The sequence below is a fragment of the Mytilus trossulus genome, chromosome 7, assembly GCF_036588685.1.
Source record: "Mytilus trossulus isolate FHL-02 chromosome 7, PNRI_Mtr1.1.1.hap1, whole genome shotgun sequence".
Taxonomy (NCBI): domain Eukaryota; kingdom Metazoa; phylum Mollusca; class Bivalvia; order Mytilida; family Mytilidae; genus Mytilus; species Mytilus trossulus.
Window position 1 is genome coordinate 49,097,777 of NC_086379.1, and position 72,089 is coordinate 49,169,865.

The window sequence follows — 72,089 nt, forward strand, 5'->3', positions numbered from 1 at the left end:
CCTTCTTTCTTATGTTGTACCGGGTTACACCAATGTCTTAGATTAGGGGCGGCTAGGGATTCAGTTAAAATATTTAAACCCGCCACAATCTGTATTTGTGTACTTGTCCCCAGTCTAAAGTTTCAGTGGTTGTCGTTTGTTGCTGGTTGGTGTGTGACGTGGTTCCCGTTCATTTTGTATGCCTTATTTAAGAGCAATATGTATTTCGGTCTCTGTGTTCGTTCCTTTGACCGTCTGTTCCGCTTCAGGTTAAATATTGCTGTTAAATTGTTCTGTCTAGGTAGTTTTAATTAAGTTAACGTGCAATCCACTTGAACATGTTGAAAGTTAGAACTCATGTTCCTTGTGATATGATTTGTCTAATTTTAATCCCGAGTTATAGTTCAGAGTGCAAAATGACGGTCCAACAAACATAGAAAATGATAGTACGTGAGGGGCATCGTGTATTATGTACACATTTTTTGTACATTAATTCTGGTGCAAGTTTTTTCGTTTGAATTGTTTTACTGTTATCAATTCGGTGCATTTTACAGCTTACTAATGCTCACTGTAGAAGGCTGTCCGGTGACATAATTTGTTAAAATTCTGTGTCATTTGGCCTCATGTGAAGAGTAATCTCGTTGACAATCATATCACATCTTCTTTCTATAGAATTACTGTACAGCATGGATTTTTCCATTGTTAAAGTTTGTACGCCCAGGTGGACTTGTATCTTTTTTCCACTTCATTTGAGTACTAATGGATAGTGGTCTCGTTGGTAACTGTACTACCACATCTGTTTACTTGTATTAACAGAGACATGATACACACATATATATGTCTCTGGTATTTACATATAAATCTAGCAGAAAGGTCGATGGAAACAAGGTTTTAATATTTGATACAAAATACTGTATAATTCAACATGAAGACATAAACACTTTACTGACAAAGTAAATTTATAATGTAAGACAAGTATGCATACAAGATTACTCATACAAATTGAAAACACAACTATAAAAATCATGAAAACACCAATATCAGGAATGTCGAATATTAACAGATGTCCACAGTGCACCTTACCACCGGTACCTTAACAAATTGAAATAGCTGCTGCAATCTTTTCTGAATGTTGTATGAATTGATAAATGTGTACTCAATATTTCTCCAACTTTAGCCATGTTTGGAGTACACATTTATCAATTCATAAAACTTTCAAAGAGATTGCAGCAGCTATTCCAGTTTGTTAAGGTCACCGGTATCTGTGAATATTTTGATAACCTTGATATATATGAACATTGTACCACCTTGGTATTTTTGAACATTAATGAATCCTTACCCTGGTCAAAGTAGGGGAAATCTAAAAATTGAATTGACACAATTAAATACATAGCCAATATTATATACATAGCCAATATTAACAGGAATAACTGATGTGCTAGATTCATATATTTCAATGTTACACCATAATTCTACATCACTGAAATTTACGTACAAAGTTATTGCCTTTTTCATTTCAAAAGATTGATTTTCCATTTTATTGACTGTCAAATGGCAAAACAAAACATACTTGTGACCAGGGACATACATTATATGTCTTTGTTGTGACATTCCAAATGTGTATGTCATGTAAAACATTTCTTTTAAAATTATAATTTCAATAAACACTTCATCCTCACATTCAATTTTTATTCAAAATGATTAACATAATGCGTGTTTGCTAACAAATATGCTCAAAATTGATGTGAAGCTATTACATTTTAAAAATGTTGTAAGTTTCAGTGCATATCCGATTTATTGTTGTCAACGTTCTTTCACAAATATTCCATCCATACTAACTTGACTAAGGAAGATTCTTTACTTTTTTAGTTAAAATTTGATTTCTAAAACAAATAGATACAAAAAAGATATGAACTTAATGTCTGATTACCAGTTCCATGACTGTAAACATATCTGTAATCAAACGTACAGCGAATCTTGTCATTTTACATTTATATTTTACCTGTAGAATATTAAACTATGTACATGTATTTACAAAACTTTAGATGTAATGTCCGGCTTACTTGCACCATTCAGCTTATGGAAGAAGCATATGTATTAAAATATGTTCTCTCTGCACAAACACTCAACTGCGTACAACTGGGACTGTTATAGGTATATAGGAATATTTGTTTTGAGACAAGTGCCTGTGATTATAGTCCCCGATTATAAGCAAATACATAATAATAGAAACTTTTTGGATGTTAATCAATGCAAGAACTGTCTCCAGTTATATCAATAATATTTTGATTATAATGATAATCTTTTTTATTCACAATCAAAATATTTATCTTTTTACAAGGAATTGTATATTTAAATATACAATTCCTTTTCATTTTAGAAAAGTAAAAAAATCTGGGGATCTTTTTATGAAAAGAACCCACACCAGTCGAAAGATTTATTATTTGTATGATCGTTATCCCGCAATTACTAACCATTGCGTATGAACAAGTCTATCAATGAAAAAATAGCATACACAAACGGTTAGATAAATGGAAACATAATAGTTCTACAGAAATATCTTATTTTGCCTGTTTTAACTAAAATATGGTGGCAAAAAATCTATACTGCCTTAAGGTATAAAACCACTAATTCATAGCCCCATTGCTTTCTATGTTAAATTCTTCAATTTCAAGCATTAATGGCTTCTTTGTCTTAAATTCAAATAAAGTGGCAGTTATTTCATGTCAAAACTGTACCTTATCCTGCAAAAATCAAAATACCTTTAATTGCATATTAGAGTGTACTGCTTCCCTGAAGTTTGATAGTACAAAAACAGGAACTTCTGATTTGAACAACAGGTCAAATGTGCTCTTCTATCAAAATAACATATACTTCTTTATAATTTAAATAAATCTTTCAACAAGGGTTCTACAGTGATCCCAAAGCTTTCTTTAAAGTTTTGAAACCACAAATACAAATATACCCTCCTTTCCGACCGGGCCTGAATTAGTGGTTTTATACCTTTAATAATTCACTATTGAAAATCTAATTCTTAGAAAATACAAGTACAGGAAACTGACCACCATTCACAGTTGTGTTACCACTAACAGGTTCCTTGAATGTAATTATATTCTGATCCCCATCTACATTGCTGCATTGTCTAATTGCTGCTCCTACACTACCTTGTACGCATTCTTTCCCTTCCATAAAAAGTTGCAATGTATAGCATGTTCCGGCTAACAACAATAGAGGAGCTTTAAACATAAGAAATACGACATTGCTCTGGCATACAATACGGCGATCAATTTTTCCAATTATCTCATTTGAAGTGGTTTTATAGACCTTAAGTCTTGCAAGGAATGACATATTTGCTTTACCATATACACCTACAGAGCGCAAATTACATGTGTTGTCTATTGTAAAAGATAGACGTTCTCCATCAATATTATTGCACAGCAATAGTGAATTGTTATTGCTTACCATAAATCTATTAACCACAATATCATTGTTGGTTTTGAATAACCTAGGTACACATATCTTTTTGTATCTGTTATCTTCAGTGAACGAAATGTCCTCAGTACTACTGATGTACTGAAATATCTTATTACAAAGTAATGTCGGAAGGATGTGATCAAACACACATCTACTTGCAAAAAAAGAAATGCTCATGAAGCCGAATCTGATGTGGGGTGTAAATGAGTCCCAAATATCACGTACCTCATTATTACTGCAAAAAACAGAAATAATATCAAACAGAAATTCCTCACTAACAACCAACGAATCTCTGCTTACAATCTGTACCATTAGTTCTAGAGGTAGAGCATAAAAGTCCTCAACAAAGTTGGCACCAAGGTATACAAATTTAGAATCTATGTAGTGAAAACATTTTTCCTTCACACTATTCAAATGAAATTGATCTGAAATTGTCAGAATATTGAAGACATTGGCATCACAGACTGCCTTTTCTAAAAATAACTGGCAAGCTGCTAGTAGGTCATCAATCAAAAAATATGTACATGCATGTAGCAGATCAGCAACATTGGTATAAGTAATATCAATATGGAAGTCATATATAAAATCAATGACCATTTGCATGGTATCTATATGAAAATTGTTACAGTTGACTGTTGACTGATTATCCGCATCACTCCATTTATCTGATAATTTTTCCTCAAAAAAACTACTTGAGGTCTGCAAAATTACAGAATGGCAATTTATAACCTTATCATCCTCACAAACCAGTTGCACATTGCAAAACCTTCCTGCACGGTATGCCTCTTGCAGTCTTTTTGTAATAGTCATGGTATAACTGTAAAAGAATGTAATCATAAACTTGTAATGATTTAAAGCTGCTCATTGCAAAATAATTAACCATATTTCAGATACTTATAGAAATAAACTTTAATAAAGGTAATATAAGCATTCCTGTTGAAGGTAAAGTTAATAAAGATCCATGGAGACACAAAATTTTACAAATTTGTCAGTGTTACTCACAACCCAGTGTCTCGCCTACTTTTGCTGTTAATCGCAGGTTCAACAAAAATCAGAAAAAAATAACAAAAATATTCCTGTCAATATCATCTTTTGTTTGTTAGAAGCTACTTTTAAAGTTTGAAAAAAATCAAGGATAGTTTTTTAATCTATTGAATGCTTTAAAACCTTTGTTAACTGCAAACTGTATATTACATTAACTTGAAAAAAAGTCCATTAACAAGTAAAATATGGAAAAAATGGTTCAAAACTTTATCAAGTTTTCTTCCAGATACTGCCTTTTGATCATAAACAAGGTTCTGTCCAAATTTATTACTAATGCAGGACAGTTGAAGAAATTATCATTTTTTTAAAAACTTTAGCCACAGAGGGAATGTAATGTTTCCTGGCAAAAATTAGGTCAATTTTTAAATAAATACCTGAAAAAAAATGCATATTTAAAAAAAAAATATAACTTCTTGATACAATTTTATAATTATAAATAAGCTTCTGTCCAAGATTGGTACAAATCCAGGATATTATCAGAAAGTTAATAAAATTTTAAAATCTCTAACAAGAGTGAATACAATATTTCCTGGCAAAGAAAAAGTCCATTTATCAGTAAAATGTGATATAACAGGATTTAAAAAAAAAAATTAACCTCTATATATACTATCTTAGGATCATACACATGCTTCTTCCCAAGGATGGTACAAATCCAGACTAGTTTAAGAAAGTTATTAAAATTTAAAGTTTAACTACAGAATGAATATTTTAAGACACCAGTGAATGTAATGTTTCGTGGAAGAAAAAGTTAATTTATAAGTAGAATACAGAGAAACAGGAATTCTATTTTTACAAAATTTACTTCTCAAAAATATCTTGTGATTACAAACAATTTCTGTCAAATCTTGTTACAAATCCAGGCTAGTTTAAGACAGTTATAAAAATTTAGAAAAAAAAATCCACAGAGTGAATATTTATGGATCACAATAGAAGGTAGTATCGCTATGCCTTGATTTTTCCACGAAAGTCAAAGACTCAACAAAAATCTATTTCTAAAATGTCTTTATTATTATTACATCAACATCAATTCCTTTACATACATATATAATGATACATATATAATGATACATAAATCTGACTACAATGTTTTTTATAGTAGGTATACTTCCTTATTTATCAGTACACCAATGTATGTACAATGTTATTTTCATTTACCGGTATATACTGTTAATTCAGAAATTAATGCTTGCATTTCTGATTGATTATGATTTTTGCATTTTTAAAGTGTGATTTTAATTTTTGAAATATTGACAAAAATCCTGTGTAATTCGTATTAAATATTTGAAAATGCCAGTTTAAATACATGAAATTGCGATTCTAACTCTATCGCATTTTTGCCATAAAAAAACATCACAATAATTTCTGAATTTACATAACATTTTCTATATATTTATAAAGTAACATAAATACAAAAAAATGTACTCCTCTTACATAAGCCTATGCCAAAGGATAAAAAAACATTATGAAACAGAAACAAAAATGTCGAAAGATCAAGTTTTTTTACCATTAGATCAAAGGTCAAGTACAAATGAAGGTCATGCTGATATGAGACACATATGTCAGTTCATTTTTAACATCACTGACATTAATGTTGACAAACGAAAAAAACAGGCCTAAAAGCAACTATAGAGGCTCTTGAGAGCCTGTGTCGCTCATCTGATTTTACTGTTGCTTTAAAATCATGTAAAATAAGTTTAAAATCATAATTAACAGTAGATATTATAATGATATCAAAGATTATAAAAAAAAAACTGCAAAATTTCTTTAAAATACTAACTCGGGGGCAGCATCCAAACAACAGGTTTGTTAGATTTGTTTAAAAATTTCAGGGTGGATAATCTATATCTAATGGACCGTTTTACCACTGTCAGATTTGCTTTAAGTGCATTAGTTTCCGAGATATAAACAGAAAACTGCATTTAACTCCTATTTTCTGTTTATAAGAAAAGCTTGCTTGCCTTCTTTTGGTCCAGATGAGCTAATAAATCTGACAAAACAATCATATTTAGCATATAAAAGGAACCACAACAGTTCATTTATTGTTGATATTAAAAAGTTTGATTTCTGTCCCTTTAAACATAAAATCGAGACTACATGATGACAAGTCAAGAAAACAAATATGGAAGGTGTTCATAGGGACACGAAAGACAACCCAGCTAGCATATGATGTTATGAAGGGACATAACTCAAGAACTGTAAAATTTATACTGCAAAATTTTTAACTTAAACTGAGTTCAGTGGAAAAAAGCATTATTTATACATTCCATTAAAGGAGTAGTCAAGTAAGGACCGATTTTTACCTCAAATTTCAGGTTCATCTGACGAAAGCTTTTGACCACTTTTTAAACACTTAAGTGTCTATTTCATTTGAATCAATCAGTTTTTGTAAATAATTAAACTGATTTAGTCATTAAAAACGATCAGATTCAATCTGAAATATGAAAAATCTATCAAATATGCCTAAAAATGTCACTTTTTAGTTGGTTTTTGTCAAAAATGAACGTGGCCGCATTCAAGTTCATCCTCAACCTTTATATATGATATGTATTATAATAAAATACAACTTACATTTCAATATTAAGGATGAGCACAAATGTGCCCACTTTCGTTTTACACGAAAACCATCTAAAATTTAACTTAAATGCTACAATTGTGAAGATTTCAGTAATTTACCATGACTTAAAGATGCTAGTACCCGATATGTGCATTGTACTGTCAAAAACAGCCTGTATTGATGAAGTAGAAGCATTCTACTGTCAAATAAATAACTAAAAGTTTACATTTTAACAATTTTGTAATACTGCTATATTTTGAGGCCAAAAACGGGTCTTATTGAACATACTCCTTTGTTCAAGTTAAAACAAAAATTACTTGATTGATATTTTTGAAATTTTTCAGCAATATTTCCATTTGAAAAAGGAATAACTCTGCCACCAAAATTCAAAAATCCACATATACAAATTTTGAGCAAATATTTATGATTTAAACCTAGTTGTACTCAAAGAGTTGCACATGCAGGTATATTTTGTATAAAATATTTGATTTTATCAGGCCAAAAATATCTTACATGCAAATGCAAATTTTCAATATAGAATAAAAATTGTATCGTATGCCCTTAAGATAGCTTTAAAAAACATACATTTTCTGAGTTACCTCCCCTTCACATGCAAAGTTATAGTAATTTGAAATCAAGCAAAAATGTCCAACATTAGAATTTAAGGAGAAATAAATGAATACAATTGTTTCTTAGTAGCATTTAACATAAACATTTGCTGACCTAATAAAATCTAGACACACATATCACCTTAAATGCAGTTCAACTATTTGCATTTATGAGCCATATAATATATTTATAACGGAATTTAATTTGATTTCAAGTTGCCCAGTTTACACAGAATAGTCTGAATAGAAATTTTTGCTAAAATTGAAGGCATTTTAATTTTGTTCTTTAAGGAAGTCCGCTGCTCAGTTTCAAAATAAATAACTTTTTATAAAACTAGTATATATTGAATGGGGGTTAATTGAGGAATCAAAAAAGTAAAAAAAAAATTAGGGGTCAATAGGCTTGTTTTACAGATATTATAGCCATTGAAATTTTGGCAGGAAAATGTTCTCCCTTGATTTTTCATAGCTTTGTCATTCACCAGTGAAGGTTCTCAAATACTATTAAAAAATAAATAAGATTTTATAAGACTTTTACAAATAAATTATAATTATACATGTAAAAGATTTATAAAAAGAAAAATGGGGGTCCATGGGCAACATTTTTAAAGCATTTCAATGGATAAACCCAGAGGATTCTGAAAATCTGACAAAAATTCCAAAACATGACACGCAAATATCCTTAATTTTGATCCTGTCAGATGAGACAGTTGTCTGCTGGTTGATCAACCTAGTCGGGTAGTCATATGTACATCGTTTATATAAAGAACATGATAATATAATTTCATATTATAAGCAGCTATGTTTGACATTGTCAAACAATTTATCATTTATAATTGTAATTTACTTGATACTTTTACATGTACAGGTACATTCATAGCATATGAACATCAAAATGCAGACTCATTGGCCAAAATAGTATCACTTTTAGTTTTGGACAATTAATTGTACATTTTTGTATATGCAATAATTAACAATTTTTCATATAAGTTTATGTTGATTCAGATAAGTTTAGTCTTCAAAGATTTTGACAGAGGACTCATCATTCAGATACCAGTAACAAGTATTGTCTCTTCTCGTGGATGGATAAGGATGAATTCCAGACTTGACTCTCACAAATGAGCTTTTAAAATCTGAAGAAGAAAAAATAGATATTGAATTATATGTAACACATTAATATTATGTAACTAAATTAATTCCTTTTCATTATTATTAATTTCCATGGATTGATAGAAAATAAAGGAATAAATCATGGGGGCTGGAATATATCGTGATTTTACCATGGGTTTGCCCTTTATGACAAATATCGGCATAAATTGACAACCCGTTGTAAAATCATGACATAATCCAGCCCCCATGAATTATTTCTTTTCTAATAGGTCAAATACGGCAATTGTTTTGGATCAAAACGATCTAGGTGAAGGCATTATTTGCCGTTCTCATAGATGAACGCACTATCAAATTGATGTAAAACAACACAGCAAACTGAATAAGTGAGATGCTTAAACTGTACAACATTGAGATAAGTTGTGATGAATCTAAAGGACAATGGTACTTACATGTCGTATTAGTATACAAAAAATGGCTTATATAACACATTTTAGCATCGTTAGTTTACGTTTCCTTGTTTGTAATGATTTTAGTCTCACAAGTGTGTATTTTCCCGTAAAATGCTTGTAACCTGATGTTACAGTTCTATGAAATCATGAAGCTTATTCATAACTGTGTCGCTATCCTTGGTGTGAGTGCATATTTATGTTTTGGTGATGGTGATGTGTTTGAAGATCTTACTTTACTGAACATTCTTGCTACGTACCATTTTCTTTATCTATAATAAACATGGCTCTTAGGTGACAGAGGAAAAAAAATTACAAAAGTTTACCAAATTAATGAAAATTGTTAAAAATTGACCATAAAGGGCAATAACTCCTTAAGTGGTCACTTGACCATTTTGGTCGAGTTGTCTTATTTGTAGATCTGACTTTGCTGAACCTCATTGCTGTGTACAGTTTATCTCTATCTATAATAATATTCAAGATAATAACCCAATACGGCAAAATTTCCTTAAAGTTACCAATTCAGTGGCAGCAATCCAACAATTACCCCTGAATTGGTAATTTTAAGTAAATTATAAAGTTTTTTTCGATATTATCATGAATATTATTATAGATAGAGATAAACTGTAAACAGCAATAATGTTCAGCAAATTAAGATCTACAAATAAGATTCAATGACTAAAATGGTCATTTGACCCCTTAAGGAGTTATTGCCCTGTATAGTAATTTTTTATCAATTTTTGGTTATTTTTTGTACTCTTCAAAATCTAAAACTACTGATTCAAATTTAACCATACTTGGTCATAATCATCATTGAGGTAGCTAGTTTAGAAATTGAGTGCGGTGACCCTGCCAACTAACCGAAATGGCTGCCATGGCTAAAAATAGAACATAGGGGTAAAATGTAGATTTTGGTGTATAGAGCAAATCATACACAGGGGTTAATTTGTTTCGCAAGTCAAGATTTATCTGCCCTGAAATTTTCAGAAGAATCAGACAACTGGTTCTTGGGTTGCTGCCCCTGAATAAGTAATTTTCAGGAAATTTTCCTGTTTTTGGTTCTTATCTTGAATATAATAATAAATAGAGAAAAAACAGGGAACAGCAATAATGTTCAGCAAAGTAAGATCCACAAATAAGTCAACAAGACCAAAAAGGTCACTTGACCCCTTAAGGAGTTATTGGCCTTTATAGTCCATTTTTATTTATTTTGTAAATTTTTGTAAATTTTAACAAAATAGTTTCCTTTGTAATGGGTCAAGTTCATTATAAATTTTTATAATTGTAAGAAGCAAGAATGTTAAATAAAGTAAGATCTACAAACACATCACCATCACCAAAAGACTATGTCATGAATCCATCTGTGTCCTTTGTTTAATATGCACATAGACCAAGAAGAGCGACACAGGCTCTTAGGAGGCTCTAGTTTATTTTATATTTGATGGTTTGAAAAAGTCTGCATACCTGCCATTAACAGAAAGTTGTACTTAGTGAACATTTAGTTTTGTGATGAACCTATATTAACCATGAAATCACGGAAAATTGGTATCTATTAGATAATAATAAATCCATAGTAACTTTCAACCTTCATTGCAGTGATTGAAAATATCACCATTTCCATTCTTTCATACATATGAAACCTATCAGTTTGTTGTTGTAATTATGATTTTTCATCATAGTTCAAACAATTTGATAATGAGTAGTAAATACTCTTATTTTAGTGGAAATCTGCTAATTGCAACTTGTATACCAAATCAATTTTAGTGTAATAAATTAATGTGGATGACTTTTACTATAATAGTAATGACTTTCAATTCATACCTCTATGATAGCAAGTTCTCCATTCTTTCCTTCAGATATATAAATAAATACCGCGCATTCTGTACAGAATCAATTACAGGGGGGATGTTAAGATTATCCCTTAGTTCAGTCAAAACTGCCTCAAAGTCTTCATCTATTTTTTTAAATAGATTTGCTTCATGGGTACACTGATCCTTGAAGAAGTTTAATGTTATATCATCTGCAGGAATACAGAAATCTGAAGTACCTAAAACAGATTTTAAACTGGTATAAATATTGCAGACAAAGAATACAGAAAAGAAGTTCATATCCTATAAGTACATTTCATCAAATTATCATTTAGGTAATGTTATTTCAAACAGTGTTTTGAAATATTCCAAGTGTTTTGATTTTTTGGTTTCACGTAACCAATCAGTACTCAATTTGAGATTACAAATTCATAAATTTCAAAACAAAAATTCATGAACCATAGCTTGATACTAGTGTCAAACACTGTTTCTTTTGGTGCAGGAAAGTAACGAAATAATAGCTGTGGAAAGCAACTTTGTTTAGGGAAAATTAATGCAATGAATTAACATAATGTCTTTCACTTGATATTTGCCATATATTAATCATTCTAATAATCAAGTAAATAAAGTAAATCATTATCTTCTGAAAATCATACTTGACCTTCATTAAGTCACAAAAAAATATCTTATTAATGTTGTCAAGTTATTGTACAGACAATGTTCAGCATCTGACCACCAAATATATAAGCAATATTTTCCTTTTTTAAATTCTGTTAATTTCAAAAGTAGGTTCAAAGTCTGAGTTTGGAAATGATCATGTAACAAAAAAGTTACATTTAATTGTAATTTCTGTGAAAGAAAGACAGCAAGTACTGTAACAATAGTTTTTTCAACAATATGCAAATCATTCTTACCATACACTTCAGGATAGTGATAGAGAACATCAGGTATGCCTGACAATATATCTCCCTGATTTTGTTTTCTAATGTTATGACTGTTCCAAAGAACTGTTAACTCTGCTAAATCTTGCTGTATTATCGGCAAGTATACAAACTGCAAGCATAGTCTGAAATGTTAATGGAGTTAATATTTATTTAAGAACCTCATATGGTCCCTATTTGAAGCTTAAAATTTTAAATAGGATTTATTGTCTAATATAGCAATGAATAATAGGTACAATTAGAACTTGATGCTTAGTATTTTTTTTTTTTCATTGGATGAATGGGTGTGGAATTTTCACACTGTATTGAAGACATATTGGTGGCATTCAGCTGTTTTCTGCTCTTTGGTCAGCTAATTTTTTTGGTAAAAAGATGTATGTCTTTTTAAAGAAAACTTTTGTATCATCGTTCTTTTCATGACATGAAGAAACTTACATACGTTGACTTTAGTTTAAACAATTTCAACAGCTTTATGTTAATAGACACAACTTTTGTTCAAATCCAGATCATCTTTTCCACATTCAACCGAAAAAACTGTGGACATGTGTTAAACCTAATGCCCTCACCGCTACAGCAAAGAAAAGAAAAAATTGGTTAAGAAAGAGAAAAGAGTATCTTTGTGGTGTATAATATATGTATTGAGGATCTAGTTTACTAGAAAGAAATTGATATCAAGATTAAAGGTCAAAATTCTAAATGTGGAACTTTTTTTGTTTTATAATATTTATGTAAGAACTAGTGCAAAATGTTAGCCTCCTTTTGATACAGATATGATACATCTTATCTGGACAATCTAATGACATCTTTCATTGTTATGATCCCTGAATGATTTAATCTAATATAGATATCTATCATGGTTTTCATAAGAATGTTACCCTATGTTCTAGTTATATTGGCAATCTTATTTGGCAAGCCTTATCATTGGACACATTATTTAATCTAGATACCATAATGATGGTTGTGGCGAAGTTTGATTAGATTTGGCACAATAGTTTTAGATGAAAAGGTTTCTGTAAAAGTTAACGACTTGATGAGAAAAGCTTGGGCCAGGTCAGCATAAAATGTGGGTTTATTTCATAGATATTGAAGTTTATTGCTTTTCCAAAGCAAACAGATAATTTGCACTTCAGAGAACATTGACATGATTGACATTTGTGGTTAACCTATACCACAAAAGTCAGCTGAAATTGTTATCCCACGAATCAAGATATATATTTCACCACTGTAACAAATGTCTTACGATATTTCTCTATTTCAGACAGTTTAATTTTAATTTGTAAACGGCAAGGAGCGCAGAGCTTTTTAAATAATTCAAATTTAACTGTTGAGGATGAACAAATAAGGCAATACATGAGTTAAAGTGGTGGAATGTGTTTCTCTAATGATGTTTTTTATTCCTTTTCAAATATTTGCAGAAAGTGGTGTTCTTTATATGTGTGACATCATGCATAGACCCTTTTTTTTCCCCATGAAGACACAATAGGAATGTTCAGAAGAAACCTAGAAAAATGACATCATAATTTAAATTTTGACCAATACTTAGTTGGAAACAACAGATATATCAACATGATCAATAGTGAGGAGAAATATTCTTCTCACAGACCAAGAAATTTGAAAATGGCACAAAATTTATAGAATAATGAATCCACAGTACATTGGAATACTGAATGATTTGTCCCTTTGTTGTAACAAAATTGCAACATTTTTTACACTAGTTAGTTTCATTTACGATGCAACTCACTTGTGGATTTGACTGCTTACATTCAATATTCCATCTGCTTCAAGGCACTGTAAAAATAGAAATATTACGTAAGTCTCAGTCAAGTCACCCTTATATATTTGATTACAGTATTGTCCTACCCCTCTATGACTGTTTTTGGAGGACTTAAAATCATACATCCTTTTATCTAATTTCTTTTCTTATAAAGTCTGGACATGGAAGATCTCTACCTTTGTAAAGTTCATTCAGAAGTACCACTTGAATAGGTCCTTTTTTGAAACGTCAAAGACTTCATGGGCTTCAATTTCAACGAAGTCAAATCAGACAATTTTAATAAAAGATATTCTTTAAGGGGCACCACAGACCAGATGTATAAAGAAATCTAATATATAATTTTTAAGCGTCAATCATTAATGAAAAGCAAAAAAACAAAATAATGATTCATTTTAGAAGCCAGTATAGTTCAATTTTGTCAAAATAAGCTAATAAACATTGATTATGAAGTAATCACTTGCAAGTGATTAATTCAACCTCATTGAAATTTCAATTTAAACCATTAACTTCAGATTAATAACACGTGAATTGTATGTGTGAAGTTATTTAAAGGAAAAGAATGTCAACATTTAAAGTGAAACAAACATAAATCTTTTGATTGACTGATTCAATCCCCCCAAAAAAACATTCTTATACTGGTTTTAACGATAATTACAATTCATATTTCATTTTGATTTGATATGAAATTGAATAGATCTACAATAATTACAGCACAAGTTTGCTAAATCTATCTACCAGTATTTCTATATCGCATATTTGGTAATCAGATGACTTTTTAGAGATAATTAATTAGACTATAATACATAGGAAGCTATGTGCCCTGTTAATTGTTTATTTTAGACAAATGTCTTACATTGTTATAATTCAAATATGAGAATTTAATTAAAATCAGTGAACCTGAATTTGACAACTGGCTTTAATACAATGTCTTTCAGACTTTTTTTTATTGTAAACATTTTGTCTTCATAGGTTTTTATCAGTTGTATTTCCCCTGTGAAATAATAAATTTTATTTAATTAGGAAATGAAGGTATTTTATAGTATTTCATTGCAACCATAGTTTCACTATTAATAGCATAATTAAATAAAAACTCAACTTTCTCTCGCATTTTTAGATAGAGCTCACAATTTTTTTTGAGTTGTTTTTTTACTGTGTTTCATGATCAAACAATTATAAAGTTGGTTTCTATGAAAAGTTTTTTTTTTTCTAATGTCTAAAAAAGTTTCATCATAACATACATGCAGCACTTAGGATCTAGGAGTAAATTGTAAATGATGTTTCAAGAATTTTATATCATAGAAACGAATGTTGATGTGCAGCATGATGCACTTCTGTTTTAATCAATAATAAAAAATATTTGAAACACAGTATTAATTTTCTCTTCAACCAGAGGAAGGTAAGAAACTCTGGAAACCAGGATTATAGTACTCCCTTTTGGAGGCACACATAAATGAATCTGACAGATGTCAGGAGAATAAGGATAAAAGCATAATGTAGAAACTGCAGTCTTGTGTGTGCATTGATTTTACCTTCCGTGTAGCACAGATCTGTGTAGTAGTGTTTGTGAATATTTTGTTTGTGAAGTTGAATTATTGATGAACATTTGTAACAGTTTAATTCAAGCTGTAAGCTAATCAAAATTGAAGATTTAAAATGTCAGAAGCATCTTCATAGAATAAATTTTCAGACACCAGTACTACATCATCTAGAAGTAGGACTTACGACCCAGAAGTAAGATAGTCTGTCACCTACAAAGAGGGGCAACCAACTCAATGTAAAATAAAATGTTACAGTAAACACACATACTTTTTCGTTCTGCCCTAGATGGGTTCAATATTTACAAAATTACATCAAAATCAAAAATACTGTCAGATAGAATATACTTTATTATTGACAGATATCCCAATTAAATACATCAGAATTATTAATTTCTTCAAAAAAAAAAAAAAAAAAAAAAACAACAAAAAAACAAGAGTAAAGGAAAACTTTTGTGAGTTTCTGGAATTGATCAGGAACAGTCAGTCAGAGACAAATTATGTCAACTAATATAAATGCAAGTTATAGGTCTAAATACCTGATTATAAACGGAGGAGCCATAAATCACAGACTTCTTATCAGAAGTGTGAGTGAGTTGGATGGCTGCTGTCAACCCGTTTTCAGTACCAGGGTCACATCTGATTTTGCTTGGAAAAGCTGCAAAATACAATTATAGACTTTCAACTTCACAATATTTTATCAGATCTATAAAATAATTTTACAAGTAACTGTTTGCATCTGTTTTAACTTTAACACATATGACACTTCTGTTCTATAGCTGTGACTTTAAATTGCTTGAAAAATTCAATTGAAACCATTAACAAGAGACTGTCAGAGCGACAACCAGATTTATTAACATTTATTCGTGTCCTGGTACTTTTCAATATCACAAGAACCATAACTGATGAACAATGAAAGTAAAAATCGTCAATATCAAACTTGACCTCCATTTTGTCAACAACATATTAAAATTTGAAAAGTTTTGGTTGAATGGTACATGAGTAAATGCAATAACATGACTGGTAAAACAATTTATTTTTTCAATCTTTTATGAAACATAAATCCTGAATGGTAAAAGTCAAAATTTTCATGATTATTGATCTTGACCTCCATTTTGTCATCAGAAACAAGATATTAAAATTTTAAAAGCTTTGGTTTAATAGTTCATGAGTAAATGCACGGATAAGACTGGAAACACTATTATTCAAGAAAAATAACTCCAGAACTGTAAAATTTAAAATCGTTGTTATTTAACTTGGCTGAGGCAACTGAAGTTAAAGAATATAAACCAACTTCAGAATGTATGTATAGATGGAAAAGGGTAAACTGAATGCCGCCTCCAATAGTGTGGGGGCATGACAAATATAAATTGAAGTTACACCAACCTTTAATGTTATCCACAGCTTTCAGGAAAAAATCAGCTACAACTTCTGGTCTTTTATTAGTGATACTAGCACAAAGCCATATAATTTTTCTTGAGAATCTGAATAGAAAATAGAATTTATAAAACACATTTTATCCTGATACTCTTCATCATTAGCAAATTTCAATATTGATTATTTAAAAATAGTCCAGATTCTGCACATTTCATAGGTTATTGTTTTTCATACACAGATTTCATACCAACATTGCTTTAAAAGATTTTAGTCAAAACATTATATGATACATTTGATTACTTATAAAGTTGTCATGATAACGGTTAATTCCTTGAATAGCAACACCAGTAATTTGGTCAATATACTACACCTTTTTTATTTTAAATGATTCATAAAATAATATGGTTTAGGTGTCTGATATGTTCACAACCCTTCAGACTTGATTAAACTTTGTGAAGCTTTGGAGTTATCAAAGGAGAAGGTTCAGTAAGATCCCTTTTTGGCCCCAAAATATAGCAGTTTTACAAAATTGTGATAATGTAATCATGAAACTATTTATTGAAAAGTAGAATGATTCTGCTACACAAATATGGCTGTTTTTGACAACACAATGCACATATATCGGATACTAGCATCATAAAGTCATGCTAAATTAGGGTTTAATCTGCATATTTTCTAAGCACCAATTTTAGGATGCAGACTCCTTATTTTTACAATTCAACTTAAAACTAAATTACATTAAATCTTTGAATTCGAGATAGTTGTTGTATTTTTTTCAATTTTATAGTAGTAATCAAACACTTGTTGATTCAATCAATTCAAAATGGTGGATCCCTCCTCAGTTATGCGTGGTCAACTTTGGATTTGACGGCAACTTTTATCCAATGAAAAATTGTTGTATACAAATTGCATTCGAATATAATTTTATGGCTGGGAGTCAACATTGACATAATGTAAAATTGAGAAAGGAAATGGTGAATAGGTCAAAGCGACAACCACTCGACCATAGTCTCAGCAGACAACAGCCGAAGGCAAAAATCTTTGTTTTTAAGTAATAAATGGTCAAACAGGAGAGCATCATTCTATTCAATCCAACTGTTTCTGTTGCCAACATCATTAATATCGTTATCTGTTATGTGTTTCATAAAAATAGAGGTCTATGTTCAATATCTGAAAAATGTTGGTCATCAGGATGACTGATATTTGGTGTCTGTTACTAAAAAAATAAGGTTGCATAAAATATAAGTCAACTAAATTGTTCTCCTTACCCATCTACACATCCATGTATACATATACCAAAGGGCTTTAGCTTGTCATAACCATCTAAAAAATAAATTCATACTGTAAGCTGTATAAAAAAGTAAAGTAGAACATGTATATCAACTTAATAATCAAAGGTGTATGCAATTATGTTTTTAATGTTTGCTTGACATGAAACCCACCATACCAAAAAAAAAGGTATTTTGAAATAATCATCTACTTAATAGTATATCTTTCAATTTAATATATTTTCACCCAGAATTGAAATAGAACATGTTTGCAGAGGCAAATGTATTGAGGAGATGGACGACTTTTGTTGGGAAAATTTGTTTGATTATATGGGGAATTACTGAAGCATGACTGGCACATGATCCCTGTTACATATGGAGAAAACATTAAGGCAAGGGTAATCCATGCCATGTGTTAATAATATCTCTGACAGGTATACATTTTGATGAAATATACAATTTTAGCCTGGAATGTCATAATATATACCCTGTCTGAGACATTAATTTCATATAATGTTACTTACCCAAGTGCCACACATAGTTAGGACCCTGAAAAACAAAAGAACACAACCAAATAAGGCTAACAGGACTGTGTAGAATTTCAAGTAAAATAAAGTAAGTTGCATGAGGAATAATAACATACACTTTAGTTTATAACTTGATGACTTGAAATTCAAAATTTTGTTTTCGACAAGAACATTATACATACTTATGAAATTGAGAATGGAAATGGGGAATGTGTGAAAGAGACAACAACCCGACCAAATAAAAAAACAACAGCAGAAGGTCACCAACAGGTCTTCAATGTAGCGAGAAATTCCCGCACCTGGAGGCGTCCTTCAGCTGGCCCATTAACAAATATATACTAGTTCAGTGATAATGAACGCCATACTTATTTCCAAATTGTACACAAGAAAGTAAAATTATGAACCTGTTTCAAAAGGTTTGTAGCCATAACTGCACGAAAATTCAAAACTATATGTGTAAAAACATTGAGGAATAATATATTAAATGAAACAGTTAATAAACAGCTGTGCCTTGAGCACATGATACGTCTGTTACATATTTAATAGAATAAACTTCAATTACTTCTTAATGTCATAGTGGAAATTAGAATTTATAAAAATCTAAAGGGAGCTTACATAATTAGATATCAACAATTCACCAAAGTTTCATGAGGACTACTGAAATCATAAAATTTGGAGTTATTGTTCGAATACTGGAAAATTTCCTTTTTTTCCTGAATGAACCCTGTAACTCAGAGATGTATCATATAAAATTTATAAAAATGGTAAAGGAGCTCATGTCAAAAGATATAAACAATTCACCAAAATTTCTTGCAAGATAAAGGGTTTTTGAGTTATTGTCCAAAATGTTGATGAAAGACGGACCACAGTACACCATTATATGTCCAGTAAACGAGTGTTTAATTACTGCAATGATGTTGATGACACAATTCAGACTGAAATTGATGAAGACACTGTATCTCAGTAACATGAAGATTTATTTCTCTTACATTATATAATTAAATTATCATATTATGAATGGATGTGGCAGTAAATCAAGGTTTATATTTAAAGTTTGAAGGTTTGTACAAGTATGCTACTTAAAAGTCCTCTTACAAGGATATATTTAAAATCAAAACATAATGCAGAATACATGTATTAACAGTTAAATTAATACTTTCTATGCACATAAAACTAGATATCATGGATCCTGAAAAAAAAATTCAATATGACCTTTTTAATTTGTCTGATAAAAATGCATAGATCAATTATTGTTCTCCAAACATGAAATCAACATGTACGTCGAACACCTACAAATAAGAACTGAACTTTTCTTTCTTTAAATGATATGTTACCCTGGATATATATTTTCTTCTCCTTAATCTTCTACCTTTACGTCTTTCAATACCATCAGCATCTAAAATTCTAACAAGTTCCCTGGAAAGAGACCTAAAAAAAATATATCTATATAATCATTTGAAAAAGAAGTGTACAATGCATGTGAAAAACATATTACATATATAAAGGAACCACAATGGTCCATTACAAATGTAGTTGGATCAAGGTGCGATATCCATTATAAACAATCATGAACATATTTGTATTTGATGTCAAGTACTGTTTATAATAAATAACAACATTTCATAAAAATATAGAATTACCTTGTTATTTGCAAGTGGTATTTTATTTTCAGTGAACGACGTAAATTTTCACATCCATTACAACCATTCTGGATTTCACTCTAAAATAACAAAACAAAAAAGCAATTTTAGGAAAAGGCAATGAAGTTATATAAATAGTGAAATAGCCAAAAAGTAAACACCAAAATAATAATATGTTTGTTTCTGTAACTTCAATGACTGGAAAAAAAAGCAAGACTTAGGTCAGCTGTTTTATGTGACAGAGGCTTCTCCAAACCAAGTTTTTTTTGAAGCAAGTATAAATTTCATTCATTAACTCAGTCTCCATATCAAATTACAGCATGGGAACAGCATTTCATGTTTCGAGCAAGATTTTTGTGCTTCAAGCATTGAGCAAAGTTTAATGACTTCAACCCCTGATCTTAGCCTTTTTTCAACTGATTATGGTAGTTTGTTCTAATGCTGTATGTATGTCATCATTTTTAAGATTCACCGACCAAATAATTCCATGGAAATGAAATATGCCAATGCTAATACAACTGCAAGTAAATTTTCATTATCTTACCACTAGTGGTTCCCCACAAAGTGACCTCTGACATCACAAACTAATAAATGAAATTTAGCAAACATTTCAGAGTAAAAAAAAAAAATGAGGGGAAGCAATTTTCAAAGTCATTAGACCATAACTGACAGCATGGGACCAAATAATCCCCAAGGTTATGAGATGTGCCAATACTGATACAACTGCATACCAAATATTTTTGACATACCATTAGTGGTTCATCATAAACTGACCTAATCACAAAATAATATGTTTCGAAGTCAATAAACCATTACTGAGGGGCGGTGCCAAATAATCTCCATTGTCATGATTGTAATGACATGTGTCAATACTTATACAACTGCATACCAAATAACTTTGACTTACCACTAAAGGTTAACCATAAAGTAGACCTAATTACAAACTAATAATATTGATTCCTTCATCGTCATTGACGCCGGAATCAGCATACCTGTGTCTCTGTCAAGCGAGTCGTAAACAGAATTTACAAATAATTCAACAAAAAGTAGCTAGCTTTTATCTTTTAAAACAAAAAAGTCATGTCTTTCTGTCGAAAGGGAAAATATGTCCACAAATCCTTATTTTGAGCAAATATATAAAATTTCAACCTCATTTTCTCAAAAGTAGCAAGGTATATTTTTTTTTCACATATGTGATTTAATCAGGCAAAAAAAAGCCTATATTCAAATTGTCTGCAAAATTTCAATATGAGATCAAAACTGTATAATATGCCCTTAATTGTCACTTACCACTGCCAATGAGATTGCTGTATCAATGTCAATTCTACAGTTCCTTCTCTTTAAACCTAACCTGGGGATAACTTTATGCTGCAAATACTGGAAACTGCCAAAAAATAACATCATTCAGAATAAAAATATTTAATCATTAAAGGGAGGAAAATAAACCAATTGATGTTGACTTCTTTTTGGAAAGTCAGGAAAAGCATCAGAAATTTTCTAAAGAAGTCAGTTTTTAATATAATCAAAGTAAGTGTAAGGAGTGAAATTTGGAAGCTTTTATGTACAAAATAAATCCTGACATAAGTGTGTGTACCCATTTTTGTCAATGATGTTCCAATAATGTATTTGGCAATTCCTGTAATTGACCCTGTCATTATAGATCCTTTTTTTAGTTGTCTCCCTTATATAGACACATTTTTATGGGCAATGAAGAGCTACCAGAATGAGCAAATCTACCTGTGCATAATGTCAGAAACTTTTATGTTTTTCTATTATTTATTTGATTTTAAACTAAATACCTTTTACATTAGAAGTTAATTTCACAAAATATTAGTAAAACATGCTTTAATTGTCAAAACCCAATTTAGTCGTTGTAGACATAGATTATGATGGACAAATTTAATGGTATTTTTTTTTTTTAAAGAATGTAAAAACCAAATCAAATCGTATTTGGCAAATGGGCTATCAGCAATTGTATGTCTCAACTGTTAAGGAAATAATTACATTTTACAGCAACATACCTTATCTGAAAGTTCTTTTTTTTTTCCAGTATGTAGTGCATCAGTCTATAAGGATATCCTTTATAAAACATTTTAATTATGCACTGCTTTATTTCTGAAATGAGTCATATACAGAATATAAACACAGACTTCATATCTCATGGATAATAGATTACAAGTATAAGGAATTCTGTCTTCAAATTATGGTAAAATCTCCTCCAATTATACACTATTGAATCAGCTTTTTGTGTTATATAAAAGGGGTCAGGTAAGTTGAAGAATACAACTGAACAATAATTTCTGAAAATCACACACCTTTAATTATACTGCAATCAGCTATTTTACTGTACAGATAAAGCTATACGTATAAACGTTAGCTTTATACGTCAATGACCCCAATTGACCTATAAACCCCGCCTCCTTATTGTATTTCATCAACAACATCACCTCACAACCATGACAACGTAAAGTAACAATGGTCAAACTTTTTTGAATTTAAACTTTTATGTCTTCAAATTGGTTATTTATATATTATGTTTATCAAATGCTATTATAGCAAACCCAATTGAACCTTTCTATAGATTCACCTGCAAGTTACCTGTCCATTTAAACTTTTGGCAGTTCTATTGTCCCATTGAACAAATACAACAGGTATTGTGCTCTGTATAGTTTATTCACCAGGACCTTTAAATTTTCTTCTAAGAGAAATCTATCACTCATTGATTAATCTACCAGAGTAAAAAGTTTATCTGCTAAATTGATAGAAATTACATGTTTCACATAAAAAAAAATGCCTGTGATTTCGTGTTTATTAAACATTTATAATACTTTTTTCAATCTGTTCAAAATACTTAATAATTTAATCATAAAAAGTTTGTTTTTAAAAAAAAAAGTATTGTTCATATGAAAATTTGCATCTTTCAGTTTTTGTTAAGTTATAGAATACTTTTAAGAAGGCCTTAATATATAAACATCAACATTTTTAGGGGTTTTATATCAATTTTTTTTTTAGAAATAGGAATAATGTTGATTTTTTTTCAGAAATCAACTTTTATTAATGTTTGAATTAGTGTTTACATTCAACAGATTGTTAATATAATACATTCAAACTCATACACAGTTTTTTATGCATAGTAAAAGTGTAATTTCTATCAATTTAGCAGATACATTTTTTACTCAGGTAGATTAATCAATGAGTGATAGATTTCTCTTAGAAGAAATTTAAAGGTCTGAGTGAATAAACTAAACAGAGAACAATACCTGTTGTATTTGTTAGATGGGACAATAGAACTTACAAAAGTTTAAATGGACAGGTAACTTGCAGGTGAATCTATAGAAAGGTTCAATTGGGTTCGCAATAATTAAGTTCATTTTCCCTTTCTAATACCTTAATACACCAATGTCTTACCACCTGGACTACACTCATAGGGAAATACCCCAAAATGGTACCCCAAGAGGGAAATTCCAAACACTTTTTTTAACAATTTTTGTTACATGTTTTTTTCATTTTTCATTTTTTTTTTCGATTTCAGTATAAAGACAATATACGTATAGTGTCTTGAAATATGAAATTTATTTGTATTCGGCACGAAACGGGAAAATGCTCAGTAGAACCTCGCATTTTCCCGTTTCTAAGCCTCATACAAATAAATTTCATATTTCAAGACACTATACGTATATTGTCTAAATACACTACAAACATCACTATTTGACTTTAAAGAACAAAACTGTATATATCAGTAAATTTTTACAATAGTTATATAATATAATTTTACAACATAAATTTAAGGTAGATAACTTTTTTGTAGAATAATATGATTAACTACAGCACTGAAATCAATGCAAAAAAAAATATTTCACTCGACACTGTAAATTAAAAACTTTTTCAAAAATATTTTATGAGTAAATTCCTGACTGTAGTATAATAAGAAATCCATTAGTTAGTGCATAGTTTGAACATAAACTTAACAGGAAATCTACAGAAGTTCAAATATTTATAAGTAACACTAACCATCAGGTATCATCTTGAGTTAATCTTGTAATGGTGCTATTATACAGACAGAGGACCTGAAAAAAACAAATAAGACTATGACAGTATTAAATATTCTGTAGGATTTAACAGCTAATAGCAATCTAAATTGAAAATTTATTGATAACATGTTGAAGGTGTGTTTGATATGATATGTGCTGTAATATCTGTCCAACATTACCTTCAATTGACTTGTGCAAGAAAATACACACAAGTACATATCTTTAACATTTTTAATAAAGGTAGTTTACACCATCATTGTCTTATTCTATGTAAAGTCATTTTTTTTTTTCAGTTCAAATGTAAACAAAATTTCAGTAACAATCTTTAAGTGACAAGTCAGAGGTCTAAGGTTCACATATTGCTTTTCTTTTTCTTAAAGAAAGCAACAGGTTTTTCATCTTATCCCATGTATACTGTCATAGGAAATTCGTTCAATAATTAACATCCAGATTTTTCATATACAAGAAATGTACTCATAAATATATATGTATAAATCTAAACGTGTGACAACTTAAGATTGACATCCTTCTTCAGAAAATAAATCCATGGTTACGACAGAGCTAGTTTTAAACAATAATAAATATATTTATCACATAAGATACTAGTTACGACTATACATTAAAATAAGGTATTAGTAAAATTACCTGAACAATACTTTACATTTGTAGCTGGAATGATACACATAAATTCTTCAATAAAATATCCGATGCACGAGAATATAGAAAACATGAAACTCACTCTAGCTGGTATATAGTATGTAGATTTTTTCAAACATAATATCATGTGAATTGTTGAAAATAAGGTTTCATCAATTTGTCAGTATGAGTATTCACAGTAATGAGTGACTTATATATGGGCGTATTGCATTTCCGCTAATTTTTCAAAGTCCCAATACTACGTTTCCGCAAATTTAAAGTATACGTTTCCGCAATTTGTATTTATTACTTTTCCGCAAATTTACCTAGTAAGTTATAAGGATTTGAATGTACATATATGATAAATTATCTATTTTTTCTTTTTAAAAAAGAAAATGTTCTGATCTCAGTTTAGGTACAATTTACTCGATATAACTAGTTGACTCGGGTAAGGATGAGTTAAACTTTATTGAGAAATCTTTGGTTTGGCTTACTTGCCAACTGACATGATTGAAGAACGCTTTGTTGAATTAATTGCCGATGTTCCATCTGACGATAAATGCATGAGGTCTGCCGATTATATATTGGAAGTTTATATAGATGGCAATTGAGATTTCTACCTATCACCTCCTGACCCCGAGGAAAAGAGAACAATGAATGAATGGTGTCGAGTCTTTTCGTGCCTAACTGAACGAGCAGTTTTACGCTAGCCACCCTACCATATTTGTCTTTGTCGATGTGTAGTTATTGAAACTGCAGACATCTTACATAAAGATGAGAACTCTAACTGTAAAAGCACCCGTTCGGAAATACGAAAGGGAGAAGATGGACTCCTTCCTGTAAAAAATACAAAACTTGTAAACGGTGAATGTGCTACTTTGGACTTTGTAAGACGTGTTGGCTACACATATTCTGCCAGAACTGACTAATGAACTCATATCAAGATATTTTTGAACATATGTTTTCATACATTTTAATGATGTATTTTACTTACATGTTATGATGACCTTTAGCCTAATACATAATAATTATTTATTTTTTATTATAGCTTTGCTTTCGATCAATAGGTATTCCTTAATTATTTGCGGAAAAGTAATAATTTATTATTTCCGGAATAGTTACTTTTTTTCCGGAAAAGTAAGATATTTATTTGCGGAAACGTAAACTTTTTTTTCCGGAAACGTCATCTTTTTTTCGCGGAAAAGTAATGCCAATTTGCGGAAACGTAAAACGCCGTTATATATAATGTAATATAATGTAATTGTTTGTTTAATGAAAATGGTTGAAATAATTGCCATGCAGAATACTTAATAATACTACAATACTGTTTAATTTTTGATTAAAACTTGAATTTGTGAATATATGCCTTGAAGATGATACAAGTTCATTGTTACTGCATTCTGGAGATGCTATAAATGCATTTCAAAATAGGATTAAAAATCTGAAGAAGGTTTCTATTTTCCCTATGGTAAGTCATGTTGAAGGAATCTACATTTCTACCAAAAAAAACCTAGAGCAGCAAACAACAAGACAAAAACTGCAATTTTTATAAGTGTGCATGTAAAACAAATTTTGTTGTAGAGACATTTGACTAACAGGTTGAACAACTGGTTTTCTTAAACCCTGGTGACTGCCATTTTTATAGCTGACTATGCGGTATGGGCTTTGTTCATTGTTGAAGGCCGTACAGTAACCTATAGATGTGTTTTTAAAACAAGATTTAGAGTTGGAGCTCATAAACCTGAAATAGAAGAAGGTCGTTATTTTAATATTAAACTAGAAAATAGAATATGCAAACTCTGTAATGAGGAAATAGAAGATGAGATGCATTTTCTTTTAACATGTAAAACTCTGGATAATGTTAGAAATCTCTTTCTAAGCAAAATATATAGTAAAAATAAAATATTTCAAAACTTGATAACAAATCTTTTTTTATTTGGCTAATGGGAAATGAAGATAAAAAAAATTTGATAATAATTTGTCAGTTATTAGAGGTTTTAAATATAAACAGAAATACAATATTAAATCAGATTTCTCTATATAAAATTATGTATGATCAAATATATATTTACATAAGTTATTTCTTTTACATTTGATAAATTATTAGTATATTCTATGAGGTGTGCTGTCCAATAAAGGGACCAGAGTAACAGACTATTGGTCATATTGTATTATATATGTTTTATTATTTACAAATTGCTTACTTCATTTTCTTTAATATTATATCAACCAACTAAATCAAAATCAATCATATTATGTACTTTGTTTAACCTATTTTTAATTTACTTTACATTATGTTTGAAAATTATATTATAATTATTCTGCGCATTCTGGGCGCAGTGATTGGCAAATAAAATATTTGTTTGTTTGTTTGTTTGTGTCATTTTGTTTTTTTTGTGGGTAGTTGCCTCATTGGCAATCATACCACATCTTCTTTTTTATATGATTAACAAATAAATTGATCACAACATGTAACAAAATGGATCTCTATATCTACATTTGTATTTGATACCAAACAGGAAACAATAAACTTCCCAGAAAAGATGGTAAACAACAAACATGAGGTGCTTAACATTTATTTTTTACACAATTTCTGGACACCCTGTAAATCTGGTTAATCTAGGTAATATTGTGTTTGTTGGGATACATGTATGTATATATATATATATATATATATATATATTTGTTGGAAGTGATCAGCATGCATATACATTTGTAGTAAATAGTTTGAGAGAAACATGGTAACTGTGATATAAAGGTGTAGTGTTTATTTTTTTATTGGTTATTAATTGGAGCTGCAGAAATTAAAAAATAAGATTGGACAGTTTTATTTAGATCCACTTACAGTACAGACATAACTATTGATAGCCTTAATGACAAAAATAACTAATATGTGTGTTTCCAAAAGCATCTATGACAAAATAGGTTAAGTACATTGTAGGTCATGGTAGGTAGGGTTTGTTTTTTTTGCTTTAAAAATAGGAAGGTTGCAATACATGTACCAACATGACCTAGCATTTCTTTGGATGCAGATTTAAACTGCACTGATTTACTACTGACTGGAGTTCCAAATTTCCTAATTAACATTTTGAACAGGTGTTCAATAACAACGTAAAAGTCATACAAGCCAAGTGTATATTGTATAGCTATGCTGTTTCTATTGTCAGAAGTGATCAGGATGCATGTAGTGTATCAATTCCAACCTTCAAAATGGGTTTCTTCTTATGAAGTCTAGATTGGGTTTTCGGAATATAGAATAATGAACCAATACTACAGAAAAAAGGGTAAAAAAAAGACCAGTGAAACGGATTTAATAATATGATAAATAATAAGGGATTTTTTTTATAAAAAGTGAATTACATTACTGAACAATACAATTTGGAAAGACTGCAATCCAGAACCTTAACTATATAAAACAATTAAAAAGATGTGGTGGAATTAACTATCTGACTGACTTGAAATGACTGCAGATTTAAGGTTTAAAGGTCAACCTACATCCTTCAATAATGAGGAAAACCCAAAACTCATATCTGAGTGCAGCCTAATAAAGATGACACAATGTGTTTCCATTCAAACAAAACTAAAATGCTTTGCTGAGTGCAGCCTAATAAAATTGCAGTGGTAGAACCTGGAATGGGTGGTACAAATTTGGACACAATATTGAAGATTGATTCTATGTGCATTTGAATTGTGATCCAAATTTGACATAATTTATATTTCTCACACAAAATTAATTTAGTCAAAGATTTTACAAATCAAATACATTGCAAGTGATGATTTCTTCTTGAAGCTTTTCAAAAATTTTAGATTTGAAAAAAAATATTAAAAAATAAACCCCCTAAAAACAGTATGATGTTGATCCCCCTTGAAGCATTAGCCATCAAACTCAACCTGGCCAGTCCTTATTTTGATGTATGAACACCTTGTCTTTAAATTGAGAGAAATCAATTGTCTTAAAATTAAGTATTGTCTTGAAACATTAGAAATGCTTGTTTTTGGATCCTTTGTTGTCCCCTGGTGAATTCCTGCATGTTTGGGGCAATTATTATTATAACCCAAAAACTGAGTCCAAGCCTTCCTTTTGTGATATATGGAAATTTGTCAAACAATGTCAAATTTCCAGCTGACTTTGCAACCATAAATGTCCTTTTTAAATACATCATACAGGTATTAAATGGAATAGAATCATCATCATGGCGTAACGATTAAAAGAAACATTGCCAGCATTATTTAACAGTAATAACTCAATATGATATTAAATTCCTGCATCTGATCAGCATTTAATTAAACTGTATATTTTAACTGTAGAAGAAAATAGCCCTCCAAAAAAATGACCCAAAATGACAGAACTCCAACTTAAGAAACTATATATACAGTGGCAAATGTTAAAATATTAGGAAGGAATCAGTATCACTGGCGGATCCAGGGGAAGGTTTAGAGGTTGAAACCCCTGTTTTTTGGACGATCAATACATTTGAATGGGGACCAGAGGCTGATTTAGTGGTTGGGGATGGGGCAGGCCAAGGGCCCCCCTCCCCTTTTGAGATAAAAATATAATAATAATTGATTATATTGGGAATCACTGAAGTGTAACCAGAGCTGCCCCCTTTTAGGCAGCCAGTGGGATCCCTTAATGAAAATTTCTAGATTCTCCCCTGTGGACTTATAGTTGGTACACCCCCCATCCCCTTTTTAGTCTGTAGTCGCCCTATGTCCCCCTTGGGACGAAGTGGATTAAGTCAAGTAAGTCAAGTCCATCCCCTTTTTAGAATGGCTGGATCCGCCCCTGAAAATGCTGTGGCCATGCACAACTTTATTATGTATATGAACATCCTACAAAATTATAAGAGATAGCCTGACAAACAAAATTATGCATCTTAATTAGATCATCTTACCACAGGCACAGGAGTTTGAAATCCTATCAATAAGGGGATAAAATATACCCTTATTGAAAGGATTTCATTACGGACGAACAGACGAACGGACAGTATATATACACCCAACCTCTATTTTGTTACGGGGGCTTAAAAAATATCAATTCACTTACGCACACACTTACAAAATATGTACATGCATACTTACTATATAGTCTGCACGTGCTTGCGTGTGTAAGTTTTCCAGTTGTAAAAAAACACCTACATATCTCAAAGTTTCTTGATATAATGAGCCAAAATATGTAAATCTAGAGAGCTTCGAATGTATTTCTCTGTCCCGCGCACGTTCCGCGTCTGCATTTTATGATAATAATCGTCGGTGAAATTTTAAAAGCCGAAGATTATAAAAAGCCGTAGATTTTTAAAGAGCCGAAGATTTTGAAAAGCCGTAGATTTTGAAAAGCCGAAGATTTTGAAAAGCCGTAGATATTGAAAAGGCAAAGATTTTGAAAAGCCGAAGATTTTGGAAGCCGAATATATTGAAAAGCCGAAGATTTTGAAAAGCCGAAGATATTGAAAAGCCGAAGATTTTGGAAAGCCGAAGATATTGAAAAGCCGATGATTTTGAAAAGCCGAAGATATTGAAAAGCCGAAGATTTTGAAAAGCCGAAGATATTGAAAAGCCGAAGATTTTGAAAAGCCGAACATTTTGAAATGCCGAATATATTGAAAAGCCGAAGATTTTGAAAAGCCGAAGATTTTGAAAAGCCGAAGATATTGAAAAGCCGAAGATTTTGAAAAGCCGAAGATTTTGAAAAGCCGAAGATTTTGAAAAGCCGACGATTTTGAAAAGCCGAAGATATTGAAAAGCCGAAGATTTTGAAAAGCCGAACATTTTGAAATGCCGAATATATTGAAAAGCCGAAGATTTTGAAAAGCCGAAGATTTTGAAAAGCCGAAGATATTGAAAAGCCGAAGATTTTGAAAAGCCGAAGATTTTGAAAAGCCGAAGATTTTGAAAAGCCGACGATTTTGAAAAGCCGACGATTTTGAAAAGCCGACGATTTTGAAAAGCCGAAGATTTTAAAAAGCCGTAGATTTTGAAAAGCCGAAGATTTTGAAAAGCCGTAGATTTTGAAAAGCCGAAGATTTTGAAAAGCCGAAGATTTTGAAAAGCCGTAGATTTTGAAAAGCCGAAGATTTTGAAAAGCTGAAGATTGTAGAATTTATAATAATCGGCGGGATTGTCAAAGCCGAAGATTTATTTGTATCCATGTATTTCCAAGGGGAAAAAATAATAATAATAATAATAATCGGGGGGTTCACTGTGGCTTTCCATCGATGGAAAGCCACAGTGAACCCCCCGATTATTATTATTATTTTTCCCTTAGAAATACATGGATACAAATAAATCTTCGGCCTTGACAATACCGCCGATTATTATAAATTCTACAATCTTCGGCTATTCAAAATCTACGGCTTTTTCAAAATCTTCGGCTTTTCAAAATCTACGGCTTTTTAAAATCTTCGGCTTTTCATAATCTACGGCTTTTCAAAATCTTCGGCTTTTCAAAATTTTCAGCTTTTCAATATCTACGGCTTTTCAAAATCTACGGTTTTTCAAAATCTTCGGCTTTTTAAAAATCTACGGCTTTTCATAATCCTCGGCTTTTAAAAATTCACCGACGATTATTATCATAAAATGCAGACGCGGAACGTGCGTGGAACATAGAAATACATTGGAAGCTCTCTAGATTTGCATATTTTGGCTCATTACAACAAGCAACTTTGAGAAAGGTAGGTGTTTTTTTTGAAAACTGGAAAACCTTAAACACGCAAGCACGTGCAGACTATATATAGTACGTATGCATGCACATATTTAATAAGTGTGTGCGTAAGCGTATTGATAATTTTTAATCCCCCGTAACAAAATAGAGGTTGGGTGTATATAATTATACCACTGTCCGTTCGTCTGTTCGTCCGTAAGATCACAATAGTTTCAAATCCTTTCAATAAGGGTATATTTCACCCCCTTATTGATAGGATTTCAAACTCCTGTTGTAAGATGCATAATTTTGTTTGTCCGGCTATCGCTTACAATTTTGTAGGATGTTCATATACATAATAAAGTTGTGCATGGCCACAGCATTTTCAGTGGCGGATCCAGCCATTCAAAAAAGGGGATGGGGGTGTACCAACTATAGGTCCACAAGGGGAAAATCTAGAAATTTTCTTTAAAGGTGCCCACTGGCTGCCTAAGAGGGGGCCGCTCCCGTCACACTTCAGTGATTCCCAATATAATCAACCAAATTTTTTTATCTTAAAAGGGGAGGGGGCCCTTGGCCTGCCCCATCCCCAACCCCTAAATCACCCTCTGGTCCCCATTCAAGTGCATTGATCGTCCAAAAAAACAGGTGAAAACCTCTGAACCCTCCCCTGAATCCGCCAGTGATACTGATTCCTTCCTAATATTCTGACAATTGCCACTGTATATAGTTTTTAAGTTGGAGTTCTGTCATTTTGGGTCATTTTCTTGGCGCGCTATTTACTTCTACAGTTAAATAATTGTTAATTAAATTTATAATTGCCAATGGTCAGGTGGGTGTATCGTTTGTGTCTTTTAAATAAAGACAGCATAATTAAACGTTTTTTGGCCCTTGACACTAATTTAACATTGTTCTTGTATTTCTCAGGAAATCGTGGTACCCCTTTTTAATGTGCATCATTCATGATAAAAGCAGATTTTTTACAACATCATTTTGCCCCTGTGATTGGAATGTTGTTATATCATGACAAGTTACGGATCAAGTTATGATTAGAATTTTGTTCTGGTCAAATGATTTTATGCGCATATGGTCCTTGACTTTGATACTAAATTATGGTATAAAACATTTATAATATACAGTTTTTATAAATGTATACAGCTGAAGGTTACAATATATGAATTAAGGTTCATTGATTTGAACATGCACAATAACAAAGGGATCAGTGGTAATAAATTTTCATACTCAGAATTTGTTCTGTTATATGAAGGAATTTTATTTTTAGATATTACTTTGAAATGCTTCTAATAAGGATTTGTTTTAATAGATTTTAATCTAATTTTAAATACTGCTGAGCCTGATAAAAATATTTTAAATTGTATCCATGATGATGATGGCATATTCATTTGTAATACTTATATGATGTAGATATAGGAAGATGTGGTGTGAGTGCCAATGAGACAACTCTCCATCCAAACAACAATTCAAAAATTAAACCATTATAGGTTAAAGTACGGCCTTCAACACGGAGCCTTGGCTCACACCGAACAACAAGCTATAAAGGGCCCCAAAATAACTAGTGTAAAACCATTCAAACGGGAAAACCAACGGTCTAATTTACATGTATTTAAATGGGTTTTAAGGGTTGGAAAGTCCTAATTGTCAATTTTATTTTAGAAGTTACTATTAGCATAATTAAATGCTGATCAGATGCAGGAATTTAATATCATATTTAGATATTACTGTTAAATATTGCTGGCAATGTTTCTTGTAATCGTAGCCATGATTATGATTCTATTCCATTTAAATACATGTATGATGTATTTAAAAAGGACATTTATGGTTGCAAAGTCAGCTGGAAATTTGACATTGTATGACAAATTTCCATATCACAAAAGGAAGGCTTGGATTCAGTTTTTGAGTTATAATAATAACTGCCCCAAACATGCAGGAATTCACCAGGGGACAAAAAAGGATCCAAAAACAAGCATTTTTAATGTTTCAAGACAATACTAAATTTTAAGACTGTATTGATTTCTCTAAAAATAAAATTTAAAGACAAGGTTTCATACATCAAAATAAGGACTGGCCAGGTTGAGCTTGATGGCTAATGCTCCAAGGGGGATCAACATTTTTGAAAGGGTTGTCATACTGTTTTAGGGGGTTTATTTTTTTAATTTGTTTGTCAAATCTAAAATTTTTGAAAAGCTTCAAGAAGAAATCATCAATTGCAATGTATTTGATTTGTAAAATCTGACTGAATTAATTTTGTGTCAGAAACATAAATTATGTCAAATTGGGATCACAATTCAAATGCAGATAGTATCAAGCTTCAATATTGTGTCCAAATTTGTACCACCCATTCCAAGTTCTACCACTGCAATTTTATCAGGCTGCACTCAGCAAAGCATTTTAGTTTTGTTTAAATGGAAACACATTGTGTCATCTTTATTAGCCACTCAGATATGAGTTTTTGGTTTTCCTCATTGTTGAAGGATTTAGGTTGACCTTTAAATATGTTACATTTAAATGCTTAAATCTGCAGTCATTTCAAGTCAGTCAGATAGTTAATTCCACCACATCTTTTTAATTATTTTATATAGTTGGGGTCTTTCCAAATTGTATTGTTCAGTAATGTAGGTCACTTTCTAAAAAAAGTCCCTTATTATTTATCAATACAACACCCCGTATTAATCTGTTTCACTGGTCTTTCTTTTCCCCCTTTTTTCTGTAGTATTGGTTCATTATTCTATATTCAGAAAACCCCATCCAGACCACATAAGAAGATCTTCCATTTTGAAGGTTGGAATTGATATAAAGATCCATTTTGTTACCTGTTGTGATCAATTTATTTGTTAATCATGAATGGCAGTCACCAGGGTTTAAGAAAACCAGTTGTTCAACCTGTTAGTCAAATGTCTTTAGGAAAATTTTGTTTGTGCTCTACGACAAAGTTTGTTTTACATGCACACTTATAAAAATGCAGTTTTTGTCTTGTTGTTTGCTGCTCTAGGTTTTTTTGGTAGAAATGTAGTGATTCCTTCAACATTAGCAATTGACAATTATTGAGTTTTTTATTAGACTAAGTGATCATACCATATCTTTGTTCTCATCTATCAGTGAAATAGCATTATATGCTCCTCTATTTTGACTACATTGGCCTCTTCAAGGCTAAAACAGACTTACCATAGGGAAAATAGAAACCTTCTTCAGATTTTTAATCCTGTTTTGAAATGCATTTATAGCATCTCCAGAATGTAGTAACAATGAACTTGTATCATCTTCAAGGCATATATTCACAAATTCAAGTTTTAATCAAAACTAAACATTATTGTAGTATTATTAAGTATTCTGCATGGCAATTATTTCAACCATTTTTATTAAACAAACAATTACATTATATATAAGTCACTCATTACTGTGAAACCTGACAAATTGATGAAACCTCATTTTCAACAATTCACATATTATGTTTGAAAAAATCTACGTGCTATATACCAGCTAGAGTGAGTTTCATGTTTTCTATATTATTCTCGTGAATCGGATATTTTATTGAAGAACTTATGTGTATCATTCCAGCTATAGTATTGTTCAGGTAATTTTACTGATATATATACCTTATTTTAATGTATAGTATGGAACTCCGGAACTGTCTTATAGTATAAATATTTAATGTTTTTTGTCGCTTTGCCTTTACGTTCTGTCATTTCTACTTCATGGTATGTGCAGATGCCTTTATTTCCTGACACGGCATCTCTGTGTTATGTCAAATTAGTAATTTGTTTGGTCAAACAATTGTATGATATGTCATTGCTAAACTTTGTTGTGTAAAGTATGCATTACATTATGCTGTAACTACTATATATTATGTGAATACTTCGAAACTTTATGATCAACTATCTTTACATTCTCTCATATTTTATCTATGTTGTGTCTATTCTTCTTTTACGTAAGTCAGTTAATAATTGCGTCCTGTCTCATGTGTTATTGTTATCAAATGTTCTAAACGTTTTGTTTTAATACACCTTTGTTCTATGTAAATCTCATGATATTATAGTCTTTTGGCGTTATGTTGTGTTTATACATATGTATGTCCAGTGAAAAACATAATACATCATGGTATAATTCATATGCGTTTTGCCGTACAGTTGATACTCTCTGTGGCCATTCATGTGCAAATGCCTTTTACATTATGTGCAAACGACTTATACGTTTTGTGCAAACCTCGTTTACCTTATGTGCAAACATCGTCCCCCCTGTGTGCAAACATCGTTCACCCTACGTGCAAACATTGTTTACTTTATGTGCAAACACCTATTGCGTTATGTGCAAATACCTCTTACATTATGTGCAAACACCATGTAAGTTATGTGCAAATGCCTATTACATTATGTCCAAACATCTATTACGTTATGTGCAAACACCTATTACGTTATGTGCAAACACCTATTACGTTATGTGCAAACACCTATTACGTTATGTGCAAAGTCTGCCAATTGATATTTTATCGTATGTTTTTCTATGTTGTGATGTTATGCTATTGTTTCAGAAAAAGGGAGAAGGTTTGGATCCATTTAAACGTTTAATCCCGCTGCAAATGTTTGCACCTGTCCAAGTCAGGAATCTGATGTACAGTAGTTGTCGTTTGTTTATGTAATATATACGTGTTTCTCGTTTCTCGGTTTGTTTATATAGATTAGACCGTTGGTTTTCCCGTTTGAATGGTTTTACACTAGAAATTTTGGGGCCCTTTATACATTTGTAGCTTGTTGTTCGGTGTGAGCCAAGGCTCCGTGTTGAAGGCCGTACTTTAACCTATAATGGTTTACTTTTTAAATTGTTATTTGGATGGATAGTTGTCTCATTGGCACTCACACCACATCTTCATATATCTATAAACACCTATTACGTTCTGGTAAACGCTTTTTTGACACAGAATAAAACAAAACGCATAAATGATATGCATTTTGAAAATAAAGAAAATTAAAAGTTTGACCTTTCTAAAAAACTGTGGATTTTTATATATTGATTGGTGTAAAAATGCTATATACATATAATGTATCTAGTTTTATGGAAAATTATTTTGCTCTTCTTTAAGAGCGTGCGTTATGCATAAAATTGAGAAAGGAAATGGGGAATGTGTCAAAGCGACAACAACTCGACCATAGAGCAGACAACAACCGAAGGCCACCAATGGGTTTCAATGTAGCGAGAAACTCCCACGCCCGTAGGTGTCCATCAGCTGGCCCCTTAAAAATATGTATACTAGTACAGTGGTATTGGACGTCATACTAAACTCCGAATTATACACAAGAACAAAAATTAAAAATCATACAAGACATACAAAGGCCAGAACGCAGAACAAAACGCACATTAAAATTCAGTTCAAGAGAAGTCCGATGTCAAAGAAAATAAATAAAATGACAATAATTCATGAATAAGAACTTCAAACACATAAACATATAAATGTATTCTAACTGCTTAATGATTAGTGCGATGAATTTCTTTTTTTTGTTTATATCGTAATTATTTATATTATATCAAATATTATCAGATGCCGATTTTTCTTTGAATGGGTGCCGATTTGACTATAATTAGGTGCCGATTTGACCAGGTGCCGATTTAACCGGGTGCCGATTTGACTTTTTCTTTAGGTGCCGATTTAACTTGTACCCCAGCTCCAGACCTCAATTAAACTGATAGGAAAATTATGTCTTCATCATATGAATATCAGGCACAATCCCTCCCATTAGGGGTTTAGTATCATACTATCATAAAATACATGAATAGAACATAACCCGTGTCATGCCAACATGTGTTTTTTTTTAAATAAATGTGTTTAGTTCCGATGCAAAGACACTATACGTGAATCCATGCTTTGAAATTTTAACAAATATACAGACACGACTCTAGTTTAAAAAAAGAGTGACGAAAGATACCAAAGGGACAGTCAAACTCATAAATCTGACAATGCCATAGCTAAAAATGAAAAAGACAAACAGAAAAACAATAGTACACATGACACAACATAGAAAACTAAAGAATAAACAACACGAACCCCACCAAAAACAAGGGGTGATCTCAGGTGCTCCGGAAGGGTAAACAGATCCTGCTCCACATGCGGCACCCGTTGTGTTGCTTATGTGATTACAAATCCGGTAAATAGTCTAATTCGGTAGGTCAAATTTATGAAAGGGAAGGGGATTGTAGTTACGACGTAAGGAACATATCCGATATCATTTGTGAAACGGTTATTCCATAACGGTCAACCAACTCGTGATGGCGTCCGTAAAATTTACGAAGGGATGATTTCAACTGCGTCATTTGGAACTCTTGGTTTAATAGCTTCCTTGTGAGCAGTAACCCTCTATCAAGAAAATCATGATAGGAAATGCAAGCAAGGGAATATCGTATCAATTGGGAGATTTATATATTATATATACCCTGTATGCAGGTGCTGCTGGCCATGTTGCTACTTAGAAATGGAAAGTTCACAATTGGAAAGCTGAAATCATCTCTTTTGTCGTAAAGTTTTGTCTTCAACCGACCCTCATTGTCAATTTCTAGATGTAGGTCAAGATATGAAGCCGACTTAACTGTATCTGTAGTATCCTTTATCTCCAATTCGATGGGATATATGCGTTCCACATAGTCACCAAATTTTGAATTGTTGAATGAAAGAACGTCATCTATATAGCGGAAAGTAGAGTTTAAAGATATTGCTAACTTCTTATCTTTCTTCCTAAGAAGTTCCTGCATGAAGTCAGCCTCATAATTATAAAGAAACAAGTCAGCAAGTAGAGGTGGCACAGTTTGTTCCCATTGGGATGCCGACAGTCTGTTAAAAAACAACACGTCCTCCGAACGTAACAAGTATGTCAATCAAGAAATCAAGCATCTTAATAATATCGGTTTCAGAGAATTTTTTGTTTGAATCAGAGTTATTCTTTACAAAGTAGGATTTATCCCTCCCTAAGACAAGATACTTGTATCTACGTTGGCCATTCTTTTTTATGAAGCAAAGTAATACCAACTCTTTTAATTTGTCTTTTAGTTTGGAATGTGGAATACTTGTGTAAAGAGTAGAAAATTCAAATGTTTTAATACTGTAACAAGATGAAAGAGAGTTAAATTGTATGTACTCTAAAAGATCTTTGGAATTTTTAAGTATCCACATCTAATTCACGCCACCTCTAGAATAGGCAGTTTCACAATAACTTTAAAGCCCGTCTTTGATTGCTGATAAAATAGATGTTAATAATTTAGAAAGAGGTTTCTTGGAGCACTTGGAAGACCCAACAATATACCGTTGTTTGTAAGGACACTTATGTAGTTTAGGTATCTAATACAGTGATGGAAGATCCAGTTCTTCAACTTTGGTTGAAATACCAACGGAACAAAGAACAGACCTATGATTATCCAGGATTTCCTCTTTGGTAAGTGTCGTGAGGGTATATGTTGAGTTTCCAAGTGAATCGGTGTTATTTGGGGCTTTGTCTGCGGGGACAATAACATATTTATCAAGGAGGTCGGATAGGTGTTTAGCAACATTTGGGTCTTTGAAGATTGACGTAGCATGGGCATTGATTAATTCTGATTTGTATTAACGACCTCACTGCCTTAATCACCTCGGACAAGAGGTGCAACCGAAAGGATCAATACGATATAAAAAGGAAGATGTGGTACGAATGCCAATGGGACAAATCTTCACAAGAGACCAGGATGATTTGTTATTACCCTCCCAGTAGGGTTTTTATGTAGCGAGAAACGTGTACTAGATTAATGCTACAAATGTAATGACGTCTCCCACGATTCATTTAGCAGCTAAGGAATCCTACAAAATGTTTAAGACTTTATTTTCGTTCATTTCCTTTAACAGTTGTGAATATTATTCTGAGTAACCTTCCTAAGACTTACTATTTCCTCCGTCCCTGACAAGGCGTGTTGAGACGGGTGTGTATCCTGAAAAGGGTTGGTCAGGTGATCCGCCCCTCTTATCTGTCAAATGTTTTTAAAACTAACAGGGATTTTGGAAATATTTAATCCGATTTTGGATCAGACAGGTAGAAGAGTGTAACAAAAAGCTGCATTTTCTCTTAAAATAACTATTTTCTTCATATTAAAAACTGCCGTATCCTGACGGTCGTATCCTGTTATTCACAAAAAATGACGCATACACATATTTCTTCTGAATGAAATGGTTATCAGCCTTGTTTCACCTTAACTGGCCATACTCGAAATTAAATCCCGCAACTTGAAACTCCAGATAATGACTTTCATTTATCCGTATTTTGTTCGGTAACTTTTCGAACCGTGTCATCAAGAACGATACAAAAAAATACATATTCTAGTTAATTCTTATTGTTTTCTTCTAATTTTTTTTATAAGTGATGTGCATATCGTTTCTTTTGTTGTCTATAAGAATAAATAAATAATTTCGTTGCTAAAATGGTCATCATAACATAATTTTTCCTTTGAATTTCAGAAAAAAACTGACTATCTATAAAAAAAGATGTGGTATGAATGCCAATGAGACAATTCTCCAAGAGAGACCACAAGACAAAGAAATAAATAACAATAGATCCCCTTATGGCCTTTAACAAAAAAAACATACCGCATAGTCAGGTAATCTAATTTTTTTTTTACTTCATTTAATTTTTTCACCAGTTTTAAAAAAATGGTTACAGTTAAGTAATTCGCTTTTATCCTGCAATTAACTAGTTAGTGTATACAAATAACAGGTAAACAACATTTTTTTTGCTTTGTTTGTACATGTACAAATAAATTTTCCCGCTACCCGCTTTCATGTTGATCAATCGGTAATATGGATATTTCTTTCTGGGTAATAGTTCATTTTGGGGTTTTCTTCGAGTCCGCGTTTTAATAATTGTAAAAATGAGAGACAATGGTTAAGATTTAAACAACTTATGCTCAAATACCAGGTTTAAATTGTAAACAATATATATACATTGTCAGAAATATAAAATGTATTAGTTCTCGCTGCGAAACAGGAGAAAATTCGGAAAGCCTCGCTTTTCGTCCTGTTTCTAAAGCTCGTACAAATAATTTCACGTTTACCGACAAAGTACATTTATAATCAATACATTATTCCACAGTTGTTGATATGCATTTATCTTTTTGTTCAATATTTCAACGATATTCGTATAAATTAGAAACATCAACTTATTTTCCGAACGGAGAGTCATAAATTCAATGAATATCATTGCGGGATATACGGTATAAACCGTAAGCTTCGATGTGTTTAGTTATGAAGGCAAATGGTTCAATAAATATAGCTAAATACACAATTAAATGTTCATAAAAGGGATTTGCTGCCAACATTATTCTAAAAAATATAAAATTTCATGCAAATATATTCTATTGGATCTAAATGTTATCATTCTAAACTTTATGTTTTGACAGTTTCCGTTAAATATTGCCATATTTAGATATATCGGTCCCCCCTTTCTCGGCTACTGTTAAAGCGAGACGGTTTTTTTAATTAAAGCTAGCGAGGCATGAAGTTCATGTGATTCAATCCAAAGTATCCTCAAAGTGTGGCAACAATCTTGAATTGATGCAATCTTGTTCGCCTTGAAATCGACGTAACATTCATATTTAGTCAAAATTCTTTAAAAAAACCACCTAATATATAACGAAAAGAAAACTGTGACAGACTTTAACACGAAAGGGAAGGCTTAAATCCTTCTGTAATTTTCCTGCTACTTATTATAAATTAAGAAAGTTCAATTGTCATGTTTTGTATTGTTGGAATTTCGGACCCTCTTGTTCATCCGTTTATAGCACCATGAAACAATTGCCAGCTAACTGAGTCCCAGTTTTCAAAAATCTTTAAATGTGCAGTATGTCATTGATACGATTTGAGTTCTCAAAATGAATCAAGATAAAATAAAGATAATAAGACATTTGTAAAATATATAAAACCCTTGTTATCTTTTATAACTTTTTTAGAACATCTTTATGTTAAAGATATGAATCAAAGTACTGAAGTACTGAACATCGAATGACCGCAAGTTCTTGTGGACGGTGAAAAGCACTTGTCTCAGAAAACCAAATCACATATCTTTATCTGAAAGTGACGTTACAGTACAGATATATATTTTTTTCTAAGACAAGTCCGTTCGTGGATGATAAATTCAACCTCATCGTAGTAGTGATAAAAATCAGTAAACTCTTTTTTTTGTTGTTATACATTATTTTAATATTTGTAAATTACAGTTACATGTTTATATAATTTTCATCCATTTGTATTATCATTCTATTGCACTATATTAATTATAGTGCTGTGCAAGTGCATGGTGGACGCTCTTCTGTAATAATTCAATAAAGTACTCAGGTCAGATGCAAGTTTTCCAGTCTACAAAGAATTATCAGTGATGCTCGACTAAAAGACCAAATAAAGTACAATGTTAAGTAATCTATTCCTTGGGTAGAAAATTCTTAGCATTTCGAAAATGTCCAGATGTCAATTAAGCTCTTACAACAGTGTGCTGAATTTAAATTAATGCACACATATATTCTTTTATATTCGTTTAAGAATAAATTCAGTTTCAGTTTAAAACTTAAATACGAATATTGTCTTAGTATCTATAAATGAAATAAAATATTGTTTACAGAAAAATTCTTTTTTCTTTATCTTCCTGCTTTGTGATTACTGTTTTTCCAACTAAGATAAATATATTTAAAAGAACATCGTTTTCTAAATTTTCGTCATGTTTTCTGACATTGTCTCATGCTATGATTGAAAGGCAAAATATCAAATGATCAACGCTCAGAAATAATTCATTTATTCATGGTCATTGTTTATCAATTAACTATTCCCAGGTTAACTGTCACAATGCACAACAGCCTGTATGAAATACTAAAAACAAAACCTACGGAGGGACCGTCTCAAAGCATCCTTTATATAATTGTATAGAATCATAATACTTGATATTTAAAAAAATATACAGAAAAGTCCTTTTGTTTGATTATCTTTATGCTCTTATATTACTGTTAGTCGGTAATTCGTATATTTTCCCTTTGATCTTACTGCCTAATATTTTCGGGTATCATATTCGTACTGGCTGTATCACTGAAAATATTAGGCAATACATTGTGTGACGTCATAATTACCGATAAACAGAATGATAGGTAGTTCCGATTTTTTTTATACTGAATATATCATGTGAAATATCTTAACTCGCCCTAACGGGCTCGTCTAGATATTTCACATGATAAAGTCAGTATCAAAAACAAAACTACCTATTATTCTATATGTATCAGACTTTAGATATATATCTTTTACAGGAATATTGTTTTCTAATTTTCTTCATGCTTTAAGACATTTTCTCATGGTATGGTTGAAATAATAAATCTTGAATGTTAAAAGTTAAGAAATAATCAGTTTATTCTGGATCCTTGCTTGTCAATTTACTATTCCCAGGTTTATTAATTATACTTCACACACACCAGTAGAGAGACTGTCTCAAAGCATGAATTAGATAATTGCATTGTCGTTATACTAAATATTTAATAAACATTCTCATTATTAAAACACAAATGTTTTGTGAAAAGGAAAATATTTCTAATATTTTAACGATGGTTTTAATGCATCTTAGTCTGTATTATTTTACTCTCCAATTAATTTGACTGTTTATATATACAATACCTACGGCAGCCTAGCCATAATATCAAAAAGGTAGATAACAACCTGCAAATGATCGAAAAACTTTCCAGAAGATCGAAAATCATGACAATCCGACTTCCACTCAAGAGATATCGGGTGGCCCATAGACACATCACAAACTTGCCAATATATAAGGGTGAACCCCCCAAGGAGTCCCTCAAGGGGTTCATGCAACAAAAATATACTGAACAATCAGAAAATACATAATAGATAAATATGATATTTATGCATAAAAAGTTTAAAACAATACCAATATTTTACAAAAAAAGAACATTAAATTCCATTATCGATAAATATTTCAGATACAAGGTTTATCCTTTGGCAGTATGATGTACAACTAATTTTGTCAATTTATTCGAATACATGATACATCATGCGTTTAACAATGTCAAATTTAAAACGGAAAGTACCTAGTTATATATATAAACACATGTTTCGTTTATTCTAGTTTGAAGTTTTCCAGCTGTTGTAATATAAAGAAAATTATCAAGATATAAAGCAGAGATTGTCTCTAGTTGAGAGAGTATATTTATAATAAAGTTCACTGAGAAATAGGATATGTAAGTACTGACTATCATGTTGGTTATTGCATGAGATGATATTATAAAAAGAAACTTACCAAAAATGTGTTTTTCGTTTTATCGTTCAGAACGTTTTGTGTGAATTCTGTTTTAAATGAGAATAAGAATAAATCGGTTTGTAGGGGTATGTTATTCGTTCTAAGAAAAATACTACAATGTACTACCTAACATAGAAATGCAATGCACAAAAACTGTTAGTAGTTGATTAAACTCAGAGTTACAAAAACACTGTTACATAGTTGTATTCAATCAACATCAACCCGACAAAAACTGGGGTTGATCCCATGTGCTCCAAAAGGATAAGTATATCCTGCTCCACATGTGGCACTCGTCGTGTTGGTTGCTCATGTTGATTAAAACGGATTATTTATTTACCTGCTTTTTGCTAAAATGCAATAAAACAACATCACAGTGGAAGTAGGAGGAGGTATTCGGTTTAAAATATAATTGGTTAAGGTAAAAAATCAACCCAAAACTAAATGTTTGTATTGAAAAAAAAAGTCAGAATACATCATGTTTAGTAAATGTTCAAGTAGATTGTGGTACCGAAATTTCAAACTACCCTAACTGATTGTTTCTAGATGTGACTAGAGGTAGGAAATACAAAGATGTCAGGTGTTTTATCAATTTCAACGTCAAGACGAAGCACACTATTATAAAAGTAATTAACTTTACATTATCCATTTGAAGGACATCATATGAATTGCATTTGAATGATAATTTTTTTTCATACATATATTGGAAGCGAGGAAAATGTTAACTAACATGAAAGCATTTCATATCTTAGGATAATGTATTTTATTTCATGTTTTGTATTACGCCCGTTTGGAGAGATGTTGATTCATAGGCATGGTTATCAGATTCTAAACGGTTAGTCAGCGATTGGTATGGCGTTTGCTCTGTAGATTCGTATAAATGTTCATCCAATTCCCGTTGGTTTGTTAATGATTGATATATGTTGTCATGAGCACATCCTGATTCATAAATATGTTCCCTTGAGATTCGAATGGTTGCCAATGATTCGTACTTATTACAGTTGTGTTCATCATTTTCAGCGGAAGCTTTATTGCCTTGCAAATCGCAATGCGTTTTAATTTTATTCTTCCTGTTTTCATTTTTCTTGGAGATGTCAATATCTTTCATTTCATTATAGTTTATTGCAGTATAGTCCGTTAAATCGGTCATATCGTTTGCAGTTCCTTCTTGTCGAGTACCAATCGGTTGTGCATGCTTCGCGTTCTTCCTTCTGTAGCAAACAACAGCTATGATGACCCCTAAAGAAGTCAGGACAATTACCAATACAGATACAATTATAATTGTATACATTGGATTACTAGCTGCAATTTAATAAATATATCATTAAAAACAATAAAACAAAATGAAAAGAAATTCGTTACAAGTTCTGCATAATAGAAATATGAATGTATGGTCGTATGATATAACGCCTAGAAAGTCATGTATGCAATCTGAACTTTATTAATGAGTTTTCTGATTTTGTTTCTGAATTGTCTACCATGATTTGAAAAGAACAACAAAATTAACGAGTTAAAGGTTAATTTCAAAAAGGTAAAGCCCGTTAAATCTCGTAAAATCAAACGATATCAACAAAAGCCACGGGTGTAAGAGAAACGCGTATAGCACATGCAGGTATAAAGCATATGACAGTGGACATAGGTATAATATACCAAGTGGACATTTACACTAAACGTTCGATAAAAACTGACATAGCAATGACAAAACAAGAAAAAACAATGAAAATGCAAATAAATTCACCAAAAAACGACCAAAAACATAGGTGTCTCCGAAAATTGTAAGGCAATCCTGTTATACTATTGGCACGAATATATATGACAAATATCTATTACAACTGTGTGAACATTATTTTAATTCCAATCACTCTTGAGAGCAGACTTTGATGCATTTTAGATTACGATCAGGTTGATCATGCATATGGTAAGAATAAATCGTTTGAAATCAGAAACGACGAAAACAAGAAAGTATTGTGGTGACAATAATTTAAACATAAACGGGTTCATTTATGAGACAATTATTTCACTACGATCAACTAACTCGAGTTGACGTACTTACAACTTTGAAAGAGATGTCTCCATTTTATCAATTGGAATCATATGTTCGATAGCTTATTTCTATGCGGATGATTTGTCACGAAAATCATATAAGGAAACGCAAACTCTGGAATATCGTATCAATATGGAGATGAATATTTGTTGGTACTTGTATTTTGCTCTATAGAAATTGAAAGTTCACAAAAGTTAACAAGTTGACTTATAATTTGGAAGATGCAATTATCTCTTTTATCAGAAAGCTTTGTTCTCGTCGGACCCATACTGAAAATTGCTAGAAGCAAGTCAAGATATGGAGCAAATTTGAATCTGTTTTATCTTTTAATTCAACTTTGTTGGGATAGATGCGTTTGAAAGTCAACAAACTTTGATTTATTTATTGAAAGGATATCATTTTTAAAGCGGAACTTGAAGTAAATGGAAATATAACTTTCTTTTCATTCTTCATAAGAAGCTCCTTTTTAAAGTCACGGTTAGGCTTTCAACACCGAGCACAACAACTTTGCCTGTAAGTGTACGTTCACCCCTTGCAACGGTTTGAGCAGAATTCTTTGCAAACAGACGATCACGCCTAAAGTGTAAATAAAAGAGCATAGCCGCTGAGTAATATCAATAAAATTATAAATCAGCCAATTAAATCAAACATGTATTGTCATAATTAAGCCCGACAATCACATTGAAGCGTGCAAAAACATTACAAATATTTAGACAACAACGATTCAAATCAAGATATAAGTGAGATAACTTGAGAAATAACGTATGTAAATTTAAAGGGCAAATAATTCCGATAGACAGACGTTAGATGTATAACTACCAACTCGGGCCGTAAAAAAAGTAGTACACGTAAAGTTAGTCTGCTCTATGGTCGGGTTGTTGTCTCTTTGGCACATTCCCCATTTCCATTCTCAATTGTATAACTCTTAATATGAAAAAAAATACACAATAAGAACATTGAACGCCATTTTCATAATACATTATTAACATATGTAATAATATATAAATTAAGGACTTTCACACAGTCGATACGTTATATTTATGGACCTGTATGATTATATTGTCACTCGTACATTGTCCGCGGTCAATATAATCTGAACAGGTCCATTTATTACATATTGATCTCTTCGAAATCCTATAATTATAAAACATTTGGTAATAGACAAACTAGTTGACGCAGAAAGATCAATTTAAAAATAGATTGTTTTCAATGAAATGTATATGAAGGTATCGCAATTCTTCTCATCGAGCAGACGTCCTTTTTAAATGAGACCAGAACGTCACGTTGGACGTCAATAAGAGGGTTAAAGTACTGGACACTCATTTGAGAAGTTGACATCAGATTTGGACATCGATTTGAGGAACGAATGTTGATAACAGACCGAGCGTCGTTTTGAATGTAACATCTATACTGCATATGCAGGTGGTAGTGGATTGATGCTACATCAAATTAGATTTTTCAATTTCGAAAGCTGAAATCATCTACTGTCGTAAAGTGATATTCGCAAATCACACCTCATTGTCAATTTCGAAGTATTAATCACTATAAAAGCTAGACTGTAAAACAGTTTCAAACTATTCTCACTGATGATTTCTAGATGTAACTAGAGGTAGGAAACACACAGATGTCTGATATTTAATTGATTTCAAGACGAAACATTCTATTATAAAAGTAATTAATGTTGCATTATTTATAAGGACAACATATGAATAGGATGAGAGATAATTTTTATTCATATATTTGAAGCAAGGAATATGTTAACTAACATGTAAGCATTTTATATCTAAAGATAATGTATTTCATTTCTTGTTTTGCAGTACGCCCGTGTGGAGAGATGTTGATTCATAGGCATGGTTATCACGGTTAGTAAGCGATTGATATTGCGCTAAGGCATGCTCTGTAGATTCGTATGAATGTTCATCGAATTCCCGTTGGTTTGTTAATGACTGATATTGGTTGTCGTGAGCACATCCTGATTCATAAATATGTTCCCTTGAGATTCGAATGGTTGCCAATGATTCGTACTTATAACAGTTGTCTTCCTCATTGTCAGCGGAAGCTTTATTGCCTTGCAAATTGCAAAGCGTTGTAATTTTATTCTTCCTGTTTTCATTTATCTTGGAGATGTCAATATCTTTCATTTCATTATAGTTTATTGTAGTATAGTCCGTTGAATCGGTCATATCGTTTGCAGTTCCTTCTTGTCGAGTACCAATCGGTTGTGCATGCTTCGCGTTCTTCCTTCTGTAGCAAACAACAGCTATGATGACCCCTAAAGAAGTCAGGACAATTACCAATACAGATACAATTATAATTGTATACATTGGATTACTAGCTGCAATTTAATAAATATATCATTAAAAACAATAAAACAAAATGAAAAGAAATTCGTTACAAGTTCTGCATAATAGAAATATGAATGTATGGTCGTATGATATAACGCCTAGAAAGTCATGTATGCAGTCTGAACTTTATTAATGATTTTTCTGATTTTGTTTCTGAATTGTCTACCATGATTTGAAAAGAACAACAAAATTAACGAGTTAAAGGTTAATTTCAAAAAGGTGAAGCCCGTTAAATCTCGTAAAATCAAACGATATCAACAAAAGCCACGGGTGTAAGAGAAACGCGTATAGCACATGCAGGTATAAAGCATATGACAGTGGACATAGGTATAATATACCAAGTGGACATTTACACTAAACGTTCGATAAAAACTGACATAGCAATGACAAAACAAGAAAAAACAATGAAAATGCAAAAAATTTCACCAAAAAACGACCAAAAACATAGGTGTCTCCGAAAATTGTAAGGCAATCCTGTTATACTATTGGCACGAATATATATGACAAATATCTATTACAACTGTGTGAACATTATTTTAATTCTAATCACTATTGAGAGCAGACTTTGATGCATTTTAGATTACGATCAGGTTGATCATGCATATGGTAAGAATAAATCGTTTGAAATCAGAAACGAAGAAAACAAGAAAGTATTGTGGTGACAATAATTTAAACATAAACGGGTTCATTTATGAGACAATTATTTCACTACGATCAACTAACTCGAGTTGACGTACTTACAACTTTGAAAGAGATGTCTCCATTTTATCAATTGGAATCATATGTTCGATAGCTTATTTCTATGCGGATGATTTGTCACGAAATTCATATAAGGAAAAGCAAACTCTGGAATATCGTATTAATATGGAGATGAATATTTGTTGGTACTTGTATTTTGCTATATGGAAATTGAAAGTTTACAAAAGTTAACAAGTAGACTTATAATTTGGAAGCTGCAATTATCTCTTTTATCGTAGAGCTTTGTTCTCGTCGGACCCATACTGAAAATCGCTAGATGCAAGTCAAGATATGGAGCAGATTTGGTTCTGTTTTAACCTTTAATTCAAATTCGTTGGGATAGGTGCGTTTGAAAGTCAACAATGTTTGATTTATTTATTGAAAGGATGCCATCTTAAAAGCGGAAGTTGAAGTTAATGGAAATACAATTTTCTTTATGAACACCGAGCACAACAACTTTGCCTGTAAGTTTAAGTTGACCCCATGCAAAAGTATAAATAAAAGAGCAGAGCCGCTGAATAATATCAATAAAATTATAAATCAGGCAATTAAATCAAACATGTATTCATTTTTGGCCATGACGTTGTCAGTTTTTTTTTTAGATTTATGAGTTTGACTGTCCCTATGGTATCTTTCGTCCCTCTTTTGTCATAATTAAGCCCGACAATCACATTGAAGCGTGCAAAAACATTACACATAATTAGACAACAACGATTCAAATCAAGATATAAGTAAGATAACTTGAGAAATAACGTATGTACATGTATGGGGCAAATAATTCCGATAGACTGACGTTAGATGTATGACTACCAACTCGAGCCCTTAAAAAAAGTAGTACACGTAAAGTTATACACATTTAAACCAAAATAGTTGTTTTACGCATACATTTGTATGTGTAAATAACAAACTAAGTAGAATATATTTTGGTTATTAAGGACTAGTGATCCTTGCAGAACACATTATAACTGATAAATTCAAATCTGTCCAGACTCATTGAGCTTATCAAATGACAATTATAGACAAAATAATAAAGGACTACTAGAAGTTACTGACATGCTTCTTTTTATTTATTTTATTTCAAATAAACTGATTTAAAAAGTTTGTTTTCATCATGTGAAAATAAAGCACAATCCTCTCCTGGGCCCGTGAGGTGTTTTGTATCATAGAATCATAAATTATATGAAAGGAATGTAATCCAACCTGTATGCCAACATTATAGCTTAATTAACATTAAAACAATGTTCTACTAAAATTAATGCTTCTTTATTCAAACAGAAGAACTTTGTTAGCTAACATTACTACATTTATTAGATATAATGATTTTTATGACAACAGATACACATGTTATATAATGGTAAAACGTAAAATCACCAAAAACCAAATTCTAAGGAAATTTCAAAACGGGAAGTTCCTCATCAAATGACAAAATCAAATAATAAAACACAGCAAACAAATGAACAACACCTGTCATATTCCTTACCTCGTACAGGCATTTACCAATGTAAAAAAATGGTGGATTGAACCTGGTTTTATAGTGGTAAACCTCTCACTTGTATGACAGTCGCATGAAATTCAATTATAATTAGAACGATGCGTGAATTAAATAGACATACTACTAATTAAAATTGTCAAAATAAGGGTACAGCAATCTAAATCAGAAAAAATAACAGACAAATATCCAACAAAGAATAAGCATTTTGTGTAAATTGCCTAAGTACCATATTTTAACATAGATACATGTAATCTCCGACGGTTAAACCTCTAGCATCAACTTCGTTTATATAATATTTGACAGTAAATAATACTTTGTTTGTGTGTGTTTATATTGCTCAATGTTAAAGTTTCATTGATCCATTTGGGTAGTATATTGTTTACGATTTTAATAACACTATTTTGCCTTTATATTTCCATTTTGTTTTCTTGTAAGGGATATCAATTATTATTTAAAAATAAGAGTTCTAGTGATCGATCGCATTATTTTTATAATACAAAATTAAAAACATGTTCTTACCTGAATTTTGAATTGATCTGGAAATGACCGTTGATGTTTCAGCTAAAGTAGAAATTCTTTTGTTTAGAAAGACATTTGAAAGGTGATATCGATGTAAAAAAAATCATAATCTCATTCAAGAGAATTATTACAAGAGAAATATAATAGTCGATATTATGTACGTGTATGGACAAACAATATTAAACAGACTCATGAAAAAAGCAAACTATAAAAGAATACTTGGGCAATTGCAAGAAGTATATAGCTAAAACCCAGATGAATATAAAAATTATTCATCAATTTATTATTTTTTTTGTATGACAAACATGGTACCAATGTTTTTGTATCAGATGTGCATTTCGATAATGAATGTATCGACAATGATACTTTATGTTAAAGTAATTGAAAACCATATACAACCATAAAGGAACCTATAGAATCGAAAAGAAGCAAAAATTAAAAGTCACAGGGACTGATTTTCAGATTAACAAAAGTTAAACATAATTATGTGCTATAGATAACGTTTGAACACAAAAGGATAATAACATCCTAAGGTTAAATTTGTCCATGGGGTAGTACATTTGTAGTATGTCGTTTAATATTTTTTTATGAAGCTAGTTTGTAATTTGATTGTTTTCTTGTAAGTGATAATAATAGCTGATACAAAAAGTCTTTTTAATAATGTATTGCGTTATTAATGTATGATATAAAAATAAAACATGTTCTTACCCAAATTTTGAAATGTTGTTGAAATAATCGTCGATGTTTCAGCTGAAGTAAGAATTTTTATAAATTTTTAACACCCATTTGAAAATGATATCGAGGTAAAAAAAAAATCAAAATCTCATTCAAAAGAACTATAGAGAACTATAAAATTTTATATAATATATATGTACAGACAAACACGAACAGACTATAATTAAAATATACGCCAGACGCGCGTTTCGTCCAGAAAAGACTCATCAGTGACGCTCGAGTCTGAAAAGTTAAAAAGGTCAAAAAATGTACTAAGTTGAAGAGGATTGACAACCGAAATTCCAAAAAGTTTTGCCAAATACAGCTAAGGTAATCTATGTCTGAGGTAGAAAAGCCTTAGCATCTCAAAATTTCAAAAATTTGTAAACAATAAATTTAAAATTATAACCATATCAATAACAATTCATGTCAGCACAAAAAGTGCTGACTACTGGGCTTGTGATACTCTCGGGGAAATAAATCTCCACCAGCAGTGGCATCGACCCAGTGGTTGTAAATAACTCATCCTAGATACCATGACTTAATTTAGTATATCGAAGTTTCAGCTGAAGTAACATATTTTGAAAGTATGTTTTATACGTATCAACATTAATTCATCTTATGGTATAATAATCAATCAAGTTCAACAAATAAGCATTGTATAACAGTATGAAATCCACGGATTGAGTATGATGACAACGTAATAATTAATCTAATAATAGTAGTTGAGATCTCTATTTATATTTCTTTTCACTGGTGTTGGTCTTTTTAATTTTGTTTAGTTGATTACTTGGGACGAGATGTTGTCTATTTTGTTGATTAATAAAAGGATTCTCCGATTGATAGGATGTTGGTTTAGTAATGCAGGCACTGAAAGGTTCCTTATTAATACGGCGCACGTTATACGTTAATTAGGGGGTACAAATAGTTTACACAAGTTTTTAGAACTTGACTGTACTATGGACGTCGCCTAAAGGAATGTGCGTCGATAAAAAACCGGACGTCGATCTGAGTCTAATATATTTATAAGACGTATTGATGCAAGTTTTATGTGTCGACACTTAAGTATTAATATCAATTGCAGATAAAGTAAGAAAGACTGTATTTATGAAGCAAAACGAATTCAGTGTGTATAAGTCTTTACAGTATGCATATACATATAAAAGAAAATCTTAATCGGATCTGTGTAGAATATTTTGTAGTTTTTATGAATAAATCCAGCTATGTGATCCTTATCTTTGTTAAAAAGTTTCAATTTCGCTGTACTGATTTAATGTACCACTTACATATGATTTTCATTTCAAAACATTACCAGTGATTGGTAAACATGTATTTATTATCAGTGTTTGAAACATGAGGGTTATACCTGAAACAATTACAATCTTTAAAGCACAATGCTCTCTGGTTGTATTTGATAAATTTTGGAAAACACATTTTTAATGGCACCGTACGTATACAAATAAGCAACTGACATCCTATCTTTGAAATCATAACAGGAATATGTTATTATACTCATATCACTCATAATAGATATAAGAATTTTAGTGTGTACACCAAACGTTCGTTTTGTCTACAAAAGACTCATCAATAACGATTAAATCAAACGTTGAATATGCAGAAAAAAGGTACGAAGTTGAAGAGCATTTGAGACCCAAATATCCGAAAGTGTTTGCCAGGTAGGGAAAGATATTTACTGCGTAAGAGAATACTTTGTTTAAAATATATAAAATTGTGTTTACAGTTACTTTATAACCATTCAACAATTTATTTTATTGTAGACGAGTTGACTTCTAGGCTGGTGATAACTTCGTTAAAAAAAAACTAGACCAGGTTTGGCATCGACCGGGTTGTTTTAAAATAAAGTCATCACAGATACCATGATTAAAATGTGTTCGCAAGACAATCAGTGACAATTGAATCAAATAGATAAAATAGATACCGGGAATAAATTTAATATTTACGCCAGACGCGCGTTTCGTCTACAAAAGACTAATAAGTGATGCTCGAATCAAAAATGTTATAAACGCCAAAAAAGGACGACGTTGAAGAGCATTGAGGACCAATATTTCCTAAAAGTTTTGCCAAATACAGGTAAGTAACCTATGCCTGAGTTCGAAAAGCATTATTTTTTCATAAATTCAAAGTTTTGTTAACGGTTTATTTATACTTATAAACATATCAATCATAACTCAAGTCAACACAGACGTGCTGACTACTGGGCTGGTGATACCCTCGGGGAAACAAATCTCCACCAGCAGTGGCATCGACTCAGTGATTACAAATAAACTCATCATAGATACCAATAATAAAATTTAATATTTACGCCAGACGCGCGTTACGTCTACAAAAGACTCATCAGTGACGCTCGAATTAAAAATGTTATAAAGGCCAAATTAAGTACGTAGTTGAAGAGCATTTACAATACAGCTATGGTTATCTATTTTTTGTGACTTCCTGCATGTTAAATTTAAAATTACAAAGCTTTTAATAATTCATGTCAACAAAGAAGTGTCAAATTAACAACTTTTTTGGTGGCGTCTTGTAGATTTGTTTGATTATTTTTTGTCAGTTGTATTGATTGAATGAATTTCACATTTGAGGCTGCTGGACCCGAACTATTGATTCATAAATTTATTATGTATGTTTGTTGTCCTAATTTTATGAGTATTTGCGACTTTGAATCTATTCCGAAATAAGATACGACTACACAGTAGAACATCATAAACCATGTCACTCATAAAGTTATAATGTTTTCCTCTACTTATTTAACTCAGCTGTATTTAGCAAAACCTTAATTTTGTTCCTTAAAAATCCTCAGCTTTATACGTTATTTAGACTTTTTTTCATTTTTGGTTTGAGTGTCTCTGATAAGTCCTTTAAGCTTAGTGTCTTTGGTGTGGAAAACTATCAGATAATATAAATTGAAGACAAAGTTCAGCCCTTGACATAGTTGATTTAATAAGCTTTGAACAAAAGTGAAATATGTTATAACTTATAAACCGAAAAAAAAATAAGAGGCTCTAAAGAGCCTGTGTCGCTCACCTTGATCTATGTGAATCTTAAACAAAGGAAGCAGATGGATTCATGACAAAATTGTGTTTTGGTGATGGTGATGTGTTTGTACATCTTACTTTAGTGAACATTCTTGCTGCTTACAATTATCACTATATATAATGAACTTGGCCCAGTAGTTTCTGTGTTACTATTAATAAAAGTTTACAAATTTTATGAAAATTGTTCAAAATTGACTAAAGGACAATAAATCCTTAGGTATTCAATTGACCATTTTGGTCATGTTGACTTATTTGTAAATCTTACTTTGCTGAACATTATTGCTGTTTACAGTTTATCTCTATTTATAATAATATTCAAGATAATAACCAAAAACAGCAGAATTTCCTTAAAATTACCAATTTAGGGGCAGCAACCCAACAACGGGTTCTCTGATTCATCTGAAAATTTCAGGGCAGATAGATCTTGACCTGATAAACAATTGTACCTCTATCAGATTTCCTCTAAATGCTTTGGTGTTTGAGTTATAAGCCAAAAGCTGCATTTCACCCCTATGTTCTACTTTTAGCTATGGCAGCCATTTTGGTTGGTTTGGCTGGTCACGTCACACCTTTTTTAAACTAAATACCCCAGAGATGATTGTTGCCAAGTTTGGATTAATTTGGTCCAGCAGTTTCAGAGGAGAAGATTTTTGTAAAAGATACATAAAATTTACAAAAAATGGTTAAAAATTGATTTTAAAGGGCAATAACTCCTAAAGATGTCAACTGACCATTTTGGTCATCTTGACCCATTTGTAAATCTTACTTTGCTGAACATTATTGCTGTTTACAGTTTATCTCTATCTATAATAATATTCAAGATAATAACCAAAAACAGCAAAATTTCCTTAAAATTATCATTCAGGGGCAGCAACCCAACTACGGGTTCTTGGATTCATCTGAAAGTTTTAGGTCAGATAGATCTTGACCTGATAAACACTTTACCATTCCGTCAGATTTTCTCTAAATACTTTGGTTTTTGAGTAATAAGCCAAAAACTGCCTTTTACCACTATGTTCTATTTTTAGCCATGGCGGCCATCTTGGTTGGTTTGGCAGGTCACGCCACAAAGCTTTCTAGACTAGATACCCCAAAGATGATTGTGGCCAAGTTTGGATTAATTTGGCCAAGCATGTTCAGAGGAAAAGATTTTTGTAAATGATATATAAAATTTACGAAAAATGGTTAAAAACTGACTTTAAAGGGCAATAACTCCTAAAGGGGTCAACTGACCATTTTGGTCATCTTGACTTATTTGTAAATCTTACTTTGCTGAACATTAAAGGGCAATAACTCCTAAAGGGGTCAACTGACCATTTTGGTCATCTTGACTTATTTGTAAATCTTACTTTGCTGAACATTATTGCTGTTTACAGTTTATCTCTATCTATAATAATATTCAAGATAATAACAAAAAAAATGTAATATCGAACTTTGCACAATATCAATTTTGAGCTTTTGGTTCTGATCCGAAAATCTAAATTAACCGTCACAGTGGAACATATTTAATCATAGAACACTTAGTGAAAGACAATTTGTTTTAGGCAGAACCATACATACACTCGTATACATACAATACACTGCTTTATGTATCTGCTACTACGTCGGTACTATTTTATGGAAACCATAGATTTGTTAGAAACTTACACATGGCATGAGCTGTTATATTTGTTCTTTATCCTGAGAGTAAGCGAGGGATGAAAATAACCAACATCACGGTCCAGGCCATGTGTAAATTACAACAAATGTATGGCTTCCAAACCTTGCAGGTGGTCTATAGACAAAAGCATGAAAGTAAGCTACAATGCCCCATTTAAGAGAAATAGTTCCAAAGCAAAAGGAATTGATATATATTGACATTCTGATTATGTCTTTTTTTGTAATTGGTTCAGAACATTCGGATCGAAAGATCTACGGAAAGGTTTACTACCACGACGCGTACGGTCAAAGACAACCAACGGACGCCGAGTAATGGTGATAGCTCATGTGGCCTTTCATCCACTTGAGATTATGATTATACAAGTAAAAGAAACAATGGTATATGATATTAAAAGCCTAAAATACAATTACCTAAACATTGATATATAATAACTAGATCTTTTTCCGGCTGAAGACATCTGCTGTCGTTCGTGATATGTTTTAAATTGAATGTACACAGTGTCCATCTGTAGTATGTGGCACAATATTCTTCAATGATCTGCGTGATATAGTTGTTGTCTTGACATACTGGCGACGTTTGTTCATACATCAAATTAACATTTAAATTGTTTAGAAAAAATGATGGGCATTCAGCAAGTGTAACGGTACCACCAGTCGATAGACGTCCCGTAACTATATGTGCATTATCTGTTAAATATATGAGATTTAAAAAGTAAATTGTAATCATTTACACGAGAAGGCAATTCCCAAGATTACGATACGTATGTTTTTACATTTCATGCAATTAATTATGCGTGAAAAATGCTAGATATGAACAGTATAAATTACTCACGATTACAACAACCTTCATCGCATGTCCGAGATTTAAACATAATGCAATTACAAATCAAACAGTAGTTATCGATCGCACAAATCCAGGTTGACAATAAATATAAAATATAAAAAAGACACGTGGCACCTCATACGAATCATAACATTGATGTGGTTGGTACTTCTTTTACCCATGGAAGCTTGATTTATTCGAGTACATGTACATATCGACTACTAATAGTACACATTCAGGTCCAATTAGATTACCGACTGACACCTGAAATATCAACTCCCCAAACTAAACAACTATTGTGTCATTCAAAACGTTGTTGGAATCAGGGTGGTTCCTTACAAATTAAAATTTATCATCACCATAAATAAAAGGAATTAGTTCCTACGATTCCTATATTTAGAAAAAAACACTCTTAATTAGTCTTTTCAACTGATTATTGTAGTTTGTTATTATGTTGTATTGTTATACCACTGTCTGATATTACGGAAGGATTTGGCGCCCACTAGCATGTTTAAACCCAATATATTCTGTATGTGGATGTCAAACATCAGGACCCCGTTATTCAGAGGTTGTCAATTATTTTGTACATAATTATGGCCATCAGTTTTCTCATTAAAATTGATTTTCACAAAAAAATATCATATTGATGGCTTTCATAGCTGACTATACGGTATTGGTTTCATTAATTGCTTCAGGCCGTACACTGAACCCTACTTTATTTAATATACGAACTTACGTGCATACACAAAAACATAAATTATCTATAAAAAAATATTGAAAATATACTTAATATAACTTACCTTCACCATGTTCAAGACAATTATTGGATACGGATAATGAAACATCGTCAATTCCAAAAAGTACACTGCTTTTAGAAGAAAAAAGTAAACGGATGTATTCACCTTTTCCGATGTAAATTTCCGCTTGAAAGAAATACCATATCTTATCTGCTTTAAAATGTAGAACTCGAATAAGCGTTTCTTTGAGTAACACGTATAATTCAACATCAATCTCATAATCGTTTTTAAATCCAAGTGAAAAATACCAAAACGAAAGGCAGAAAATATGTTGATAATAAAACGTTTGGGTTTGCAATGCGCCTTCTTGTTCCGATGTTATCACCATGAAGTGTCCATCAGCTTTATTTTAAAAGAAAACATTAATACATATAATGTATCATGAAGTAAATCATAGATCGAAAGCTTATAACTGATTACACGATGTAAGATGTAAATTTCTAACGTATAAATTGCACATTATCCACGTGCAGAGAGACTGCATGTTAACATGAAACTACATGGACGAAAGCTATTGATTTTGATATGAAAACCTTTTGGAACAAAAAAGAGTGTAAAAAATAATTGATGGTTTAGTGTTGTATAATATGTATATGACGCTGTACTCGTGTGATTATTATTTATAATACCATATAGATCCAGAGTTACTATTGTAACAACAAGGATGTCACTCTCTCGATTGCTACTTAGGACAGCCATGTTCAAAATTTAAAACAGTGAATGCACATATTTAGGTAAACATCTGACCGAAATCAAAGATCATCTCTTCATATGCTAATTTATATTTTTTGTAAAGTTTCATTAAGTTCTGAATATTTTGCATTGTTTCCATGATAACGTTAGCCATTTTGAAAGTACAAACTTAAATGGGAACGCTACACATGCCTGTTTACATTTGTGTCAAGTTTCATTACGTTTGAAACATTTTCCTTAGTGGGATTACAAAATGTATCTACATTATTCTCAAGTTTAATAACGGTCTTGCAGGAACGCTTCGGACAAATCGTGCAACTTTTGGTAAGGTATTATCAAACATGCATTCCCTATATCTTTAACCTATTTAATCGATATAATCACCTTTGAATGTTTCGTTAATGGTATGTAGGAGAGTAACCCTATAACTTAAAAAGCAGAAAATACACATCTGGAGGCTTATTTGTGGACGTCAATAAGTCTTCACATGGCATAAAGTTTTCATATTCTAATATCAAGGCATGTTGAGTATAGCACATAATACCATTAATATCACATCCAAGCAAAATCTACCTTTCATATCTTAAGTTGACGAGGAAAGTATTGTTGCTAGTGAAATATGATAAATGTGTAGTACATAACTGCCAAAAGGTGCTTCAATGTAAGTTCTAGGCAGATGAAAAATAAACGCAATGTTTTTTTAAAACTTGGTTACCGGTTGGGTTGAAAACGTACTTTTAACTTGACGTTCTCTATTGTTCATACTTGCTGCTGATAATAACGTTATTGTCATTGTTTAACACAAATGACACATTGTTTTCTATTATTTTAAATGATCAGTGTTTTTATGTCTTCAATTCTGTGAATCATGACTGTTATATAAGTTTTTGTAAATTTAACGTTTGACAACCTGACATCAAATTGAGACTGTTATTAAAGTGAGAGGGTTAGCGCTATAGAACCAGGTTTAATCCACAATTTTCTACCTTTGAAAATGCCTGTACCAAGTCAGGAAAATGACAGTTCTTGTCCATTCGTTTTTGATGCGTTTTGTTATTTGATTTTGCCATGTGATTATGGACTTTCCGGATTGATTTTCCTTTGAGTTCAGTATTTTTGCTAATCAATCATAAATCAGGACTCTTCGTCCTAAAACTTTAAACCTTAAAGCTGATATTTCATGAGCTATATGTGTCAAGGGTACCTGCCAGTAACCTTTCAATAAATCAATTTTGCTCACAAATTTTGCTCTTCCAATGTTATCAATGGATTTGTCTATCCTTTGAATGGGATAGGAAGCATATTTTAAACTGATGTATAAAGTACTATCAATTATAAGCTTATCCATTCGTTTGATGTGTTTTATCTTTTGACTTTGCAATTTGATAAGGGACTTTCCGTTATGAATTTTCCTCGGAGTTCAGTAGTTTTTTTGTGATTTTACTACTTATCTTGTAATCATCTATAAAGCCACACATCTCCTCGTTACAAAAAAAAGAAAAAAAAAAAGATGTCGACAATTTATTTAAATTGTTTGTTATTTCTTCATAGAAATTAGGAGCGAAGCGAATAGATGACAATTCATGGGAGTTAACTACCTGTCACTATTGATGTAATCGGTTTATTAGCGTAACTCATACATTTGAAAAAGCGTATTGTGTCCAAAGTTATAATGTACCTGATGACATTTCATAAGAGTTATTTCCCCTGAAATTGTAAAATTTTAGGCAAATAAATTAACCTATCCTGTGGCATGGGATGAGCCCTTCTGTAAATAGAAGTCGGCTGATTATCTCTTATCTCACAGAAAAGTAAAATCACAAAAATACTGAACTCCGGGGAAAATTTAATCGGAAAGTCCCTTACACATGGTAAAATGACAAAACACATCAAAAACGAATGAACGACAAATGTCATATTTCTGACTTGGAACAGGCATTTTCAAATGTAGAAAATGGTGGATTAAACCTAGTTTTAAAGTCTCTGCGGACCATACATTTTAAACATCTGCACAATATTTTCTTTAATGTTAAACAGGAAGTGAGGATTTCCCCCCTCATTTCAGAGAAAAGTACCCACCTTTTTGAAAACCAGTATCAAGTGTCCTTTCATATAACACCAGAAATTGAAATTTCTTAACCGAAAAGAGGTAATTATGTCCGTAATTTGTTCAGATGAAAGTACATTGAGTCCTCAAAATTTTGGATAAGTGTTTAACTAACCTGATTCCTCATCCTTATAAAAAGATGTTATCTCTCTGGGCAAAACCTCTTATGTGATACCTCCAAATTCCTGTGTTCTATGAACAATTGTTTTTTAATTCATTTCGTGTTGATGATTAATTTTTTTTTAATTTTCAACAGAAGCAAAGAACGTTCGCCTTTGCTTTTTGAAATTAATATCTCGAAATAAACAGTATAATCTCAACAACTTTAATGAGTTTTAATATAATTTAACTGTGCGAAAAAAAACCAACATATTATAAGTTTATAGAAACAGACAATTCTAACGTAAATAATACTATAAAATAAAACTATACTTTTGAAAACGGGAGAAGCATTTAAAAAAAAAAAAACACAATTGGTCAGAGTTTCCATATTCATTATGCTCATGTTCCAAATCATTGATAGGACTTTACTTCCGGTTTACATAAAGTTACTGTGGACGTCCAATAATCATAGATTTCTTCTGACTCATTAAATTACAATATTTTAGGGACAATAACTCATATGAGATGTCTTGTAATTGTTAAAGACCGTGTATCATATCGACATCACAATTAAGGATATAGTGTGCACTAGATATTTTTTTAATAATCTTTTAAAAATGTGAGAGAGAAAAAGCAGAAAGAAGTAAAAGTCAAGATCAAGAACATGGCTGTGACCTTTGACTTTGACTTTGTAACTTGAACATGTTGAAGTTCAAGCACCTTTAAAAACATAGGTCTATAAGGCTTACAGTTTTTGAGTTTTAATTAAATATGAGAGCCCAGGTGGTCGTGTGGTCTAGCGGGACGGCTGCAGTGCAGGCGATTTGGTGTCACGATATCACAGTAGCATGGGTTCGAATCCCGGCGAGGGAAGAACCAAAAATTTGCGAAAGCAAATTTACAGGTCTAACATTGTTGGGTTGATGTTTAGACGAGTTGTATATATATATATATATATATATAAACGAGTCTTAATTGAAAACTACGTTTAAACCTATGATTGCGTTGGATAAAAACCGCAATTTTTATACGTGTGCATGTCAAACAAATTTCGTTGTGGAAGGGTCTAAAAACAGCACAAGCAACATTTTCCAAAAGACCAAAAAAGTAAAAAAGTATATCTAAACAAAACGCATTTGACGAACAGGTCGAACAACTGATGTTCTTTAACCCTGCTGACTGCCATTCGCGATTGCCAAATAAAATTGATCACAAGATGTAGCAAAATGGATCTTAATATAAATTTAATACGTCACTGAAAAAATATCCTACTGTTTTATCATGTACCAGAATGAAGAAATAATCAATACACCTTATATTTTAATATTTAAGGTGATACAACTCACGGCTGGTAATCTACACACGCAGAACATTTGGTTCTGCAATGAAAACCGTGAGAGGATTTTCCGGTTGTGCTTGAGTGGAGCAATTGTCACCGCTTCGAAAGGAATATACATTTCTAAATCGCAATTTTCTTATTCGACTGATCAAAATATTGAAAATCGGAGAATGCTATGCTGTGGTGAATACTTAAACGAAGAGATACATGTATCATTTACTGTTGTACATGGAGTTAAACTCCTACAAAATCAGTTGCCACACGAGAATTTGCCTAAAAAAGTGACATTTATATTTTGAAATGGTTCTTTTAACAGACCTGCAAGTTCAAATTTACTTTTTATTCGGTCAATGGGTATGAATGTCGTTTATGGAGGTGTGTACGCTATCTGGTGTTGATCGACATCTTATTAAATCTAAAAACTTCATATTTTCATTATGACATGCGTGAGGGGATCGGTTCTGATTGAGGACATCGTGAATGCGTGAGGGGACGATGAATCATAATATAATATCCAAACTATGAGTCTTTGAAAGTTGCCTAAATGTGGTCAGATTGTTCATGAGAAAACACATTTGTGTGCATGAACAAAATTAATGAGATAGAATTTTGAAATACATTGTGGGAAGATAGGTTTTACGAACAATAAAAGAAATAAAAATTGTCAACGATTTGTTTCTGGCTACAAATAAAAGTTGAAAATTTTTATATCAGCCCAGTATATATTTTTTTACGAAAAGAGTTAACTCCCCTTGTATTGTGTATTTTTTTAAAATGGATCGCGAAAACACAAATTTTGATATTTGTTGGAATATTATGTCTTATACAATACATCACAAAGTTTTCTGTATATGAATAAACAATTTAACCAATAAATTGCAAATATGTCTCCAATAAAGCCAACAGTAGTAAACCGTTGTCGAAATTCATAAATTGATTGAGAAAAAAACAAATTCGGACTACAAACTTAAACTGAAGGAAACACATCAAATTAAGGAGGAAAACTACGACACAACAGCAACACAAAATTAAACTTAAACACACACAGAAACGAATTACAATTTAACAATGGCCATTTTTCTGACTTTGCAAAGATCATTTTAAGAAAAATGGTGTGATGAACCCGATTTTGTGGCATGCCAAACCTCCCGCTTCTACGGCAATGGTTAATATATCATTTAAAGACAACATAACATGACAGGACTACAATACAAATAAATGATAGACAATAAAGGACAGAGAAACACTCCAATTATAGCTAACAAAAGTTTTAAAAAACACTTTTACGTCAGACGCGTCTTTCGTCCACACGAGGCTTACCAGTGACGCTCAGATAAAAAGACAAGTACATTGAGGACCAAAAGTTCCAAACGGTTGTGCCTAATACGGCTAGTGTTTCTTCCTGGAAAAAGAACATCCTTGTTAATTGGAATAATTCATAATTTTGCAACCAGTGATGTTTTATAAAATGACTATATAATAGATATACATGGTAAAATCGAAGAGGTGACTAACTACACAATAAAAACGGATACATAAAACAACCTAAACCAGCACATAAAAATTCACAGCCGAGTTAGCCAAAACCATAAACGCACAAAGTGACGTAATATATGAATGTCTTAAACAATATCCCCAAAATAGGATAGACAGGATTCAGGATTAGATTTGCAATACTGATATAACATTTATCAATAACAATGAAAATTACAATATTAATTAATATCACATTGTGGTAGTAAACTAGGGGAGAATCAATTTACGCCAATTGCAGTTTTGAAAAGGTATTAATTGCGCCACTCTCTTTTATTTTGATGATATTAATTGCGCCAATCAATGAAATGAAATTGCGCCACATTTACCTGTTAATATTTTTTACCTATATCTTACCTGTACATGTTTTACCTATATCAAGACGAGACAAGACAAGATAAATACTTTATGAAAGTCTCACCACTTGTTACATATAAAATATAAAGTCTATGTATATAGAGAGAAGAAAACTGCGTCCAGCTCAACCTAAACATCCAGCAGAATTTCAGAATATTGGATGATATTGGTGTTTTTACAAACAAAGATGATGACTTTGTATTTTGTAACGATCCACAAAGCGGGATAATTTTATTAGGATGCGAGGCTATTTTCTGTGTACAATGTCAGAGGATTTTTTTGGCTGATGGTATCTAGTCAATCATTTAGTTGTTATATAAAAAATAGATAAAGTTGGAGCAATTAGAATTTGGACACATATTTGAAATTTATTGGTAAGACTTTTATTTCATTTATTGTTATTTCAAAATCGTAATTCATAATTTTTATTTATGCACACAAATATTTTTTTCATAAACAATCTAACCATATTAAGGCAACTTTCAACGACTTAGCTTGTATATAAAGATATGATTTCAAGTCCCCTCACGCAAGCACGATGTCCTCAATCAGATCCCCTCACGCATGACAAATTGAAAATATGAGGTTTTTAGATTTATTAAGATGTCGATCATCACCGGACAGCGTACACACCGCCCAAAACGACATTCATACCCATTGACCGAATAAAAATTTTAAGTTAATTTGAACTTGTAGGTATGTTAATAGAACCATTTCAAAATCTAAATGTCACTTTTTTAGGCAAATTCTCGTGCGGCAACTGATTTTGTAGGAGTTAAACTCCACGTACAACAGTAAATGATACATGTATCTCTTCGTTTAAGTATTCACCACAGCATAGCATTCTCCGATTTTCAATATTTTGATCAGTCGAATAAGAAAATTGCGATTTAGAAATGTATATACCTTTCGAAGCGGTGACAATTGCTCCACTGAAGCACAACAGGAAAATCCTCTCACGGTTTTCATTGTAGAACCAAATGTTCTGCGTGTGTAGATTACCAGACGTGCAACTTCTCTAGGATATCTTCAAATCGTATTTTAACAAAACGTTTATCAATTAATTTCAGAAGTTGCACAAATTGGAGCAGATTTTTTCAGGGATAGATTTGTGTTTGTGTAGATTGTTATCGGAACTTTAACTTAGATTAACGGAACAGGACGTGATTTTCATTTCAATAGATTTGTGATCCCAAAACAAACAACAAAAATTAGGAGGTAAAATTTGGGGGAAAGAGGGGGGGGGGTAGTACGTGTTTAACTTTGTTTGGTTCATTGGTTGATTGATTTATGAGACAAAATACACGTTCATGAAGATAACTGCAAAGTGTGTAGGAATTAGTACTTTGCTGATTGGATCATTTCAGGAACGTTGTATCCCTAATAGTGTGTCGTGATGACAAACAATTTCCGGTTACGACTTGCCGCGACTAATAATTTGTTTGATGTATTATCGATATCTCCAAATCTTTCTAAGTTGAAGCTCAATTGTGTTAATACCAAAATTAACATCAGGACCTTGACCACTTGGTGTGCTTCATTCTTTTTATTTGAGTGTGGATGATGGGTTTTTGTAGACAAAACGCTCGTCTGGTGTACAAAAGTTTAAACCTGGTACAATGTATCTGATGATTTTATTTGCTAAGTATGAAGTTCTCTACAGAAGGGTATACGGAGATGTGGTATGACTGCCAATGGACTAACTTTCCATCAGAGACCAAAGAACTTAGTTGATCAAAGCAACTTTGCGTCACCTTATGGGATCATATACTTTTGATGGACCATAGTAATGAAATAAAGACTCTTCTGATAGGTAAGATTATATACAAGTGTTGTGTTAACATCAAAAGTGTATGTGTCAATAGTATTGAGGTTGTTAAACAACAGTTATTTGTAATAATAATAATAATAATAATAATAATAATAATAATAATAATAATAATAATAATAATAATAATAATAATGATATAGGGTTATTGCATGAATATTGGGGAATATTTTCCCCGAGTAGAATTTTATATTGCACGAGCTTCATGGAGCTTGCGAGTGCAAACTATGTTCTACAAAGGACAATTTTGCAATATAATATTTGTGAGTAAAAATTGGTTTAAACTAAGATTTTGTCGTTGATGACGTCATAATCTTGAAGATTTGTTGCACTAGTGCAATATTAGAATGTATTGCACGCTAACTTTTGTTTACTTTATGTGGGGAATATGATATTGCTATACAGTTATATTAATATCATTATCATTAGATGAGATAATATGAGTTGTTTGCATGCAGGAAAAAAACTAAATATTTACGTACTTGTGTTCAACGAATGGTCTGGTAACGGTATTGTTAAGTCTTCGATTATACTAGGAATATCACTCCCTTTGACACGTCTCCAATGATGTTCACTTGTTGATGCGGTAACAAATTCACACTGGGACTCCTCAAAATTACATGTTTCTGCAATATATATAAAATATAGTGGCATTCAAGTTGAAGAATATATCAAGTGACATGCATGTCATCACGTATACTCTAAACTAAACTTTTAAAATAAACACTATCATGACTACTGCAACAGAAACATTTGAAATAATTAAAAAATAGTCACAGTTATCTCGTCATGATTTAATTGATATTAAAATTCGTATGAATAATTTTAGATCACAAGACACTGCAGTACTCAAGAGAGTCAGAACTACCAGGAATGGTTTGAGATATCGTTTTGCTATATAATGCTGCACAAATCTGTAATGAGCTGTCTTACCATTGTCAAACGAAAACATCTTCTGGCCAATACAAAAAAATGGCAAATATATGGGGTCCAGGTATCATTTCATGCCAGTGCAGTGCATGTATATAGCGTTTTTTTTTTTTTTTTATATTTTTATTATGTTTGACTGTTGTTTTTTAGCCTTTTAGATGTTATTATCTGCTGTGCTTATCATTCTAACGTATGCTATATGTTTTAAGATATATTTCATTTGCATACTATGCTTTTAACTTTGATAAATCATTTATGGTATCTTACTATTGATTTTCATGACTTATGTATGTGTTTATATATATTGTTATTCAGTCAATTTAAAAAGCTCACTAAAGCTCATGTTGGTGAAGTCAATTGAACACGGACTTTAAATAGAACTTTTGAGTTTCATTGAATTAAATTATAATTAAAGGTCATACTAAAAAAACAAATAGTACATCCACTTCATTTGAACTTTGGTGGATGATTGCCTCATTGGCAATAATATCACACATTCCTATTTGTATATTGTTTTTTCTTATTTACATATATATAAATGTAAACGCGTTACCATATGAAACAATACGATTATCATGACTTTCTATATCATATATTATATAAAAAAAAACAAAAAAAAAACAAGTATAGTTAACAATAAAAAAAAAACAACCACAAAACAACAATTAAATCAGAAATACGAATTCGCCAAATAAAAAATAAACTTTAAAAGATATAATATACCGGTGCAGTTGTAAGAAACGTTGTAATAGCCATATTCGCCTATACATAATGTAGACCATTCCATTCCAAGAATACATTCATTTCTTCCATTACACGTCCTTTGTAAATAAGCAATGTCAGCAGCATTCAATTTACATTTCGTATCACTGTATGGCATGCTTTCTTTGTCGATATATATATCAACTATACGTATGCTAGAGAAGGTGTTGCAGGAAAGCGACACGTTGCCCTGTTCGTTTAAGCTAAAGGAGATCAAATTGGTTTCTATAAAATAAAAAAACAACAACATTATTTCCGGGTTGGTAACATACAACAAGTGCAAAAAAGTTCATTACAGACACTGTTATATTATTGTTTTAAATTTCAAACAAAGGAACGATTTATTGCAAAAATGGTTCCTTTAAGCGCGTCTCTGCTTAAATTTTAAATAGTATAATCAGTCTTTTTTTCTAAGAAAGATACACGATAACCTGTGCCGTCGTTGACATGTACATTATTTATTGAAACTTATTAAATCTAAAATAAATGATATAACAAGTTATAGCTTATTTTTATTCACCGAGGCGTTGATTAGCAGGTTATGGAGGCCGCTAAGGGTCATTAAAAAAAAAATCATGTCGGAATTTCGACATAGCATGTCGTAATTACAAAATGTACGACATCACTTTGTCGTAATAACGACATATAATGTGGAAATAATAACATCCTTAGCATTGTTACGTTGTGAGCATCAAAACAACATTTTCATCTTCATCTTAATAACCACTTATCAGAACTGAATCACACTTGATATACGTGTGCACTATAAGGTCCTTTTCAAATGTTGTCACTTAGGTATCAATTGGTTAAAACACACGACCGCCAAGGGACTTTGAAGAATCAAATGTTAAAATTTTTCTTCTCAAGATCGCTGAAATGACTGAGTTTACTAAACTTAGTATAAATATACAATATGTACCTAGTATCCATGGACTTAAAAAAGTGTTTACGCTGTGTGCTGATCCGAAGTTAAAAATGGCCGCCAGTGAGAGCAAAGTTTGTATCAAAACCCTATTGTTAACATAATCATTCAGTTGGGTTTTTTTTCATCTTGAAGATGTGTTAAGTAAACGAAAGGTTATGTGTGCTATTGCAATTGCTTGTCGTCCGTCTTCATGGTCTTCGTCTGTAGTTACCGTTAAACTTTTATTAAAGATTACAAAAATCACAAACTATTGAAAAAGTTTAGCCGCAGTCGCCGCAAATTCAATTTCTTTGTTTCACTATTTATGACTTTCTATCTATTTATGATATATACGCAGGCAAAACAAAAATCTGCTATTCAGCTTAGTGGTCTATTTGTATAGTTTTGTGATAATAATTGTTGTTGTTGTTGTTGATAATAATTGCATAAAGTTTATTCTTGCGTGTGCTTGACATATATTTCTGTCACGTTGTGTTATCATTCAATATTTTTAAACATTGCCATAAAGCGGGAGGTTTGGCTAGCCATTAAACCAAGTTCAATCCACCATTTGATTTTAAAAATGTCATGTTCTTATTCAGGAATATGACAGTTGTTACCAAATAGTTCGTTCTATGTATGTTAAGGGTTTAATTTTGTTCACTTCAGTGTTCCTGTTGTTCGTTTATTTTCCTCTTACAGTTCATGTGTTTCCATCGGCTTTAGTTTGTAACCCGGATTTGTTTTCTCTCAATCGGTTTATTACAATTGAACACCGGTACACTACTTGTGTCTTTATATAGTAATAGTGTTCATGTTGTTGGTTGCCGGTCAAAATAGATGGATATTAAGAAATGACAATACATGTAGCTGTCCTAAAAAAAAGGTTTTAGAAGACACAATTCAGATATGGGTCAACCTGATCTTTCTTAAACTTTCGGCAAATGTCCATTTTGGAATGATATATCCTTAACAGATTTGGGATAAATGTAACGGTTTTCGAGACAATATATACAAAATATAATGTGTGACCATTTAATTTATGTCCTATTTTTTAAGTTGGTATCAGCGGCTGTGTTTTTGAGGAGTCATAAATCGAAGCACGCCTTTTGTGAATGAAACATTTTAAAATCAGGGAAAATCAAACTTACTCTCAAAAAATTCTACACAGTACATGTTTATGTAGTTTCAAAGAAGATTTTTAAAAACACGCATACGACAGACGACGACGAACAACAACCGATTGCTATCGCTTGCATACACTCGGGCACGAGACACAACTGGTGAAGGTCGGGGGATCAATAAGCTCGACTATTAGGAGTCTACAGTTTAACATAGGCTCCAATTTTGAAAATTCTCCCTAAAGAACTATCAGGCCATATTGGACAAATCTAACAGAACGGATGATCCTTATAGGATGATAATTAAATATATAAAAAAAGAATATGGCATGATTGCCTATGAGACAACTCTCCACTAGAAACCAAATTGACATGTAAAGAAATTAACATATATAGGTCACCGTACAGCCTTTAATAATGAGCAAAGCTCATTACGCATTGTCAGCTGTAAAAAGAATCCGAAATGACAAATGTAAAACATTTTTAAACGAGAATCTAACGGAATAATGAATGTACAAAACAATAAATGAAACACAAATATGTAACACATCAACAAGCGACAACCACTGAATTACAGGCTCCTGACTTGAGATAGGTACTTACATGCAGAATGTGGACAGGGTAAACATATTAGCGGGATCCTTACCCTCCCCTAAGTTTGTAGGAATAGTTATCTTGGGAAACATTGGTTTTAAGAACTTGGGGTCCACAATTTTTATAAAGGCTTCAACGGAGAGGTGCTGTACAAATTTCATTAAGAACCAACTGTAGCAATGCAGTTATAATTTGCATCAAGCATCAGTAGATCATTAAGATGCAATTTTGTACAAAATTTATGAAGGTACAGAGGTCCATGGATCTGGGCACTAGGAGTCCAAAGATTAACACAGTCTTTATTTGGTAAAGCTAAAACTTCATCTTCTACAGAACTCGAAATGGAATGCAATCATATGTACACACCAAACATAATTAGTGGGTCCAAGGCGCCTGAATCGCTCTTCTGTTCAACTCGATCTCATTTGACTTGATTAAGATTAAAGAATATGGTTCTAGTATGTACAAGTAAATAACTTTAATTCAAGATGTAAACCTCTGAGGAGTCAAAAATTTCTAGAATTAAACTTTTTTTCTTAACCTGATTGTTGGGTTTATAAGACTGTAACAAAATAATTGGTGAGGAAAAAGTCAAATGGTCGTGCAATTCTGTTTTTGCTACAGCCCTTAGAAAATGTCCAATTTTGATGATTTTCCCATTTTTCATCGATTATACCCATTTCTTGGGCTATTATTGTGAAAAAAAATCACAGTTCCATAATTAAACTTTTTTTCATACTTTCTATAAAGATGAAGCTAGTGGATATATCTGAATAAATTTTACTTAAAAAAACTATAGGTAGGTGTTAATATAAGAAAGTTTTATCATGTTTTGACGCTTTTTTGTGTAAGATATACCATGCTGTCAATTTTGTATATTTTGTGATTTTCTGTTTTAAGAACAAAATGCATATTATTTCAACTTTTTTGTTATAAATGATTGAGAAAATACACATCTAAGAAATTTGAAAAGACCAAAATGATATGGGATGTACATGATTATTTTTTTGTATCCCTAACCAATTTTCTCAATATTTTGGCTAAAAATACTGACTTGATTGGTCGTAAAATTTGAAAACTGGATTACTCAAAAACCATTCATTGCAAATATATAATTTTTTCACAGAGTTAAGTTTTATTATAATATTTTAAAAATTCATTGATGTTTTTCACTTTAATCGCATGTTTTGGAAGTAATTCAAGAACTAGATTTCAACGATTCTCAAAAAAATATGAATTTGTTTACGCTACAAACTCTGTCCTCACTCTTATGGCCTCAAAAAGTGACAAAGATAAGGTTGTCGTAGTTATGGCATATAGCGACCAGGAGCCTGTAATTCCGGGGTTGTCGTTTGTTGCTGTATTACATATTTTTTTTGTTCACTTCATATTATTAAAACCGTTAGTTTTCTCGTTTGAATTAAATTGTTTTAAAGTTGTCCTTTCAGGGCCTTTTATGGCTGACTATAAAGGGGTTTTGTTCATTATTGAAGTCATTATGATGACCTATACTTGTTAATTTCTGTTTCATTTAGTCTCTTTGCAAACATGATACGTATTCTTTATTATATATAGTGATGCTGTTATAATTACGACATGTATGTACGGATGTCGTTATTACGACAATGGCGATGTCGAAAATACGACATGTTATGTCGAAAATACGACATAGTGATATCATTATTATGACATACTATGTCGAAATTGCGACCTATTTTTTTTTTCGAATGACCCTTATCGGCTTTCGTAGTAGGTTATTGATACACGTACTTGTCACAGATTTTTGACATTGTGTTAGAAATGACCTTATCATAATATTTTGTCTCAGTTGCTATACTTTATCATATATTGTTTATATCTTGATACAAAAAAAAGAGCAACACAACTTTGTCAAGCGGGATATCCAGGGCATACCATGCAATACATAAAACTATGAGTGGC

General features: G+C 31.6%; 1 protein-coding gene and 3 long non-coding RNA genes across 4 annotated transcripts; all 4 read right to left on the reverse strand.

Moving 5' to 3' along the window:
* Positions 1–8,660: 8,660 nt before the first annotated feature.
* LOC134727098 (uncharacterized) lies at positions 8,661–13,759 on the reverse strand. Its single transcript, XR_010108714.1, has 4 exons — positions 13,706–13,759; positions 11,938–12,089; positions 11,037–11,262; positions 8,661–8,792 (listed from the first exon to the last, which is right to left on the reverse strand). It is a non-coding gene; the product is annotated as an uncharacterized LOC134727098 (long non-coding RNA).
* A 2,066-nt stretch (positions 13,760–15,825) lies between these two features.
* Positions 15,826–17,977, reverse strand: LOC134727099 (uncharacterized). Its single transcript, XR_010108715.1, has 3 exons — positions 17,919–17,977; positions 16,660–16,757; positions 15,826–15,931 (listed from the first exon to the last, which is right to left on the reverse strand). It is a non-coding gene; the product is annotated as an uncharacterized LOC134727099 (long non-coding RNA).
* A 457-nt stretch (positions 17,978–18,434) lies between these two features.
* LOC134726480 (uncharacterized) lies at positions 18,435–29,936 on the reverse strand. Its single transcript, XM_063590886.1, has 7 exons — positions 29,835–29,936; positions 24,097–24,152; positions 22,107–22,200; positions 21,376–21,469; positions 20,086–20,165; positions 19,780–19,873; positions 18,435–18,467 (listed from the first exon to the last, which is right to left on the reverse strand). Exons 2-7 carry the CDS (start codon positions 24,107–24,109, stop codon positions 18,435–18,437), a joined length of 408 nt encoding a protein of 135 aa, XP_063446956.1. The 5' UTR covers positions 24,110–24,152; positions 29,835–29,936.
* A 17,665-nt stretch (positions 29,937–47,601) lies between these two features.
* Positions 47,602–51,587, reverse strand: LOC134727100 (uncharacterized). The gene is made up of 3 exons (XR_010108716.1): positions 51,541–51,587; positions 50,833–50,874; positions 47,602–48,073 (listed from the first exon to the last, which is right to left on the reverse strand). It is a non-coding gene; the product is annotated as an uncharacterized LOC134727100 (long non-coding RNA).
* Positions 51,588–72,089: the final 20,502 nt, after the last annotated feature.

Bases quoted from the DNA above. Each gene is read 5' to 3' on its own strand.
- LOC134726480 (XM_063590886.1), bottom strand. The intron at 21,470-22,106 runs GTATGTTGCTGT...ATTTTTTGGCAG, and splicing joins AAAAAGAACTTTCAGATAAG to TTTCCAGTATTTGCAGCATA. The intron at 19,874-20,085 runs GTAATTCTATAT...TATTTTTTTTAG, and splicing joins TACCACTTGCAAATAACAAG to GTCTCTTTCCAGGGAACTTG.